The sequence below is a fragment of the Myotis daubentonii genome, chromosome 4 (assembly GCF_963259705.1).
Source record: "Myotis daubentonii chromosome 4, mMyoDau2.1, whole genome shotgun sequence".
Lineage (NCBI taxonomy): Eukaryota > Metazoa > Chordata > Mammalia > Chiroptera > Vespertilionidae > Myotis > Myotis daubentonii.
Genome location: NC_081843.1, coordinates 87,635,303 through 87,691,239, shown reverse-complemented (window position 1 = coordinate 87,691,239; position 55,937 = coordinate 87,635,303). Strand labels below are relative to the sequence as shown.

Below are 55,937 nucleotides of genomic sequence, written 5' to 3'. Positions count from 1 at the left end.
GTCTAGGCAGATCCCCACTGAGCACCAGCACTGCCATCTTCTGGCACCTGGGCTCCCAACCCCTGGCCCAAGCCCCTAGTACACACCTCTCCCTTCTGGCCCTGCATTTACCCCCTACCCCTCCACCCCGCCACCACTGTCCCTCCCCGCCAGGCTGGCCAACTGTCCACTGGCCCAGGGGTGTTTCAGTTCAGCCAGGATGAGACAGAGGGACACCTGACCTCACCCCAGGTCTCAGGATGACAGTATTTTGACTATATGCGGTAAGACAAGTAGAACTGTACACAGATAATGTGCCCCAGTTAGGAAATTTGTTTTGCACAGAGCTATGAGTTAGAAATCCTGGAGTTATTTTGTTTTCTAGAATTGAGCAAGCGAGCAAACATGTTTTGGATAATCAGAATTGGATACATAATTTTGCATAATTTTCGGGCCCTGTACAGAATGAGAACATGGGGCCCTTGTTCAGAATTCGTTAACAATTTCAGGACAGCGACAGTAGAGCATTAAACCAAGCCCTTCTGCGCGGGAGGCTCTGTGGATAATGAGTCTCAAGGTTGGATAAGGTGAATGTTGGTCATAAACACAGAAGGAATGCCAGACAGAGAAAAACAAACACGATGTGATATCACTTATATGTATTATCTTCTTAAAAATCCCAAACTCATAGAAAAAGAGAGATTTTCAGTTACCAGAGGAGTGGGGTGGGACAGAAGGAATTGGAGGAAGGGGGTCAGGTACGACTTCCTGGCGTAAGATCAATTAAGTCCTGGGCGTGTCTAGTACAGCACAGGTCACAGTGTCAGGTGGGATATAGTAAAGCTGCTCAGACAGCAGATCCTAACAGTAAAAACAATCTGAGAGCATGTATGTTCAAGCTTATCCATTACTAGAGGCCTGATGCACGGAATTCGTGCAGGAGTAGGCCTTCCTTCCCCCTGCTGCGGGCACTGGCTTCCCTCCAGCACCTGGGACCCGGGCTTCCCTCACAGCCCTGGCTTCGTCCAGAAGGATGGAAGGACGTCTGGAAGGACATCCGGTCTAATTAGCATATTATGCTTTTATTATTATGGATGGCCCAGTTTTAAAGCTGAAGGCTGGAAACAACCCATATGTCTGTCAAGATGGAGATAGCTGAATAAACTGTGGTACAGCCACAAAACGGAGAAATGTGCAGCTGTAAAAACATGTAGGAAATGTCTCTATTTACTGCATAGCATTTTCTCCAGGATATAAAAAAAATAATAAAAAACTCAATTAAACGTCTGGAGATAAAAAAATATAACACCTGAAATGAAAAAACACACAGAATGAGCTTAATAGTTTGAAAACTGCAGGAAAATATTGGCGAACTTAAATACACAGCTTTAGGAAATTGGAAAAATAAACCAGCCTCAAGCTGTATAACATACATATAGCTGGAACCCCAAAAAAGGGGGCAGAAAAAATATATTTGAAGAAATCTCAGCTGCAGTATTTTCAAATTTGATGAAACTCTCTCATTGAATAAGTTCAATAAGCCTCAAGCAGGACAAACAAGGGAAACCACACCATAGCATGTCATCAATAAATTGCTGAAAACCCACCACTTTTGTGAGACTAAACAAGTCATCTTTTCTGTCCAAGAACAGTTTAGACAGCTGCCATTTGGACTGCGTGACTTGGCAGCCACCATGTTGGCTAGAATTGAGCAGCCACCATTGTACTCTGTGTGCAGTAGTGTGCACAGTTTAATGCTGTCCATTTCAACACCAGCTTCCCCTGCAAGTCCCATCAGCCCCTCACCCAGGGACTTGCAGCTCCCTGGGGGTTGCCATCTTAAAGCGGCAAAGGCCAATCCCTCCCTTTGAATTAGCCAATCGAGAAAGACTGTGTGCCTGAGCTCCAATCAAGAGTGAGGGCAGGTCACATGCGTCAGGATTAAAAAGCCGAGCAGACCACCTGCTCAGTGTGCATGTGCTCCCAGGCCATGTGCGTGCACACCCTTCTGCACAGGAGTAAAGGTATTTACCTTGCTGCCTGGCTCCTGAGTATGTTTTGTGTTCTACCAGGATCCCTGAATCTGGGGGCTCACCTTACTTCTTACACTTTTTCAAAATATTCTAAAAGCAGTCAGAGAAAACTAACACACTATAGAAAGAGAAACAAAGACAGGGATAACTGCTAACTTTTCAGCAGAAACAATGCAAGCCATAAGACAATAAATAAAACATGTGCTTCAACGTGCTGGGAAAAAAAGGCTGATTAAACTAGAATCCTATAATTAGTGAAAATAACTTTCAAAAATGACAGCAAATTAAAAACATTTCCATATAACCAATGGTTGACAGAATTCACCACCATTAGATCTGCATAACAGGAAATGCTGAAGTAATTGAGGCTAAAGGAATAAAAACTAGCTGGAAGCCAGGATACATACAAAAGAGCCAAGAGCAGGTAAATATAACGTCAACTGGTGATTGTTGGCGCCAATTCAACGCCAACAGAAATCCCCAATTTGGAAAAAGGAAACTTTATTCAGTACAAAACAGCTCAATTGTGATACAGCACAGCTGTGGAACAGTTCCGGCGCCAGCCAGGCCCTTCTCCAGATACACAACTCTGCTCCTCTGTGGTCTGCTTCGTCCTGCGTTAGTCAGCTCCACTCTGCTCTGGCAAGACACCTTCAGAGTTTCATCTCAGCCAGGGAAAGGGCTTCCATCTCTCTGAGCCAGAGGGAAACTGGTTTAAGTGGTCCCTGATTGGCCCATAGTCATGCAAATGAGGATTCCAAATCCCCACAGCCTGATTGGTCAGAACAGACCCACTCTGATTTGCTGGAGCTGCACAGCTTCAATTGGATGGAGGAAACCTCAGTCTTATCAGTTGAATTAGGATTCCAGGAATTCCTTCATGAGGGCTGGCTCAGATGGCAGAAACACAGTGCAGGCAGGCAGTTCGGTGCAGGCTTCTCTGTGAAGTGAGTTTCTGTGAGAGGCCCCTGTGTGGAAATGGCTGCTAGGCTGTTGTTTTTTTTAATTTGAGTGCAGTTAGTCACTAGTAGCCCTTCTTGATAGGTGTGTCTGCCCGCCCCCCCACCCCCAGGGTTTACATTCTAAAACACATGTTTGTTCATTTCTAACGTATTTAAAAGATAACTGACTGTTCAAAGCAAAAAATAGCAATATGTCATGGGGCTGATGGCATAACAGAAGTGAAACTTATAGCAATAAAAAAGGAACAGGACAGTAGAAATGAAACTTGACTGTTTCAGGTTGGTGCAACCTATGTGACATAATATGATTTGAAGGTAGATTGTCCTAAGGTAAAGCTACATATTGACAACTGGAAAATTAATTCTTTATAGGTCCCACTCGGAGGCCTATAACAAAAGATACATTTAAATCATCTTATATAATAAAAGCCTAATATGCTAAGTGTCTGATCGTTTGACCAGTCGCTAAGACAAGTACTAACCACCAGGGGGCAGATGCTCTGACCGGTAGGTTAGCTTGCTCCTGGGGTCGAGCTGATCGGGACTGAGCAAGACGGGCTGGACATGCCCCTGGACGAATCTGTGCACCGGGCCGGTTTCAACCCGATCCCCGCAGGCCAGGCCGAGGGACCCCACCGATGCATGAATCCGTGCACCGGGCCTCTAGTTTAATAATAATTAATAATAATCTAATCTAATAAAAGACAAACATGCAAATTGACCATGCCTTTGCTACGCCTTAAGCCATGGCCACCAGCCAATCAGAGCGACTATATGTAAATTAACCCAACCAAGATGGCGGCCGGCAGCCACAGAGCTAGAGCAAGCAGGAGGCTTGGTTGCTCCAGTGATGGAGGAAGCCAAGCTTCCCGCCCGTCCTGGCTGGCTCTGAGCTCCACTGAAGGCAACAAAGTTTCAATTATAGAAGGTAAATAAATCTCAGAATAAAAAAAAAAAAAAAAAAAAGAAAGGAGAGGCTGGGAGCTTCCGTCAACAGGGGGCTTGGCCAGCCTAAAAATGGCCCTCACCCAGACTGGCCAGGCACCCAGTGGGGACCCCCAACCCTAAAGGGGATGTGGCCAGCCTGCAAACAGCAATCAGCCCCTCACCCAGGCTGGCCAGGCACCCCAGCGGGACCCCCACCCTGATCCGGGACACCCTTCAGGGAAAACCAGCCGGCCCCCACCCATGCACCAGGCCTCTATCCTATATAATAAAAGGGTAATATGCAAACTGACCCCAACAGCAGAACTGGTCACTATGACACACACTGACCACCAGGGGGCAGACGCTCAATGCAGGAGCTGCCCTCTGGTGGTCAGGGTGCTCCCACAGGGGGAGCTCTGCTCAGCCACAAGCCAGGCTGACGGCTGCCAGTACAGCAGTGGTGGTGGGAGCCTCTCCTGCCTCCTCAGCAGCGCTAAGGATGTCCGACTGCAGCTTAGGCCTGCTCCCTGCTAGCAAGTGGACATCCCCCGAGGGCTGCCGGGCTGCCAGAGGGATGTCTGACTGCCAGCTTAGGCCCAATCCCCCAGGGAGCAGGCCTAAACCAGCAGGTGGTCATCCCCCAAGGGGTCCCAGACTGTGAGAGGGCACAGGCTGGGCTGAGGGACCAACGCCCCCCCCCCCAGAAATTTTTGTGCACTGGGCCTCTAGTAATATAATAATAATAGAGAGCAAAAATAGAAAAACATACCAATAATTACATTTAAATTATGTAACACCAGATTAAATGGCACAGATTGTCAACCAGAATTTTTAAAAAGAACTAACTCTAAACTGCCTATAAGAAACACATTTCAAATGCAAAGACACAGAAGTTAAAAGTAAAAGATCATGAAAGGATATGCTAGGGAAACACATCTAAAGAAAGCTGAAGTAGTTTTGTTACTGAAAGTAGACTTGAAAATAATATCGCCAGGGATAAAGGACAGTTCGGAATCCCAAAATGGCCAATTTATCAAGAGGACATAATCCTAAACGAGTATGCTCCTTTTGAGCCTCTGAGAGGGGCCCTAACCATTTTATTCCAGTTAATTTTGTATGTTCTTCAACAGTGCCTGCCCCATGGAGTTTATATGGAAAAATCAACAAAAACTGTTGCCAAACTCAAGGGGCTCACCTTGTGGGTTGTTCTATTCAAAGAGACTTGGTTGTCTCCAGGTAGCTTTATTTACTTGCAGCAAGTAAAAGAGAAGGGATTCACATCTAAAGCTCTGTCTCCCGGAGGGAGGCCTAGCCATTGCTTGTATCAGCTATTTTTCAACCTTTTTTATCTCACAGCGCACAAAAACTAATTAGTAAAGTTCTGTGGCACACCAAAAAATATGTATTTTTTGCCGATCTGACAAAAACATAGGTGTAATTTTGATTCATTCACACTGACTGCTATTATTGTGTTGGCTGTTGTCACTTTGTCATTTGACAGTCTAAGGAAAAAGAAGTCAGTGCCCCTGACGAAAAAGACAGGTACTGCATGATTTTAAAATTCTTGCAGCAACCGGTGGAAAATCACTGGCTTATATATACTATTTGGTCAATTACAGGTAGTAGGCTACACATACCTTGTTGGGTCCCTATCAAGCTTATCCTGCTTACAGCAGGTCTGCAAAATACTGTGCTACATTTAGTAACGTGCACAGGAAAAGGGGCCACATACTAAACCTGACTAAAGCTGGGGGCAGGGTGGGGCCCGGTCTGCATGGAGGGGCAGAAAGTCACCACACAGGATGGACTGAACTTACAAATTTCCTAAGTGAAAACAAGTCACAGCAGGGAGTCACATCCCGGGCTGGCAGCTTCCTTAACACAGGTCCTTCTTTACCTTAAGTGAGCCTGAATTTTTGCAACTGAGATCACATACCTTTGGAAGGTCAGTCATCTTTTTCCAGACCCGGGAGGGCACAACTCCCACCAGAGCAAGAGACCACAGAACCCGTCACTGTTACCTTGTTGCCCACATTCTAACGTAAAACAAGTATTTGTCTCTCTGTTTTTGCTTTTTATCCAATCTTCGAGATTTCCCCAGCTTTCCTTTCTCCCGCCTCTTCCATCTACCACCCCTGGATTTCATGTAGCCACCACAGCCTTTTATGTCTTCTCCTTTGATCCTAATGTATAAAAAAATAAGCTGTAAAACTGCCATTCTCCAGAGCATTTTCTCAATCCGTTGGGCTTTTGATTCCTGGCAACTGTCACCAATTTGGCTCAAATAAACTCATAAGAACTCTACAGGTTTAGATGTTTCTTACTTCCACATTTAGAACCGCCCAGACCTTGCGACCCTTGTCCTAGCTAACAGAACCAACACGAAATCAAGTATTTCATTTTTGTTAATCTATTTACTATTTCTTTCTCTTTAACTTTTATTTTCACGTTTCCAGATTTAGGTCTGAAACAATACAGAATAACTGTATCGCCTCCATCCATTTCACCCATTTGTGGATCTGGCCAAGCCTGGGGGTGGCGTGGTTCCAGGGCGAGGGTCCGCTGGCGATCTCGGGGGGTGGTAGGCTCTGAGATGCGCCCTCCCACCTGTGGGCGCCCCGTGTCCGCCGGCTCTGGGTCCCGGACCCGCGCCCGACCGGAGAAAGCCTGAGAGCCCCGAACCCCGGAGCGCCTAGGAAGGACGGCGCGGGTAAATGACGTCGCCGCCTCGCTTCGGACGCAAGCTAGTGCGTGCGTACGCGCGTGCGCGCCCGAGCGAGGGGAACTAGACTACGCTTCCCAGGTGGCCCTGCGGCGGGCCCACTTCCGTCCGGTGGCAGAGGACCCGGAAGCTTCCGGCGCGCCGGCGAATCCCGCGGTGACAGGTAGACGGCGGCGGCAAGAGTATGCAGGGTGGCCGGTGGTCCGTGGCGCCCGGCGCGTTAGTTCCCCGACGGCGGCGGCGGCGCGCGGCGGCTCTCGAGTGAGCGGCGACGGCCAGAGCATCCAGTGGGCGCCGGAGGAAGGCTTGCGGGGCCCGCGGCAGCGAGACGGACCGGGGCGGGTGGGCGCCGCGCTCCGCCCGGAGGCGGCGGCACCATGTGGAGCGGCCGCAGCTCCTTCACCAGCCTGGTGGTGGGCGTGTTTGTGGTGTACGTGGTGCACACCTGCTGGGTTATGTACGGCATCGTCTACACCCGCCCGTGCTCCGGCAACGGTAACTGCATTCAGCCCTACCTGGCTCAGAGGCCCAAGCTGCAGGTGAGTTCCCGGGTCGGAGCGGGGGGTCTCCGCGACGGACGGGGGGCCGAGAGCTAGTCTCACCTGAGCTGGGCAGAGTCCGGTGGGGTGGGAGCGTTTCTCATCGGAGTCAGGCCGGAGCTGGGCTGAGGGCTCTCCTGGCCTGATCCCTGACCTCCCTCCCCTAATAGTCCCGAGACTCTGCCTGCATAGTGGCCGCAGGCGGGCCCCGGACGCTGCCCCTTGTCACCCCATCACAAGGTACCCAGAGTCAGTGTACCCCTGCTCTGCTGATCCAGTCAGCTACACACTTTAGCAAGTTGTTCTTTGGCAGCAGACACATCAGATACAACCATTCGGTCACAAGTCAGAGTTTTGTCCCTTTGGGAGTTAAAAATGAAACTTTTCACCTTTCAGATTGCTCTCCTTTGCGTAGCTCTTTGATGTGTGTTTTTTGTGGCCAGGGCCGTGCCAATCTAATTTTCTTGACATCGCTTCCAGCTGAGTGTGTACACCACCACACGGTCCAACCTTGGTGCTGAGAACAACGTGGATCTTGTCTTGAACGTGGAAGACTTTGATGTGGAGTCCAAGTTTGAAAGGTGTGGTTATATGACAAAGTGCCAGCGATAAGGCTAACATAATAAAATGTTTAGATTGTTTAAAAGTTAGCATTCTGTATGTAACAAGGTTACCCTAGAAAAGCCGTATTACCTACCGTCTTGTGAGAACGTTTTAATGGAAGACCTATGTGTGATGGGTAGACAGCCAAACTTTTGTTTTACTTGTCATTTAGGAAGCAGCTGACACCAGCGTCACATGGCTGTGGGACATGCAGCAGCTAGGGGGAGTTTTTGATGGAGTGGATGTTGCACTGGGAATGACATGTGGTTTCCCACAGCAAACCACTTGTCTCTTTGTAACCAAAGGTGTTTCATATATAACTATGGCTCTGGGGTCTTAAGATTTCAACAGGCATAACTTTAAAAAAAATGATGTGTTTGTCAAGAGTCTACCTTTTCCCTCTACATCGTCGGGGAGGTATCAGATAGAGTGATGGGAACATGTGCTGGAATGAACGTCCTCTAGCCAGCCAGCCCCCTCATAGAGCTGCCGCGGGCAGGGGCCTTGCACACTTGGAGATTGGCCACTGCCTGTGACTGACTTGTCTTGAGTGCCAGGAAATGGAGGCAGGAAACACAGGCTTTCCTGCTCTCAGGTATAGCTGCTTAAGCTTTTAGAAAACGTTCCATTAACTTCCGTACCTAGGACTCTCAGTCATAGGCAGGTGGGTTTCATTTTTAGTACTCTAAACTAAAATTAGCTGTTATAAAGATACTTGAGTAATCTTTGCTGTGTGTGTATATACAGAGTGTAAATGTACACGTTTGAAATTGTAATTTGTCTTGTTTTAGGACAGTTAATGTTTCTGTACCAAAGAAAACAAGGAATAACGGGACACTGTACGCCTATATCTTCCTCCATCATGCTGGCATTCTGCCTTGGCACGATGGGAAGCAGGTGCACCTGGTTAGTCCTCTGACCACCTACATGGTCCCCAAACCAGAAGAGGTCAATCTGCTCACTGGAGAATCTGCTGCACAGGTGGGCATCTTCGTCAGATTATCAGCCAAAGGAGCCTGCACTCTGCCTCTTAGAATTCACACCTGCATGTCCCTGTACATGCAGTTTCGATCTAGGGCTGGGTTATTGGCGAACATGTCTGTGCTTCAGCAGAATAATTTCCCACATTTACAGATAAATTTTTTGTCAAATTAGTGACGTGCTCTTAAGTAATCAACTGACATTTTTTATGTATATTTTTTCACAGGGAGCCCCTTCTATGGAGCTCAGCTGTAGTCATCAAGAGTTGGGAAACTTACCGCACTTAATATATTTATTCTAAGAATATAATTTAAAATTATTCAAAAGGCAGGTGTACAAATCATATTTTATACATCCATAGAAAACTATATGTACCAAGAAACACTGGGAGTTATGTGACAAAGCCTAGGAATTCTGGTGTTTGGGTCTGTGTTAAATGGAAGGTCAGATCATTTACAAACAAGAAAGATGGCAGCTTTTCAGGAAGTTTCTGTGATGCTGCTCCCTGCACAGGGACAGGGCTGTCAATGGTTCAGGTAGGTTTTGAAAAACCTGACAGCCTGCTCTGTCCTCTCCCAGTTTGCACTCCCTGCTGTGTGTCCTTGAGAAGACCCCTCGCCTCCTTTTCCACAGAAAAAGTATGGCCCTGCCTCATGGGGCCTTCCTGGGGAATCGAGGCAGTAGGTGTAAAGGGAATGGAGAGGTCTTTGGAACGTATAAATGCCAAATGTTAGCTATTACTATTATTTGGGAGGTAAATTATTACATCAAAAATATATCTTTTTTTAAAAAATATATTTTTACTAGAGGCCCAGTGCACGAAATTTGTGCACGGGGTGGAGGGTGGGGTGTCCCTCAGCCCAGCCTGTGTCCTCTCATAATCCAGGAACCCTCAGGTAGGGTCCCTAGCCTGGCCAGCGATCAGGGCCTATCGTGGCTTTCCTTCCCCCAGCTGCTGGCAGCTGGCCCCGCCCCCATCACTGCCACTGCTTGCCATCTGTGAGGCACTGCCTCCCCCCCTGCACCCATCCCCCACCAGTCGCCTCCCTCTGCGGGTGACAGGCATGGGGTGCGATCGCTTGGCTGGCCTGGGCCTCCCTCTGCGGTACCATCACTGGCCGGCCCTGCACACCCGCCACAGCGTTGCTGGCCAGTGGCCTGGGCCTCCCTCTATGGGACATTCAATCACGGGGCCCCCTGATCGATGCCTCCCTCTTTGGGGCAATCATGGAGCACCCCCCCCCCCCCATCAATAGCCCTGCCAACTGGTGGCCTGGGCCTCCCTCTGCAGGGCAATCGTGGGGCAATGGCAGGTACCCTTGACCAATCGCATTGCATCCGCCTTGGCTGGCCTTGCGCCAGTGCGTGTCATAGCGTGGTCGTCCGGAAGGTCGTCTAGACGGTCGTTCTGCTGTTTGGTCATTCTGTCAATTTGCGTATTAAGCTTTTATTATTATAGATTGATTTCAGAGAGGAAGGGAGAGGGAGAGAGAGATAGAAACATCAATGATGAGAGAGAATCATTGATCGGCTGCCTCCTGCACGCCCCCCACTGGTGATTGAGCCCACAACCTGGGCATGTGCCCTTGACTGGAATCGAACCAAGGATCTTTCAGTCCGCTCTATCCACTGAGCCAAACCAGCTAGGGCAAAAATATATCTTTTAAGTAGGAGATAAATGACACTGTTTCCTAGAATATGTCAGTTAGATCTCAAATAAAGATTTTCCTGCCAATCAGTTTCTTGGTGGATGCCTAGACATTGACACAGCTCCTTCCCGGCAACCTGACGTCCCTGATTGAGCAGCGGTCTCCTTTTCAGTCTGTCTCATTGCACATGCAGGACAGTTAGCTCTAGCTTGCCTGCACCTCCTGTCATTGTCTCGGGGACTCGCCCTCCCCAGCATCCCTAAGAAGTGGGCCTTGCTTAGGTGGAGGACCCAGGGCAGGCGTCAGTGAGATGCAGGGCCATATGGGGCTTCTGTGCAGAGAAGGAAGTGAGGGGTGTAAGAAGTTGGGCAACTGGCATTTGTGGCGCCCCATGCTCTGCCAGGCTCTGCTTCCCAGTTGTGTGGTCTTGGCATGTGGGCTATTCCCAGGTGAAGGTGCTGACCACCCTGTTACCTCAGCCTGTTTCAGGCCCGGTTTCCCAGCCAGCATTGGCCTCTTTTCATGCTGAGTCGCTCCTTTTCATTCAGCAGAATAACGAAGCTGAGAAGAAGCCGATGAGTGCCCTGGATGAGCCTGTTTCTCACTGGAGACCAAGATTGACACTGAATGTGATGGTGGATGACTTTGTCTTTGACGGGTCCTCCCTGCCGGCCGATGTGCATCGATACATGAAGATGTAAGTGCACTAGTCTAACCGGTGATTGAGGCTTACTTGACTGGCTTTGAGCATCAGTTTGCCCTGAGTTGACAGGAGGCGACCACAATGGTGTAGGGCTGGAGGAAGCCCCTCAGGATGGTGGCCCACCAAAATCCAAAAATGGATTGGTCATACCTGCATTTTTTAATGAGAGAGGAAAGGAGAGGGATAGAAACATCAATGATAGAATTACTGATCGGCTGCCTCCTACATGCCCCCCACTGGGGATCAAGCCCCCAACCTGGGCATGTGACCTGACTGGGAATCATACCACTAACCCACACCGGCTGGACACACCTGCATCTTTGAGTTGTCCCTGGGATGGGAGGCCCAGAAGGGCCTAAGGTGCTGCCTGGGCACCCTCAAACTTTGTCCCTTTTCCCTGGGCAGTCTTGCTGACCGAGATTGCCATCAGAACGTTGGAATGAATGAAACTGGGAGTCATCCTGCCCTTTGTTTTTTGTTTTTAATTTTTTTTAAAATATATTTTTTATTGATTTTTCACAGAGAGGAAGGGAGAGAGATAGAGAGAGTCAGAAACATTGATGAGAGAGAAACATTGATCAGCTGCCTCCTGCACACCCCCCACCGGGGATGTGCCCGCAACCCAGGTACATGCCCTTGACCGGAATCGAACCCAGGACCTCCCAGTCCGCAGGCTGACGCTCTATCCACTGAGCCAAACCGGCTTCGGCTGTTTTTGTTTTTTTAATCCTCACCCAAGGATATTTTTTCTGTTGATCTATAGAAAGAGAGTGGAAGGGAGGTGGTGTGGGGGAGAGGAACAGAGAGAGGGAAACACCAATGTGAGAGACACACATCAACTGGTTGCCTCCAGCACATACCCCACCGGGGCCAGGGTTCAAACCTGCAACCAAGGTATATGCCCTTGACTGGCATCAGGTTTGAAACCCTTCAGTCCTAGGGCTGAGATGCTCTAACCACTGAGAAAACTGACCAGAGCCTGCACTTTGTTCTTGGCAAAGGCTTCCCCTTGGAGAGAAAATGGGAGCACTGATGAGACCATGTCATGTGAGTTTTGTCCTGTCTGCATTCTGACTACCTTTGTTAGGGACGCCATGGTCAGTTTAATGTGACTCATTTACATCTATTTAAAATTAACTTTTGGCCCTGGTGGGTAGCTCAGTTGGTTAGAGCATCATCTAGATATGCCAAGGTTGCTGGTTCGATCCCTGGTCAGGGCACATAGGAGAATCAACCAATGAGTGCATAAATAAGTAGAACAACAAATCAATGTTTCTCTCTCCCTCTCTCCCCCTCTCTCTTCCCCCCTCTTCTCTTCCCTCCCTCTCCCTTTTTCTCTAAAAAAAAATCAATCAATAAATTTTTAAAAAATATAATAAAATAAAATAAACATTTAGATCTTGTCACTGTCATTTGCCATTATCAGTTAAGCATAACTATTAGCATTGATTGACTGTTTAGACTAGTGTGGGTCTCCAGGCTTTGGGGAGCCTGCTGTTAGGTTAAGACCTATTATCAAGTCATCATGTAGCATCAATGAGTGGCTACTATAATAAGTGTTCTTATTCATTTGTCAATAGTTCCTGTGGTATTGTCATGAGGGGTTTTCCTTTTGTAAATTTAAACCTTATTTTTGAATACATGATACAGTCACAGTTCAAAATGTGAAAGGTGTGGAAGGTATTTATTAAAAAGCCCCTCCACTCCTATCCTCTGGCCCCCCACCCCTCCCAGGCATGAAAATCAGATAGATTTTTATTTTTGTTCTTACTGCCTCACTGGACCATTCATGTCAGTGCACAGAGGGACCTCTTGCATGTTTTCATGCCCTGGATGATGTTCCACAGTGTGGTCGGGTCCCTGTTTATTTACCCATAAATAAACTGGTCATACTGGTCTATTTACCCATAAATAAACTGGTCATACTGGTCTTCCTGGTGCCCAGTGTGTCAGCAGTGAGCGTAGCTTGTGAGACCCCTGCTTCCGTTGGGAAGGTGTGCGTGGGACTCTTGTAACCAGAAGCAACTGAAGGTGCTGGGAGGGATTTCTCAGGTAAATGCAGCGTCTGGGGCTGCATTCAGGTCATCTAAGGTGACAGAAAACTTCACAGTGACTGAAAACTGTTTCCCCCAGGATCCAGCTTGGGAAGACCGTGCACTACCTCCCCATCCTGTTTATCGACCAGCTCAGCAATCGGGTGAAGGACCTCATGGTGAGCACGCTCCCCTCTGCACTTCGTGGCCTGAAGTGTGGCTGCCTCCTCAGTCCTGCCCTGATGGCTCGTGTGTGCTTTCACTTGGCATGGGTGTGCTCTGTGTCTGCTCCTGGCCAGCGGCAGCGTCCTTCCGAGCCATCCTCTCCTCAGGCCCCTGTGCCCACACCAGTGTAGGGCTTCAAAAGGACGGCAGGGAGCACTTGGGAAGCAGTGAGGGGAGACAAGTCTGTGGCTGGGCCACTGAAGGATCTGGGCAGCATCCACAGAGCACCTGCGTTATCCTGGTCACTGCGTGGTTTGGTAAAAGGCCTGCTGTTCAAAGGGCTGTTGTTCACAGAAACAGACCTGTGTATAGGCAGCTAGCTTTTTCCCAGGCTGCCTTCTGCCTCTAATGCTTTGTCTCACTTGGAGCCGCTTCTCTGAAGGAATACCATATTTGGAGAACAACCAAGGCCACTGGTGTGTGGGGTGCTGCCTGCTATGGTCCTTTACAGTGGTGCCCCCATGGACGGGCCTGGCCTGCTGCCCACCTGGCCTGAGGCTGGTCACTGCATGGGGTGGCCTGGTGCTGGACCTGGTCTGGTTGCCTGGCTCACTGTGAAGGGTCACGGTGAGCATGGGCTGTGACACTGATGTGTATGCTCAGGACCCTCCTGGGATCTGACCGCTGTGACCACGTATGCTGCTAGACAGTGGGACTGGGCTTTCCTTCCTGTGGCAGCCTCCACCCTCAGTTCTTTGCCTCCTCATGAGCCCAGCCTGAATGCTGCCTCTTCCTGGAGCTTTCTGCCAGCCCAGATGGAGTGACTGCCTGTGCCGGGCACTCGGCCTGTGGGTATGGGCAAAGCAGTTGTGTCCCCAGCCCTTCCAGGGGAGGAGCCTGTGTGGGGTTCAGTGGCACGTGTCCTTAGTCCCTGGCATGTGGTGGTGCCGCTCATGCCGGGAAGGAAGAGCAGAGGGATGAGGTCCAGAGAGCGGTGCAGTTTCCTCAGGAAGAGCTCAGAGCAGTGTGTGGAGGAGGAGTCCTGCCCAGTTCTGAGAGGAGAGCATGTGGGTGCTGGAGCCCCACAGGAGGGAGGTGGGGAGGGAAGAAAAGGGGAGTTCAGCCTCGATGTGACCAACATGCCCAGGATGTAGGAGTATCTAAAGCCCACCAGCCACATGGCCTGGGTCTGAAGCCTCAGCCTCCACTGTGCCCGGACTGGTGGGTGCAGAACTTGGGGACAAGGTGCAGTGTCCGTGCGCAGGGTGCAGCCCAGGGTGCACTGTGGTCCGACCAAGGCAGAAGGGTGGGGTCTGGCAGCTGGGAGCGCCCTGGTGGGCAGGTTCCGACTGTGTCGTCCCCCCCTTAGGTCATCAACCGCTCCACCACCGAGCTGCCCCTCACCGTGTCGTACGACAAGATCTCACTGGGGAGGCTCCGCTTCTGGATCCACATGCAGGATGCCGTGTACTCCCTGCAGCAGTTTGGTGAGGCTGTGGGGGCCAACCCAGACCCTGGGTGGCAGTGTTCTGTAATTGCAAGTCCAGATAGTGTACTCGGTAGCCTTCGCACCTTGTGGTGCAGGTTCCTTCATGTAATTTTAATCAGAGGGTCACTAGTGTCCTGTCTTTGAAAAATTCTTGCTGATTACCTGAAAGTTTGCTTTATTCAGAACATAGTATTTGAAGTGCTATAGTTTTGCTCAGGTGAACTCTTACTACCAACAACAGTTAGAAACCTTTGTAACATTAATTAAGGCTGACATTGCCCATTTTGCATTATGTTTTCTTTTTTCAGGGTTTTCAGAAAAAGATGCTGATGAAGTGAAAGGAATTTTTGTTGATACCAACTTGTATTTCTTAGCTTTGACCTTCTTTGTCGCAGCATTTCATGTGAGTGGGCCACTGAGTCCTTGTTGGTGATGATCGTGGTGGGCGTGGTGGCTCCAAGGGTGCCAGCCATCCTCAGCTGCGGGGTGGGAGGGGGCGGGGGGGGGCCGGGGGCGGGCCGCGGGCGGCGGTGTCTCACCTGGCAGCCCCTTGCTTCCCAATGGACCTGAGACTCCACAGGCCAGAGTGCTAGGCCTTTACCACGGAAATGTATTCATGACTATATGAACCTTACTGTGGCGATCACAACATTAAACACCAGTCCTCTGTGGAATCCCTGTTTGAACATGGGGTCTCCAGGCTGGTGGAGGAAAGCCATCACTGGATGGTGGCTGTACTGGACTCAGGTCCAGGTGGGAAGGTGAGGCAGCACAGGTCCGGGAGCTGAGCCATAGCTGGTTCTGAGTTCCTGCGACTCAGCTGCCAGTCCAGCTAAAACTTTCCAAAACTGCTGAAAAATAGCAATTTTTATCAAAAGGTCATGTCTCAGAATGAGCCTGTGTGCTTCTGAGGCGGACACACTGTGTGCTGTTGCCATGAGAGGGGAGGAGAACATCTGGGCGCCTGTGGTCTCCCTGCCAGTGCAGGCGGGGATGCTGGTTGTGGTGACCCCACCTATCATAGCGCGGTACATGAGACATGGGGTTCACCTGCGTCCAGTGCCTTCCTGCCAACCCACGGGAGATAGATGCACACTGCTGTCCTCTCTCCTTTTCAGCTTCTGTTTGATTTCCTGGCATTTAAAAATGACATCAGTTTCTGGAAGAAAAAGAAGAGCATGATTGGGATGTCCACCAAAGCAGGTAGATGCCCTCGGACTTTTGACCCATTCCGAAAGCGTATTGTGCTGCTATAAAAATGGGTTAGAATGTTCGTTTTGGAACCTAAAGTTATAATTGTCTATGATGCATGCTGGTTGCAGGCCCCATCCCCTGCTCCTGTTCAGAGGGTCCTCTTAGGTCATACATGGTAATAACTGCGGGGGGAGCTGTCTCCACGATCTTGGTGAGTGTCGTGCAAGCCTGTGTCCACAGAGCACAGAGGACCATGGAGGCCACACAGCCAAGATGGCTTGGTGACGTTCCTAGTGCCGTCTGTGTCAGCCAGGCGAGTGTCTCCCATGGGAATGACACTCCCCAGTGGCTGGTCTGTGATGCTGGGGTGCTCCCCTGCCCCTGTCATCCGTGTCTCAGATTCTTCTTTCCTGTCCTCGGTATCCTCAGAGAGGATGCCCCTCCCCTGCCGAGTCCTCCTGCCTGCTCCCAACTTTTTCAGGTGAGAGGAGAGGGAGGGTCCCTGAGTCTATGCCCATGGAAGGCAGCGGGCATCTTACCCCCCACCCCCCTGCCAGTGCTCCTGGTGAACGCCCTGCAGAGCTGGCTCTGCCGCTGCTGCCAAGAGAAGTATTTAAGGCAGTCAGACACTTTCAGTCAGCTACAGTGTTTTCTAAAGTACAACTTATTTTATTTATTGAGTTTAGAGAGAGTGGAAGGGAGAGGGAGAGAGAGAAACATCGATTTGCCTCCTGCGTGCCCCTTACTGGGGACTGAGCCCACAGCCCAGTTATGGGCCCTACTGGGCATCAGACTAGTGACCTCTCAGTGCAGGGAATGACACTCAACCAACTGAGCCTCACCGGTCTGGGCTAAAGCATGACTTTAAAAGAAAAAGGGTACACACAGCTTTAAAAGGCAGATGTCTTTATCATAGAATTGGTGTAAAAACAAGAAAGTGTAATTTGATTACAGGAAAGCAAATTGTCATGATTCCAGTCAAGAATCCATTATTCTCAGTGTTTTTGCTGTGTGTTTATGTGTTTGCAAGTGTAACTTAATCATGTTTATGTAGTTGAGGTTGCCTTCTGCTGGGTTCTGGAGCCTTTTCTAATCATTTTCCTTCGTGCGTGTGGCCTATTGTTCACTGTTAATGGACAACGGGGGAGAAATATTGTAGTCCACACGTGTGTGCACATATGTGTGTGTTCGGAGCCGGGGCAGGGATGTGCATGTGTGAGCTGTACACGTACAAGTGTGTTTTTTAGTCAAGTGGAGGTGTGCGTGTGGGTTCTATATATACAGGTGTATCTATGTACAGGTGTATGTGGGGCTGTATTAATACAGGTGTATGTGAGTGGGATGGGTATGTGGGAGCAGGGCTGTGCATGTGCTGGTGTGTGTGAGCCGGGGTGGGAGGGTTGGGTGCTTGTGGTCTGTACGTGTGTAGGTGTGTGTGTGAGTGGGGTGGTGGCCCCCCTCAGCAGCCCCCCCACCCTCTGTCCCCAGTGCTCTGGCGCTGCTTCAGCACTGTGGTCATCTTCCTGTTCCTGCTGGATGAGCAGACAAGCCTGCTGGTCCTGGTCCCCGCGGGTGTTGGAGCCGCCATCGAGGTGAGCTGTCATCTGAGTTGCCATGGTCCTTGGGCACAGGTGCTCAGTGCAGTCAGAACCTGCGTAACTGCCCGAGTGACATGGGGCCACCTCCATGGGCAGGCCGGGACGCAACTGCTGCGAGTGTTTACCAAAGTGAGAATTCAGAAGGTCTTTCAGGTGGCCTTGCAGTTTTTATTATTAAAAGGCCCCAGCTCATCACACCTATTGCAGAATGTATTCTGGCATGTTTAAAGTTCCATGTGGTTCGTGCTGTGCTGGATGCCACTGAACGCAGAAGTATGCGGTGTGGGCTCCAAGAGCTTAATGCCCTGTGGCGGCCCTGCTGTGTGGGGCTCAGGAAAGGGAGCCCTGTGGGGCAGGCAGGCTTGGGACCAGTCCTCAAGGACCAAGGTGGAGTTGGGACGCAGGAAGAATGGAGGGAGGCGGCAGCCTGCACATCCTGCTCTGCGAGTCGCAGCCCTCCTCGCACGTGGTGTCAAGTCAAGAACTGTGCTCTCCGTGCCCGTGGAAGAAGGCCGCCAGCCAGGACCCTCCCGGAGCCACGGCCGCAGTATAGACACTGCTCTCTAAGGCCGTGACGCCTCTCTTATCAGCGAGGCAGCAAGTGGGGCGTGGGTTCCAGAGAGACCAAAAACACAAGGCTTGAGCGGAGGCTGGGGCCTTCCAGTGCCAGAAGAGGGTGCCAGGGTGAATTTAAAGACACAGGCAGGGTGTGGTGAGCCAACCAAGTGCACACAGCTGGGAAGGAGACAGCCCAGAGGAGGGCAGCAGGCTGAGGGCTGGTTTGTTAGTGCTGATAGGTGGTGATGGCATCCACATGGGGACAAGCTGCTGGGTGGCATGTGGGCTCGGGGTGAGGACCCAGGGCCTGTGCCTGTGAGCTAACCCAGTTGGGCTTGAGCAGGCAGGTGCCTGGTCCATGAGGGTTCGAGTGACGAGTTCTGGCATCTCCTTGCTCTTAGAATCATAAATGTCGGCTTCTTGTTTTTCCTCAGCTGTGGAAAGTGAAAAAGGCTCTGAAAATGACTGTTGTTTGGAGAGGCCTCAGGCCCAAGTTTCAGGTGAGTGCTTTTGCTGTGTTCTCTAGGGGTTTTGTCTTCCTCCCTCTTGTCGACGCATCTGCTTCCCTCTAGACCTCCCATTATGCATGTGCACCAGCTTGTCTGCTGGTGCATTTCATAGCTGCACCCAGTGAGGTGCAGGACCCTGTGAGCATGCGACTGTCCTGCATTGACATGGAGCACCTCTCCCGGCAGAGCCATCATTGGCTCCTTGATCACAGCTAATTCCCATGGGACGCCCCAATCACAGACTGAGCAGTGCCTGCACTAGAGGCAAGCTTCCTCTACACCAGACGGGACGCTGGTCTGACAGCTCCCGTGGTCCTGTGGGCAGTTCAGGCCAGCTCCCCAAATAGCCGGCCACAGCCCAGGACTTGTCCCAGCTACGGGCAGCGAGAGCTTCCCTCCCAGATCAGGGCTGGGAGTTGAGCAGCGTTTGAGGTTTACAGGCGTGAAGCTCACTGTGCCTTCTGACTCACTTCAGTTGAGGGATTTTTGACCCTCCCATACCCAGGTCCAAACAGACCAAGGACAGGAAACTCAGCAGATAGTGCAGTTTAATGTTTTCTAAGTTAGACCAGTAAACCCTCCTTTCCTGGTCTCCTGACCTAAGTGCACTGTCAGTGTATCTGCGCAGAGCAAGTGTTTTCACTGAAAACACCACCAGGGGAAGAATGGAGCAGCCGGGTGGGTGGGACACATGTGGACAAGGCTGCTCACCACATGGACACATGGTGTGGTGCAGGGTCCAGGCCAGAGTGGAGCAGAAGTGCTGCCCGCTCATCCTTCTGGTGGAGGGAGGTGTGTGGTCATGCCAACCTCAGCCTTGATGGAGGGGTCATACCTCACACAGTGTGGCCAGGCCAGGCATCTCTATCGATCAGCACACAGCCCTATCACCCCTTCAGTCCTAACAAAGTCATGCTCAGACACCTGCCTTAAGTCACTTAGTTAACATGATTGTATTGGATTTTACAACAGTTTGGTGCCTACAGTGAGTCTGAGAGGAAAACCGAGGAGTATGACACTCAGGTGAGCAGCTGGTGGGCTGGGGGATGGGGGGATGGGGCGTGCATTTCCAGCAGATAAGTCACTGAGCACCTGACTGTGACGCCTAGCACAGGAAGACCATCTCCTCGGAGGGTGGTCACGGTCCCAAGTGGTTTTCTGGTTTGGAAAAGGGGCCAGCAGGTGTCTTCTCCCTGTTTCTGGTCCCTGCAGGTGTCCTCATGTCTGTCTCCCAGGACATTTTTCATAAGCAGATTTGTCCCCTGGGGGTTGCTGGGATTGCTGTGAGCTCGCTCTGTCGCTTAGACCTGGGCGACCCCACAGGGAGGCCCGTGTGCTGAGCTACTGTGAGGGAGCCACAGTTTGCAGTATGACCGTACAGCATGTCCTATACAGGAATGGGTATATTTATTGGCTAATAAGCATCAGCCTGCATTCTAACTTTTATTGAGGTTACGATAAAATCCAAATCAGAATAAACTCAAGGACACAGCCGCGTTGACTTAGATAGCAGTCTTGACACAATCCTAGGAAAGTTTCTTCAGATTTTTATCCACAACATTTATTCACATTTGTCGTAAGCTAGTTTGTTTTGAGCGTGCCAGTGTTATGGACATCACCGCCTACATCAGTAAGCTGTGGGTGCTGAGTTCTGTAGGTTTGATAAACGCACACTGATGTGTCCTCCGTTACAACATCACACAGGTCAGACAGCTGTCCACACGTGTCCGTTTCTTGTCCTGTTTGTTTATTTTCCATCCTTGTGAGTTAGTTGCATGAAGTGCACGTTAACAGAGGTTTGAGGATTGGGCTCTAACGGGAAATACTCTCCTCCCTGCAGGCCATGAAGTACCTGTCCTATCTGCTCTACCCTCTGTGCATCGGGGGCGCCGTCTACTCACTGCTGAACATAAAGTATAAAAGGTACAGGCACCACTAGAACTTCCCCTGCCACACTATCACCAGTTTATTCTGGCAGCCATGCAGACCATGCCCCTCAGCCTCTATCCGTGTCTGCCTGCCATTGTGGGGACTACGGACTAGCCAGTTCTATGACTCTATCTCATCTGCATTGTGGAAAGCAGGAGGTCGGGGGTTGGGAACGCACATGGGAGTAGCCTCGGACTTGGAGACACAGCTGAAATGGGGGTGTCCCCATTCCCCTTTTTTCAGATCATCGGGCACATAGGCCGGTACCCACAGCACTGGTGTCTAGGGTGAAGTTGGATGCGTTTGATAAGGGAAAACCTGGTAGCAGTGTGTGGCTGCTGTGTTCGGGGTGGCAGGGGCTTGGGAGGGGCCTGGGGTTTTTCCATCTGCCTGGCAGTTCTGAGGGACAATGTCAGTATAGAGCAAGCATGTCAAACTCGCAGCCCACCAGCCATGAGTTTGACATGTTCAGTGTAGAGTCTCCCACCCCTGCAGCATCAGGGATCTGACCAGGGTCCAGGGCCTCCAATGTGCAGAGTATCTCCAGGAACTGTAACCACACCTTGGCACGGGTTCCTGGGAAAGCTTGGTGTTTACAGAGAGTTCCCACAAAAGAATTGGTTGTCAGTTTAAACAGACACTGATGAGAGGGAAGTCGAGCCTTTCACAGTGACAGCTCTCTTCCTTTTCAGTTGGTACTCCTGGTTAATCAACAGCTTCGTCAATGGTGAGTCATGTGGTTTTCTGTTCTGGTAACGGCATGATGAGCAGGTACCTTTTCATTGCTCCTGTAACATGAGGTTACCCTGTCAGGCCCTGTGCACTCGGCTGGGCCTCAGGATGCCCATTTGCCTACGAGAGGCCCATGCAGGCTTCCTGGGACTAGAGCCCTTAGAGGTCTCTTTTCCTCTGCATGAAAACCTAAAGAGTAAACACGCTGTTCTTACATCCGATTCCTTAGGGCAACTACAGCCGCAACCCTATAGCATGGAGCTCTGTGTGGGGCCTGCCAGCCCGGGGCTGGCCCTGACCAAAGCACTGGTCTCCGCAGGCAGTTAAGGGCACAGAGCAGATGGGATGGGCTCCCGGTATGCCATGTTCACTGGGTGTGGATCTCAAACCTGGCCATAGCCTCCGGAGGGGACCACGTGGGGTGGGCACCCTGGCCTCACAGCCCCCACACTACTTGGCCCCTGTGGGGGAGACTTACGGTGATTGAAGAAAAGGATGTTGCTCTCTGAAGTCACTCTGCCAGCCAGAAAGCCGTGGATGTAAAGCTCTGGGGCTGTCAGGATGGCATAGTCCATGCATGCTCTCAGCCATGTCTTATCTCCCCAGGGGTGTACGCCTTTGGCTTCCTCTTCATGCTGCCCCAGCTCTTTGTGAACTACAAGGTAAGACACAGCCCCAGCTGGACGGTCGCCCATGTACTCTGTGCACCCTGTCCCTGACCTGCACGTGTCTCCTTGTCCCCAGATGAAGTCGGTGGCGCACCTGCCCTGGAAGGCCTTCACATACAAGGTCAGTGCTCTGCCTGCAGGAGGCGCTGTATGTAATGGGCCACATTCCTGGCACAGTTGGGGCATCTTCTTTAGACACGAGAACCACAGCAATGACTTTAAAAGAAGACAGCAGCTCTGACTCTCATAGCAATAGAAGACATTTGCTTAAATTAAGTGCCATGTTACTTGACAACATGGATCAAAATGAGCACCCAGGCCCTGGCTGGGTAGCTCGGTTGGTTAGAGCATCGTCCTGATATGCCAGGGTTGCGGATTTGATCCCTATTCAGAGCACATACATGAATCAACTAATGAATGCATAAAATAAGAGAGCAATAGAATCAATGTCTCCCTTTCTCCCCCCCCTCACAAAATCAATAAATAAATTAAAATTTTCATTAAAAAAATATTGGACATCCCTGACCCAGTAGCTACTGTCCAAAGGGTAGCCCATCATCCCATAGGTCAGGCTGCCCTGAAGGCTGTCTGGGTATGTTGTGGCTAATCCAGACCCTCCACCTGCTCATTTCGTTTTTATTGTCACTACAAGGGTCTCTGTTGCCCATGGTATGTCTGCTATGATTTGCTGACTCGTGTTGAGTATGAACAGGGTTCAGGTAGTTGGGCATCTCCAGGCGAGCCCCCACAGCCCATTCCTCACCCTCTCCCCTCTCCCGCCCGGCACAGGCCTTCAACACCTTCATTGATGATGTCTTCGCCTTCATCATCACCATGCCCACCTCCCATCGCCTGGCCTGTTTCAGGGACGACGTGGTGTTCCTCATCTACCTGTACCAGCGATGGTGAGTGCAGTGTCTCTGAGGCACGCTGCCAGGTGGACTCTCACCATTCCTGCTGATGTGCACCTGACCATCCTCTGGGGAAAGATCCAGTTTGCAATGGTCTTTGTGTGTTGCCCAAGCTTGCATTCTGGTTGCCAGTGGTAGGCGGTGGAAAAAATTATTCTGTCTCTTGGTATAGAAGTGCTTGTTCTGTCTGATGGGATCGGCCACTGTGGGCTCGTATCTCCATAGTTGAATTTGGTGTGACATAAAGGAGGTCACTGCCCCAGCCTCTAGGAGCTGGGACCAGACCCTGGGGGCAGGCCTTCGCTGGATACGGTGTTCCAGCCCCAGCTCCCACTTGGGCATAGCTGTCCTTTTCCTCTGATCAGCCTGGAGCACAGAGCTCTAGTCTGACCATTTAAAAATATCAATAGGCCCTAGCTGGTTTGGCTCAGTGGATAGAGCGTCGGCCTGTGGACTGAAGGGTCTTGGGTTTGATTCCGGTCAAGGGCACATGCCCAGGTTGCAGACTCGATCCCCAGTGCGGGGCGTGCAGGAGGCAGCCGATCAATGATTCTCATCATTGATGTTTCTATCTCTCACCTTTCCCTTCTTCTCTGAAATCAATAAAAATATATTTAAAAGAAAAAAAAGAAATTAAAAGAATAAAAAAATCAATAGGAGGGCACAAGGTGAACCCCCAAATTCCTCAAATGCAGTAAACTCCTGACGATTTTATTTTATTTTTTTTTTGTCGTTTGTAAGACATTTGATTTTTTATTACTGGGCTTAAGGACATGCACTTCCTCCCTTCAGAAGCAGTAGAGCATCCATCGTATCGTTGCAGGCTCTACCCTGTAGATAGGAGCCGAGTGAACGAATTTGGGGAATCCTACGAGGAGAGGCCCCAGCAGAAACCCCACACACAGTGAGCCCTGGCCTGGGCCGCCCTCGAGCCACTATGCAGCACATCTTGGATGGTCAGCTGAGTATTTTTGGAAGCTTCTGGTGAATTCCTGGACGTTACACCTTCTACATTGCCAAAACCTCTGAGCATTTCTCATACGTCTCCTGAGTCCCGTCACGAGGTGTTTGAGAGGAGCTGGCTTCACTTATAGTGTCCCCAGCATGAAGACATCTGTCTCAGTCACTGAGATATTGGGCGCTCATGGTCATCCTTGGCTGTTGGTAGCTCTCAGCAGAGGAGCGTCCAGTGTTGGCAGTGGCTATGCCATCACCATCACCGGTGTCCCCCGACCTGGCGGACTCCGGAGACAGGGAGGTGCAGGTTTCCACCTCCAGTTGTCTGTAAGTGCTCCTTACGTGAAATTCAAATGCCTCTAAATCCATGCTGTACAGACTCTGGGATCAAATGGCTTTTTTCCTTTTTGTTTAAAACTTGACTATTTTAAAGCTTAATGTATGTATGTTTCTATATTAAAATAAATTTCTCTGGCTGTAACAGTTTCTTGACCTGCTACAGATACTTTCAGATACTTTCGTTTACCCCATTCCGAGAGATGAATGTATGATGTGGGTTCATTTGTGTTTGCTGAAAGGACAAATGTAAAGACCTACCTAACCTTAGAGTCGTGAATGTTCTTAAATATTTATATTTATATTTATATTTGGTATTGAAGACTAAATGACTAAATTATTATTATATGGTCATGACTGGTCAGACTGATGGTGTTTTTGTTAGAGAAATGCCCTAGGTTAATGAGAAATAGCACAGGTGAGGCAGAGAGCAGCCACAGATTTGGGAGTAATGTGGTTATTTTTGTGTTCAGTGAAATTGCATTATTGAGGATCTGTTTTCAAAGTGTATGTGTCCAGGTGTGTGAGCACAGCAGATAGCTGTCCGTGTTTGCAGCAAGGACATCAATATCTCAGCCCCAATGGCGCTTAGGTCAAGCTTGGACTTCAGTCTTCTTGCCACTAAGGGTCCTCTGGACGCTCTGGCCTCTGCAGACAGGCCCATGACGGCCCCTTCTGGGGAGAAGGTGGGGCGGAGCGAGGGCCCAGCTTGAAGGGAAGCCTGTGTTCTTCCCACACGTTCCCCTCTCTGTCAAGCTTGTCAGGAGTAGCAGGTTTAGTTAAGGCGTGTGAGCTTCCCTCGATGATTTGGAAGAACACTGGTTTCAAGTTACCCCTTTTTAGTTTTATCATCAGAACACAGGTGGATCCAGGGTCCCACAGAAGGACACATTCTTTTCAAGAGCTTATAGAACATTTACCCAAGAAAGACAATATTCTGGACCATAAAACAAGCCTAAATAAATTTAAAACTACTATGTTCTCTAGCCACAATGGAATTAAAAGCACAAGATCTCTGGGGGGGAAACCTCTAAATATTTTGAAATTAAATATCACATTCTGAAATAACTCCTAGATCAAAGAAGAATAAAAAGGGAAATTAGAAAGTACTTTGAACTAAATGAAAATTAAAACAAAAATTATCAAAGTTTGTGATATTTGGCCCCACTGATGTGGCTCAGTGTTTGACTATGGACCTATGAACCAGGAGGTAATAGTTCGATTCCCGATCATGGAACATCCCCTGTGTGGGGCAGGCAGGAGGCAGCCAATCAATGATTCTCTCTCATCATTGATGTTTCTATCTCTCTCTCCTTCTCCCTTCCTCTCTGAAATCCATAAAAAAATTTAAAATTTTTGTGTGATATTTGTATAGATGAACGTACAGCTAAAGCAGAAGGTGGAAATTCACTGCACTGAAAACCTAGGCTAGGAAAAAGGTTTCAGTGTCTTCAACATCCACCTTGAGAAACTAAAAAAGCGAATTAAACCCAAAGTAAATGGAATATAATAAATATTAGAGAAAAAAAATCAATGTATAGAAAAAAAGAAAAACTACAGAAAATTAATAAACAAAAGATTGTTCCTAGAGATGGTTAATAAAACGTAAAGCTCCTGCCAGGATAAGTAGAAAAAGAGAAAAAACATGGATTATGGTACCAGGTATGAGGGAAGTGACATCATTACAGGTTCCACACATATTTAAAGAATCATAAGAGAATAGTATGGGTAATTTTATGCCATTATTGTCAACAGGACAAAATGGACAAATTCCACAGTTCACTCAAGAAGAAACGGGTAACCTGAGTAGCCCTCTATCTGTTTAAAATCTTGGATTTTTCATTCAGACCCTTCCACCAAGGAAACTCGGGGACCAGATGAGTCACAGTGGAGTCTGTCTAACTCTTAGGGAAGAAGCCATACCAGTGCCACACACACCTGGAAACGGGTGGCCTCAGGCCGCCCAGCTTGGCCTGTGAGGCCATTTAGCTCGGATCAGCCCTCAAACTTCAGTGCTGTGAATGTCAGTCTTTTACTAGCTTGCTTGCTTTTTTTGAGCCTCACCAATCAAATCTTCCTTTTATTTTATACATGTGCATGTTTCCATGTTCACATTTCTTTCCTTCCTTTAGAAATTTGGCTCCTGGTAAATCCTTCAAGATTTATTCAGATAAAGTGTCTTTGTTTCACTCTCATTCTGGAGAGATGTTTTTATGGGGACCACTCACAGACAGATGGCGACTTCCCCTGGTTACCTGCAGGTGCTTCCCTAGAGCCGCTGTCGCTCTGGTCGGTGATGTGTCTTCTCCCATCTGAATTTAAGATGTTCTTTCTGACATTTGTGTAGCCACTTCTTTAGGTACGCAATGCACTTACTTTAATGGTGCATTTGTGTCTTCCATCAACAATAGAAAATTTCAGCCATTTTCTCTCAAATAAGGCTGCTTCCACACTTTCTGACTCTCCTGTGATTTTGTTCTAAACTCTTAACTTCTTCCTGTTTCAACCTCCTTGTCTCTGCTGAAGTCTGTGTAGTTTTTTCGGTTACATCATTTTCCATGTTGCTAATTGTCTCTGCTTTGGTACTTAGTTCATCTTCCTGAATTTTAGTCATTGAAACACATAATTCTAGACATTCTGTTTGACTCTCTTTAAATCTTCCTGGTCAGTTCTAATAGCCTTGCTCTTGCTGCAGAATTTGGACATCGGCATCTGCTTCACTGTGTTTTGTGTGTTTCTGCCGACCCTCACTCACCGCACTTGGTTTTCTGTGTTTGGAGGATTCTGATGGTGTGCTCATAGGTTAAACTTCACCTGTGGGAGCCCCCAGACCTAAAATATAGGTCAGTCCTTCCAGAATGACCCCAGATGTCATATCTGCCTGGGGCTCTGTGGACACAAAATGACTGTAGCTCTCTCAAAGGTCCTGGCTGAAGACAAGCATGGGAGGCGGGCGTGGAGGGACGAGGCAATGTACATCTCCGAAGGCCAGAGTAAAAAGCCTGGGTTTATTCTAGGATCAGTGACAGGCCTTAGCAGGTATGAGGAGGATGTGACGTGCTCTCAGTCGTGATTTTCTTTCTTTTTGTAAAAAATATATTTTTATTGATTTTAGAGAGGAAGGGAGAGGGACAGAGAGATAGAAACATCAATGATGAGAGTCATTGATCAGCTGCCTCCTGCACGCCCCACAGTGGGGATAGAGGCCGAAACCTGAGCTGACTGGAATCAGTGACCTCCTGGTTCATAGATCGATGCTCAACCACTGAGCTATGCCGGCAGTGTATTTATGTTTTTTCAAAGATCCTTCTAGATGCTCCCTGGAGAAGGGCTAGCAGGAATGGAAGGACTTAGAAGCCTGTTGCAATCATGGCAGAGATGACAGTGGCTAATGTGGCACATGCTAGAAAGAGGAGTCGAGGACATTCCTGGCATGTGGCTTCCGTCTTGCTTTCATCTTAAGCAGCGACTGAGTTTACTTGTAAAGAAGTTCAAGTTTAGTTCCTCCTTTTATAAAATCACTAGCACTCTTCTCAGAAGCCCTGTCTTTAGGTCACTGCCTCCTCTCTCTGTCCCTACCTTCCCCTCACTCTTGCTGGAGGGAATAGACTGCCCCGGGTCACTGAGTTGCCCAGCCCCGAGTTTCTCCAAGACCCTAATTAGGACCCTGCTTCTGACATGCCTCATAGAGGCACCCGGTCCCTGTGCCTTCCTGGCAGGGAACCAGCACGTGGCTAGGCCGGGAACGTGGTGCTCACAAAGGGAGTGATTAAAGGACTTAATTCTCTAAGTAAATTCCACCTTTTGGCATCCCAGTGGGTAATTTTAACTTACTGCTTTCTTAAATTTCATCAAATGCCTCTTAAGAGTGCAGAAATCTGAATGTGGGCGGCTGGAGCTGACTGTTTGCCAAGATGCGAGGAGTAAACACTGACAGCCTCGGGGGTTTTGAGCCCTGAGCTTTTTTATTGGTTTTTCATAAGGAGGTTTAAGGTGCAAGAGAAAGTACACAGGAGATGGAAACAGGTCAAGAAGGATTAACTTGGTGAAGCTGCCCATGGGGGAGATCAAAGGTTTTGCCCAACTAAGAAAGTGGGAAAACATGCTGGTTTTCCTGGGCAGCTGCCAAACTGAGCAAGGCTACAGTGTCTGAGTTCCTGTGACTCTTAAGACCTGGCAGGGCATGACCCCAGAGTCCCCACCCTGGGGTACTTGGGGAACACTGGCCTGGGACTTGGAGACCCTGGGTTTGTGTCCAGGCTCTGCCCCAGATTCTTATCGGGGATTTTCAGGAAGCCACCACCTCTGAACCTGTAAGAAAGTACAATGGCACTTATCTACCTACCTCCCAGGGCTGCGAATTGTAAAGCTCTTTATAAACAAAGACCATTATTCAGATTGTTACTTATCTTCACCACTAAGAATTAAATATTCCAGTAACCTCTTTGGCATAATAAGACAGACATAGAACAACCACTGTTTTATTACTGTTTTATTGTGCCCACAGTGACCTGCCCAGATCCTGAAGGATAAACCAAATAAACCTGGCCAGAAAATGAACTGGGAAAAAACAAAAACAAACAAACAAACAAACACAAGAAACAGAAAATGAACTGGGGGTTGCCCTGAGCCCCCCAGGTTGGGGTAACAATAGCAGCTGAAACAATGGGCTCCTGGACAGACAGGCGCAGAGGTTCTATGGGACAGCTCTCCTCCTCCCACTCCCCCTCCCCCCTCCCACCCCGGACTCGGGCACACAGACCCACATGGCGGTGTCCTCTGCTCCATCCCCTCCCCAGCAGGTCCCTTGGCTCTCCCGCACCTCCTTGCTTCTCCAGAAAACACTTTCTAAACTTGCCTCAAGGTTGTTCCCTCTTTTCAATCCAAGTCTAGTTTGAATGACAGCTCTCCTGACATTATGTTTCTACTTTGCCAACATTCTCTGAGCTGGAACCTGCCTCACAGCTCAAATGCAGGTCCTTGTGTTGTGTCCTCAAATCTGGCTCTGCCAGCTTCCAATCCAGACCGCCTCCTGGATATGTCCCCCAGCTCTGAGGTTGTCAAGGCCTCTCAGGACTACGAGAGAGCCTCCATCTCACTTATACACCTATCAGAGTGGCTACTGTAAGAACAGTGACGCCACCAAATGCAGGCGAGGACACGGAAAACCACATTCTGGGTACACCACTGTACATGGGTCATAAAGTGACGTCAAACTACCCACACACATACCAGGGTCAGCATCTGGCTTAGTGTTGACTGACTTACAGGAGTTTAACCACTTGGGGGCGCAGGGAGACAAGCAGAATGGTTCCTCTAACAACTGTACTCTGCCGTGCTGAGTGTCCTGGGCAGAATAATGTCCCCAAGATATCACCTCCTGGCCCTGGAACCTGTCAGTGTGACCTCATTCAGCACAAGGGACTCTGCAGGTGGGCTTATGTTAAGGATGTTGAGGTGGGGTTTGGCCCTGGATTTTCCAACTGGCCCTAAATCAATCCATCTGAGGGGCCTTCGGAGAGGGAGGGGAAGACGAGTCAGAGAGCCGGAGGCTCTCCCAGTGTCTTGTTCTCATGTCTGGTGCTGGGTTTGGGATCGTGCTGGCATTTCCACAGGTAAGGGTGCGCTGTTGCCTGGGTTTTGGTTTTACACCGCTTTGTGGTCAGGTTGATAAAGACGATTAGAATGCATCCCATTGTGTCACACTGCATTCATCTGGCCCCCATCCTGACCCACTGAGCCATCTGGATCCTGATTCTGCACTTTGGTCTTCCTGCCTCCTCCTGGCTGTAGGTCTAAGACATGAGCTGTGTGTGTCATCCAGGATGCTGACATGAGGGTGCCCAAGTGGGGCATGCACTGGGCACTTGGCAGGCTGTCCACTGGGCACAGGCACAGGCAGTACCGGAGCACTTCACTGCGGCTCCCTCCCCGCCCCCCCCTCCCCCCATGGGCTATCACTCAGCACTAAGCCCAACAACCTAATCACTTACTTAGACATCTCCCTGGGCTCAAGTCACACTCATTGGTCTGGAGTTTATGGAATTCTGTCTCCCTCCCTTTGCTCAGATGACTCTTCTACAGGCTTTTCTATAATCGCTCATGGACTGGCAGCCACAGTGGGCAACACTGCAGGGCAGCTTTGGGACACAGTTGCGTCAGGGCTCCCAACTCTCCCCAGGAGGAACCCAGTGTCCAGTACTGTGCACACTGTTGCAAATCTAGGGACATCAGTCCCTTATTCATCATCTTCCAGTGAGCAAATGGTACATCGGTATCCTTGGCTCCTGGCACAGACTCTGCTCCATTTAGAAACGTCTGAGTGTAAGGCCCATCCGTGTCCTCCCAGAAGGCCCCAAATGGGATTTTGTGGTTGTATTTGATCTCAAGCCAACAATGCCACTTTTTTTCTTGGAACATTTATCATGTCTCATGAGGCAATGGTTTAAGACCATCCATCACTCACACCTCAGAGCCAGAACGGAAGCCGTAATACTGGAGGGCTCTGGCTGTGAAGAATTCCATTCAAACTGGAGATTTTCTCACTTTGGACATGGTACTAAGCACACGCCTGTCATTTTCTGCCTTGGGTTCATCTATTATTTTATTATTATTATGTTTCATCTTGATTTCTCCAGGTGAGCCAGAGTAACTTCATTGTTGGAAAATAACAAATTTCCTGAAGCAGCCCCAAACCTCTAGCTGCACAAGGAGCCAGCGCTCACTCGGGGACTTGCAGAACTGCAACCCTTCATCCCCAGGATTACCGGGCAGCAGACAGCCTGAGGGCACCATAAATCTGAAACTCCATCTGTCTGGGGAGGAAGAGTGGAGGCCTGTAAATGCTAAGGCCATGAATGGGAGCAATTTCCGGAGCAAGTTTCTTCCTGTTGTGCAAGGTTAACATTTGTTCAGCCTTCAGTGTTCGCCAACTCAGATCTGTCACCTCAAGGAGCCTCCCAGACCTGGAAGCTTCTCCACTTCTTAGTGATGCAAACGTGGACACCTGCAGTGCCTGGGTTTGGGTGTAATCTCATTGGGGTGACTCCTCTGAACTGTCTTGTTCAGATGACCAGCCCTTGTCAAAACTGTCCTCCTGCCTCTGGGGAGGGGTGAAGGGTTGTGAGGATCTCTGCTGCTGAGCTGAAAGGTGGGGGATCCTATTTCTGAAGCTGCAAGGCTATAGGCAGGTGCCCTGGTCTGTCCAGTCTCACCTTCCTCCCCACTGGGTTGGGAGGGCTCATGCATGAAGGGACCACGCAGGTGAGTCCACAGGGGTGCCACACAGGGAGCCTGTGGCTCCACTTTCTCCCCTTCCTTGGCAGACTGACCAGGTGTGTGATGAATAGGGAAATGATTTTGTATATTTTTGTTTATGGTCGGGACAAGAGAAGCTTAAGAGGCCAAAGAGAAACTACAGTCCTGGTCAAGGAGGCTAAGTCAGCAGGGACTGACTGCTGCTGCCTGCTGACCACGGCCCGCTGCCCGCCCTGAAAATGATCGGGAGCACCACTGGGTGCCGGTCGAGGATGCGCCTGTGCCTTCGATCCCCCCAGGCCTGCCTGGCCCGAGCAGTGGTGTCCATTCTCTCCTTTGTACATCATTATATACTGTCCTCCTTCTAAACCCCTCTCCTGAATCCCAGAGCAGCCCTCTGTGCCGGAGTTACGGCCCACGTGAGAAAAACGATAAACCAGCAGGACCCTCTCTCCAGGGGGTGCAGAGTGCACCAGGTCTCCCAGGGGTCCCCTCGGGTACCCCAGAGCCTCTCCGCGGTGCGACCCTCGCTGCGAGCCCTGCACCCTGGGAGAGGTCGCCGGGCGCGGGTGGGGAGGCTGACCGGTGCAGCGGCGCAGAGGGGGCACACCAAGCCTCACGGACTCCAGGCGCCAACGTCAAGCACCGAACACTACGGACAGGAGGTAAAGGGGCCGAGCACCATCTGTGACCCGCCCCTTCGGCCTGACCAGGCTCCGCCCCTTCCTCCCCCAGCCTCTCCTCCTCTGCGCAGACCCCGCCTCCTCTGCGCAGACCCCGCCGGCTCCGCCCATTTCCCTGGGCCGCCCGCCCTCCCCCGGGACCCCTTCTGGCTGCGCAGCGCGCGCGCCCGGGTTTCCTACACGTGGGAGCCCAGCACACCTCCTGCAATGCCGCGGGCGCCCCGGTGCCGCGCCGTGCGCGCTCTGCTGCGGGGCCACTACCGGGAGGTGCTGCCGCTGGACACCTTCGTGCGGCGCTTGGGTCCCCAGGGCCGGTGCCTGGTGCAGCCCGGGGACCCGATGGCCTTTCGCGCCCTGGTGGCCCAGTGCCTGGTGTGTGTGCCTTGGGACGCACAGCCACCCCCCGTCGCCCCGGACTTTCGCCAGGTGGGCTTCCCGGGGACCCTGGTCGGGTCTGCGGGGTGGGGTGAGGGCCGGACGCTGTCGCCTTAATGCTCCTGGGCACCTCCGTGCCCTGCGACTCGAGCGAGACCCCTCTTCCGCAGGTGTCCTGCCTGAAGGAGCTGGTGGCCAGGGTTGTGCAGCGGCTCTGCGAGCGCGGCGCGAGGAACGTGCTGGCCTTCGGCTTCGCTCTGCTGGACGGGGCCCGCGGCGGCCCGCCCATGGCCTTCACGACCAACGTGCGCAGCTACCTGCCCAACACTGTGACCGAGACGCTGCGCGGCAGTGGTGCCTGGGGACTGCTGCTCCGCCGCGTGGGTGACGACGTGCTCACCCACCTGCTGGCACGCTGCGCGCTTTACCTGCTAGTGCCTCCCAACTGTGCCTACCAGGTGTGCGGGCCACCACTCTACGACCTCTGCACCACAAGACACGCGGGCGGGAGCCTGACGGGCCTGGGACCCACGCGCCAGGCCTGGAATGGCGGCGGTGGGGAGGCCGGGGTGCGCCGGGGCTGCCGAACAAGGCGACGGCGGAGCAGCGCAGGGGGAAGTCCGCCTCAGGCCAAGAGGCCCAGGCATGGCCCCATCTCAGAGCCATCCCGGGGGCCAAGTGCCTGCGACCCCCGCGTGGTGACACCTACCAAAGCCGCCGCGGAAGCCTCGCCTGGGGAGGGCGAGCCGCGCAGGCCCCGGCGCCCCTTACCACTGCTGGGCCGCGAGCGGGAGGCCGGCTGCCCTTCCTCTCAGCCCTCACGTCCCCGGGCCGCTCCTGGTCCCCGAGTGGTCGCTGAGACCAAGCAGTTTCTCTACTGCTCGGGTGGCAGGGAACGGCTGCGCTCCTCCTTCCTGCTCAACAGCCTGCAGCCCAGCCTGACGGGGGCCCGGAGACTAGTGGAAACCATCTTTCTGGACTCGAAGCCCCTGCAGCGGGGGACGCCCCGCAGGACGCGCCGCCTTCCCACGCGCTACTGGCGGATGAGACCCTTGTTCCAGGAGCTGCTGGGGAACCATGCGCGGTGCCCCTACGGCGCGCTGCTCAGGGAGCACTGCCCGCTGCGGGACTCAGCCACGCCGGCCACCCCAGCAGCGGCGGAGGAGGCGGCGGCTGTGGGGTCCCGCAACCAGGGGTGCAGTGGAGTGTGCGTCAGCGCCCAGGAGGAGGACACTGGCCCGCCGCGCTTGGTCCAGCTGCTCCGCCAGCACAGCAGCCCTAAGCACGTGTACGGGCTGCTGCGGGCCTGTCTCCGCAGGCTGGTGCCCGCTCGCCTCTGGGGCTCCAGGCACAACGAGCGCCGCTTCTTGAAGAACGTGAAGAAGTTCATCTCTCTGGGGAAGTTCGCCAAGCTCTTGAGTCAGGAGCTGACCTGGAAGATGAAAGTGCAGGACTGCGCCTGGCTGAGCCAAAGCCCAGGTGAGGAGGTGGGTGCCAGGGCCCTGTAAGCCCGGGCCCCATAACCGGCAACACACAGTAGGTCCCCTCCTTCCCTTACCCCCACACGCCTTGCTTCTTGCTGCTGCTGAATGGCTCTGATTTCTCTGCCTCTGATCCGCTCTCCCACCCAGTTTGCATCAACCTACAAGACTTTTCAGGACTCTGGCAGGTTCCGGGTGCTGGGAATGGGCAGTAAGCCCATGGAGCATGTGGAGTCGGGCTGTGGCAACAGGATGGAAGCATCCAGAGCTCTCCTGAGGGTTCCCGAACGTTATTCATAATCTCTTTTCTGACATTCATGTTTATCACCATGAAATAGTGCTCCGCTGAGACAGAGGCTGGGAATAGAATCCACTTTTGCCCGGGAATGGGAGTTAAAGCTCTGGCTTCCCAGATGCATCTGGTCAGCCAATACCAGATCCCAATGTAAGTTTCAATTGTGCAGCTGCTATGCCAGGGCAGGGCAGCCGGATGAGTGAAAAGACTGTGTTCTGCACAAGGACCCTCCCCGTCTTTGGGAAGGAAAGGGTCACCAGGGAGCAGCAGGACGCTCCTCCTATGCCAGGGAAGTGGATGGTTGCAATGGGCGCTTCAGGGAGTTTTCTGCCAACCTGGCCTGGCTCTCCCCCCAGCCCTTTGGTTTTCTGGGCTTGATGATGAGGTCCCTCTGGTCCAGCCACCACTCAGTCCCTTCTTGGCCAGTGCCCTCTTTGTCTGCGCACCAGTGCCAGGTGGTGGGACCAGCCACCCTCCCTGCCCCCCTGACAGAGAAAAAACAATGAGAACAGACCCAAGTTTTGCTATACTTGATCTCCCCCAACTCCCAAGACATCTAAGACTTTAGAATAAAGATGGTTTGAGCCCTCTGTTACAGCCAGACTAGCCCACCCAGATGCATGTTACAGCTTTCTGGGGTGCGGGACCTTAAAAATGCCCATCTCCATCCCAGAGATCCCAATAGCAGGGATGTCCTACAGGGAGGCAGAGGGGTACACTTTCTCAGACTCCCAAGAGGTGATTCAGACAGCAAGGTGACCTTCCGGCAACTTGTGTGTTTTTTTTTTCAATTGTGGAAAACACCACATAACATGAGATCTACCTCTTTTTTAAAAAAATATATTTTATTGATTTTTTACAGAGAGGAAGAGAGAGGGATAGAGAGCTAGAAACATCCATGAGAGAGAAACATCAATCAGCTGCCTCCTGCACACCCCCTACTGGGGATGTGCCGGCAACCAAGGTACATGCCCTTGACCTGAATCGAACCTGGGGCCTTTCAGTCCACAGGCCGACGCTCTATCCACTGAGCCAAACTAGTTAGGGTGAGATCTACCTCTTAACCACTGTTTGCATGTACAGGACAACAGTGCTGAGTGTAAGCAGGGTTGCACAGCAGATCTCTAGAACTTGTTCATACTGCGTGACTCGTACACCCATAGACCACGTGGGACAGTGTGGGTGACCCTCAGGTGCGTCAGACTCAGTTGAGTTAGCTGTCACACGCTCACTGTACTTGGGGCTTCCGCTTGCCTTGTGAAAGGAAAGGAGAGTTTGACTTCTAAGACTCTGTTCCCCAACTTCCAGTGAGGCCCTGCTCCACCATGGTGTTTTCCCAGGCGACTAGGACCTCTGCGGCATCCTTGCTCACTCAAGCGGTACCCTAGGCATTTGTTTCGTTCTGTGGCTGGGCCACGCCAGCTGCCCACTGGCGGAATAAATGATGCACGGACAGCCTGGGCCTCTGAGCCGCCTCTCCAGTCACGGCTGTTCACGGTGACCTCTTCCACCCTCTCCTCCTGGGACACCCCTTCCTCTGTGCTGGCCTTCTGCCCTGCCAGGCGCTCTGTTCACAGCATCCAGCTCCTTTGCTTCTGTCTAGCCAGCCTTGACCATTGTCCCACCTGCCATGCTGCCTTTTGACTCCCGTCAGCTGCCTGGTCCCCAGCCTTGGAGGCCAGACTGCCAGCTGACGCATCTGCTGTAGTGTTTAGAGACATCGCAAGACAGGTTCCTGATGGAAACTCAGGAGCTGCCTTGGCTCCTTGCTTGCTTACTTACTGTCTCCCTGGGCTGTCTTATCCTTGGGCTGGTGGCAACCCCTGCCCCTAACCTGGGCATACACTGCTGCTGGCTTCGGTGGTGCTCTGCCTCCAACTCACATCTGACCACACCATCACTTTTCCTGAACTACCATCCAGTGTGTCCCTCCTGTAGAGGCCACCTTTACCTTCAGGGCAGAGTCTGGGTGGGGCCTTTACCGGATCTTTGTTTTGAATTCCGTTAGTTTTTCTGATGGTTATATCCTTCCTCTGCTCTTGGGCTTGTCTGACCTCTCAGGTGGATGTCTGGCGGTGCCTTCTCTTTGGTCCTGCTCAGCTGCGTCTGTGTTCTGATGTGTTGCTCACATTTTTGAATCAACTGCATTTAAGTATTTTTGCCATTTCTTCTTTGATCAGTGAGTTCTTTAGACATATATTTTAGATTTTTCAAATGAGTGGGTATTTTATCTTTTTGTCACTGATTTCCGATTCAGCTGTGTAGTGGTCTGAGTGACCTGAGCTCTTTGAAACTTGCTTTGTAGTGTCATCGGCAGTCTTCACCAGTGTTCCTTGTGTCCTGGAGGCCCGGTAGGTGGCTGTGCTCACTGTGTCGGGCTTGTTGTGCTGTGGGAAACTGTGTGTCCTCCCCGAGCCCAGCGCTGAGCGGCGCTTGTCTCACTGTCCTCCTGTTCTGACAGTGTTTGCGTGGTTTCGTTAGGCACAGCACGTTTGAGAAGTTTTATCTTCCTGATGTACGTCTACTAATTCTTTTTACCTTAAAGTCTGTCAGAACAGCTTAGAGAACATCTGCACTGGCTTCTTTTTGGTTAGTGTTTACCTCATCATTTGCCATTCTTTGATTTTTATTTTCAACCTTTTCATATCTCCATAATTTAGATGTGTCTTCTTAGTAGCATATCACTGGCATTTTAAGTTCATTTTCGATCCAGTGTGACAGTCTTTGCCACATTCCTGTAGAATCTGATTCGTTTTCACTTTTCTATAATTATAGCTGTGTCTGCATGTTTTTCTTTTTCATTTGCCTGCCTTTCCCATGCCCTTATTCCTCGTGTCCTGAACGAGGATGTGCGTGCTCATTCTGGTTTTGCCTCCCAGTAGCTAGAAATTATACTCTCCATTCTCCTCCCTTGGTAGTTTCTCTTCTCCTGAGCAACCGAAGGGCCTCAGCATATTTTAATCTGGCCCCACCCCAACCTGTATGCTGTTTTCCCACTGACCTGGTTATGTCCCAGATTAGACACGGTTACTGTTTCCCATGGTTATTGTGCATTCAGCTTTGTCCCCACCCCGTTGTTTCCCATCCTATCTTCTGTCCCACACCTGCCTCTGGGTCCCTGTTCTTCTCCTTTAAATGTTTCTATCTGTGCCGTGGCCCTGGTGGCAGCTGGGTGACACCGTGGACCCCTTCCCATGATGTTTCACAGAACAAAATGCAGAGGACCACAGAGAGGACAGCAGCCCTGGTGCGCGTTTGGAGTCCCACAGCACGTGGCATCCCTTAGCTGGGCGTGACTGCCACCACTCACCTGCTGTCCAGCCTGGAGAACCCCAGGCATTTCTGGATGTTGCTGCTCTGTGAGGATCCCTCAAATCATACACACCAACACGTGACTGCATCCATGATGGGCCATGCAGGTGGGGTGAGCATGTGCCTCTCGTTCCAGGGGGTCGCTATGTCCCAGCCACGGAACACCGTCTGAGAGAAGCGGTCCTGGCCAAGTTCCTGTGCTGGTTGATGGGCACATACGTGGTTGAGCTGCTGAAGTCGTTTTTTTATGTCACGGAGACCACGTTTCAGAAGAACCAGCTCTTCTTTTTCCGGAAGAGCATCTGGAGCCAATTGCAAAGCATTGGGATCAGGTATCACAGCCAGAGCCTCGTTGACCTGTTTCTTCCCATCTGCAGACACAGCCCTGGTTCCTGCTCCGGGTTCTCCGTGCCCCCACCTCGGGGCCCCCACCCAGCTACTCCAGGAGCCATCCTGGCCCACAGGGGTCTTTGTTGGCATGGACTCCTGGAGCGCCTCCTTCTTTGCCTGTAGCTAGGTAATCTCTAGGGTCTCGAGAGTGGGAACAATGGTGCAAGCAAACCACTTACCCCTGGCGTGTGGTCAGATTCTATTTTAATTTGCACAGAACAAGTGGGACTTGTGTCACAAGATAAACCTGCCTACTTGACAACTCACTGTGGGAAGTGTCTGGAGTCAGAGGTGTCTGCTGTCAGGCAGGACCCTGAGAGGGAAACTTCCAGAAGGTCGACTCACCTCTGAGTGGATCTGTCTTAGCTGCTCAGTGGCTGTTTTGGGTACATTGTGCAGGACTGTGACAGATGTGGGCCAGATTGGGATCCGTCAGGGTTAGGGGTGTGACAGCCCGACACATAAGCTTTCCTCCTCTCTGCGCGGGCTTGGCGAGGACCAGATCAGAGCTCCCGGGCTCTGTGCACATTTGGGTCAAACTCAAGCCTGAACCACACATTTCTGAAGGGAGGCAGCAACTCCTGAACCAGGGCCCAGTCCCAGTCCTCCTGCACCTGGGAGAGGGTCTAGAAGCCCTCATCATGGGTCTGAGATGCACAGTGCATCCTATTTAATAATTTAAAAGTTCATGACATATGATCCCAAGTGGTCACTCTTACCCTCACTGTGGGGACCATCATCTTGCCTGTTGGGCATTCAAGTGCCATCCAGCCTTTCTTCACTACCAGGCCCACAGCTCAGGGAGCATTCTTAACCTCTACCCCTCCCTGTAGGAGGTTTCAGGGGAGAGGCCAGCAGGGAGCTGGGGGTCCCTGGAGAATCATTTCTGACTCTTGTGAAGTTGCACCAAGTAGCCCCCCCCTCACATTCCTTGAGACAAAAATGGGGTCTTTCTCCCAGGGGTCCCGTCCCATCCCAGCCGTACTAGCCGGGGTTCTGTAGCAGAGGGAACGGGCGTCCTGGGCCCCTGGCGCAGAGGGCGCTCCAGCAGCGTCTGGTCATTGTGTCGGTGCAGCCTCCTGGACACGGCACCTCTGCAGGTCGACCACCTGGGTTCTTGTGTGGCTGCTGAGCCCATCTCACGAGGTTCTGTTTCAGACAACACTTCGATCGGGTGCAGCTTCGAGAACTGTCGGTGGCCGAGGTCAAGCGATACCAGGAAGCCAGGCCTGCTCTGCTGACGTCCAGACTCCGTTTCCTCCCCAAGCCCAGCGGGCTGCGGCCAATTGTGAACATGGACTACGTCGTGGGAGCCAGAACGTTCCATGGGGACAAGAAGGTCACCACCTTTGTTTCATTTTTTAAGCAAATAGCATTAACCCCCAAGCCTGGTGTCCAGTAGACAGGCCAGAGGGCCCCGGGGTGCCATGGGTGGGCGTGCTCTGGGTGCGAGGAGGAGCTCGCAGGCAGGCCAGTCCTAGAAGCTGCTGCACAGGCTCCAATGCCACAAGCTTCTCCTGACGTGGACCCATGACATGTGGGACTGACCCAGTGCCCGTCGTCCTGCCGTGGCACTGGGGATGCACACTCTCCGAGATGCAGAGACGTAAGGAACCGGGCCATTTAGCCTTCGGGTACCTGGACCCTGTAGGACCCCACCCTGTGGTTAGCATCCCCTTCCACCTATGGCATCTCTGTGTCACGAGCAGTTTTGACCCCTTCCAAGTGCCTCCCTATAGCATTTGGGGCTGATTTTGTTGTTATTGGTGTCTCCTCCTCCCCCAAAAGAAAGTGAAGCTGTTGGTGTGGATTAGGGATCTGGTTTGGTCTGTGAATGAAGATGATGAACTCCTCGTCTGTGGTGGGGGTGGGGGCCAGGTGGGAGGGATGGTCCTGTGTGTTGCTACTTGGTTTTTTATACCATGTTTCTAGGAATTCCAGGGTGGGTCCCTGGGGATGCCCTGGGTGTGGGTGGGTTGTCTATCTGGCCCTTCCACCTGAGGGAAGCTGGTAGTCAGGGGGGTGCAGAAGCAGAGCTGCCCCTCATCACTGGTCCCCAGAGGTGGGATGGGGTCATCGGGCCCCAGACCCCCTTGGCTGGGGGCCTCCTGTGACCATGCCGCCATCCGGGACTGGCCCTGCAGGTGCAGCATCTCACCTCCAAAGTCAAGACGCTGTTCAGCGTGCTAAACTATGAGCGAGAGCAGCGCCCTGGCCTCCTGGGCGCCTCTGTGCTGGGCATGGACGACATCTATAGGGCCTGGCGTGCCTTTGTGCTGCGCATGCGGGCCCAGGACCCAGTGCCTCAGCTGTACTTTGTCAAGGTGGGTGTTCCCTCCCCCAGTGAGCCCACTCAGCACCCTCAGGTTCACCCAGTGGGTGACTCTGCATCCTGGGCCCTGGCCAGAGCCTGCAGTGTGGCTGGCTTTTTCAGGGCCTGTGTCTGCCAGGGTGAGGTCCCTGTGGTGGAGCTGCAGACTTGGGAGAGGGAGGGCAGGTGACCCAGGAGGGCAGATGCTCCATTTGGGAGCATCTGACTCCTGGGAGCAGAAGCTTTGAGCCTTCCTTGCTGGCATGGACTCTGCAGTTCTGCACCCCAACTCCATAGCGGCCCCTGCTCTTGGGGGTAATATGACACTGCACCTGGCTCAGCTCACAAAGCCAGGGTGCCCTAGCACCCCGATCATCTGCGAGGGACCTGCTGCTCATCAGCCTGCACTTAGAGAGGGACACGGGCCCACCCTAGGGTGTCACAGTCTGGGGTGTGGAGAGGGGGACACAGAGCCGCCCTGGGTGCTCAGTCTGAGGTGTGGAGAGGGGGACACAGAGCCACCCTGGGGTGCTCAGTCTGGGGGATGTGGGGATGTCTCAGCGAGAGCTCCACAGTGGGGTGGTATGTGTGGCTGGGATGGGGCTCTGGGAAGGGTGCTCAGGGGCTCCTGGGTCCTACCATGTCCTATCACCCCAGGGTTTTCTAAGGACAGGCTGGGGCCCCAGCTTGACAGAGTAGATGAGTGGGACCCAGGACACAGGGCCACGGTGGGTGTGAGCAGCCTATAGCACACCTCTCTCCATGCAGGTGGACGTGATGGGTGCGTACGACGCCCTCCCTCAGAACAGGCTGGTGGAGGTGATCGCCAACGTGATCCAGCCCCAAGAACACACATACTGCCTGCGCCAGTACGCCATGGTCCAGAGAACTGCCCGCGGCCGCGTCCGGAAGTCCTTCAAAAGACACGTAAGACTGTGGGTGTGTGCCGTGAGGAGGTGTCTCCGTGACATGGATGTCTGCCCTGCAGTCCATCCGTCCCCCATGGGCCCTGAGCCCTACTTCCTGAGCTCCCATGCTGGGAGGTGCCTCCGTCCTGGTCATCCTCATGCTCTTGTTCATGTCACAGTCGGTCCTCTCTTAGAGCCACACCTGCCTGCTGTCCCTTCACAGGGCCCCAGGTTTGTGCCAGGAGGTGGCAGCACAGCCATGCGTGTGCTTCTTGGTGTCCCTGTGGCTGCCGCCCGGGAGCCCAGGCCTGGCCTGTGGCTACTCAGTGGGGCCAAGTGCTTCATGGCTGGCGCTGTGCTGGCTCTGTGAGGAGAGGGCCAGAGGGCACCCCACCCAGGACACCTGGGCCTCGCTCACCGTTCTGCCTCCCAGGTGGGGCTGAGGGCCTGAGCGCGCCCTCCCTGCGGCAGCCAGCGGCCTGAGGCCTCAGTGGTGCAGGGAAAGGACACCTGGAGTTCAGGTTGCACTTGAGGCAACCTGATCCAGCCCCAGTGCATATGGGGATTTCCAAGCAATTGTCATGAGCATGTTGGAGTGTGAGGGCACCCAACCTCCTAAACCTGTGCCGTGGGGAAGGCAGGAGCGTGCAGAAAAAGTTCCCCCAGACATTCTTGGGAAAGGCATACCTGAAAACCCCCGGGCAAGTCAGGTGAGTGTGGGCTGCAGATCCAGAGTGTACAACACAGTGAGATTATACATTTGTGGGCAGATGGTGCCACCACCTGCATCAAAGGATAGAAAGTCGCCAACAGCCATGAGGCTCCCGCTTCCTCCCCAGGTGCCTGCTGCTCTGACCTCCCTCATGCAGACTCTCTTACCTGTCTCAAATTCCGTGAACGTGAATCAGACAGTCGCCCTTCCTGTCTGGTTCCCATTGCTCCCCAGTGTGTCTGAGAAGCAGCCGGGCCCCTGGGAGCAGCTGCCATTCACCTCGCCCGGGCGTGTTCCTGTGCCCACACTGCTCTCCGCTGCTGGTGGGCCTTTGCTGGCTCCGGGCTGGGAGGTTTGAACGCTGCTGAGAGCGTTACTGCGATCTGGCATTTGGTGGATTCGGGTGGAGATGCCAGGCCACAGAAATGCCTTGTTTAGTCTTAGACGTCACCAAAGAGTGTTCCTAAGTGGCCTGTGCCAGCGTGGCCATGAAGCACTGCGGCCACAGGCCAGGCCTGGGCTCTGGGGGGCAGCCACGGGGGCACCAAATATGGGAGGGCCAGGAATGCTCATGCTCACACACTTGCAAGTGTCAGCACTCGGGAGGTAGCCCGGATTCCCTGAGGGCGGGCACAGTGTCGTGTATGGTCTTGACTTGCTTTCCAGATGACCTTTCTATCCACCCTGCACGTGGACATTTCTCACGCGAATGCCTGTTCAAGTCCTCTCCTTGCTCTCTGACAGGCTGTCTACCGTGGATGTATCAGTGAAATTTGTATGTTCTGGGTACGAGTCCTCTGCCAGGTGTCTGCCTTGGTTTGTCTCGCCTTTTTAGTTGCAAGGGGAGTCTTGATGACGAGAAATTGTTGATTTTAAAGAAATCTTTATCCATCGTTTATGGCTGAAACTGTGTTCTGTTTTGGAAACCTGTCCCTTCTTATACACGTTTTCCTTCAAGGTGCTTATTGTTTCAGCTTTCTCACTCAGGTGTTGGGTCCATTTTGAATTAATTTTTGTATTTGGTATTTTTAAACCGCTCCGTTTCTGCTTAAATCCAGATTTCTCGTGAATCTGCTTCCAGTTCACGAACCTTCTCTTTTTCTGTCTCTAATCTTTGGCTAAACCCGCTTACTGAATTCTTAAGTCCAGCTATCCTATTTTTCAGTTTTAGAAATCCCATGTGAATTTTCTCATACACTCCAAGTCTCTGGTAAAGTTCCCCGTCTTCTCCCCTATTTTATTGACTCTGTCATCTTTACTGACTTTTAAATTCCATAACTCAGTAGCCACCCTGCCCATGATGGGTTCTGATGGATCCGTTTCTGCTGTTTCACTTGTGGTTTGGTCACCCAGGCCTGTTCTTTGGCACGCCTCACTATTTTTTTCTTGAGATGCCAGACTTTTAAGTTAAAAAATCTAAAACGTGGGTTTTTACATAATGTTTTTCTTTGGGGAGGATAATGTTTTCCTGAAAGTTGGAGTAGTGAATGACCCTAACCCTGCAAGGGTCGTCTTTACACTGGGCTGGTCTCCTTCCCTCTGCTCCTTCCCTGGCGGTGGCCCGCTGCCGTCTCACCTGAGGGCAGGTGTGCAGCCCTTGGTGGGCCCGGGCTCCCCTCTGCCCCCTCCGCCCCAGGTGGCTGCTCCGCCCCAGGTGGCTGCCATGACCACACTCAGCTCCAGCTTCTGCCCGGTTTCCTGCAGTCTCCCCGGAGCGCCTGATGCTGGGGGTTGGTGAGGATTGGAGAAGAAATCACTCAGTTTTGACTCCTTTGTCTGCAGCCCCCTCCTCCCAGCACCTGACCCTCAACCCCAGTTGCTTTGATGGCCCTGAACCCTAAGTGTCTTCAGTCATAGCCCCCACTTTTTGCTTAAGCTCCATCTCCTTGGATTAGGCCTCAGAGAGATTGTGGGATGCACCCAGGACTGGGACTCTAAGTCCACCTGCTTCCTGCCTCTCCAGCACCCCCAGGAAACTTCCTTCTGCATTCTGCCAGGCACAGTAGTCAGGGGGAGGTGCCTGGAGGTGATGTCCCTGTGATTTTGTAGCACTCTCCTCTCCCCGCATCTCCGTCCTCCTCTTCCTGAACACAGGCTGCACGGCGGGGCCTCCCTGGGTTGCTCCCACTCCCGACTTAGCCTTCCATGATGTGACTTCTGCTTGTCGATGTCGAGGCCAGGGCTCGGGAGGGAGGCGCCCACCTGCCTCACGCCTGTCCTCTTCACCAGCAGGTGTCCACCTTCACGGACCTCCAGCCTTACATGAAACAGTTTGTGCAGCAGCTGCAGAAGACGAGCTCGCTGAGGGACGCCGTGGTCATCGAGCAGGTTGGTGTGGGCAGATGGCAAGGCCACCCTCAGCCAGCAGACACTTGCTGTGCCTTCAGCCGCATTTCTTTTTGCACCTCACTGAATTCTGTGTTACTGTCCAGCTGCTTTAAGATTCGCTAGGGATGTCTTCTCCCTCCGTTTTGATCTTGAGGCCAGAAGAAAACATGCCCATGTGCTATGGGAAGACACATTAGATTTGACCCCTCAGGTGGGAAACCCAGGTTTCTTGTGCCTGCGCAGGGACTGTTCCTGAGTTTGTGGCTTTCTGCAGAACCGCTTTCGGTTGAGTCGGTCCTCCAAGCATGGCTCTGAGCCCCCTGGATGGGTGCCTTTCCTGTGGCCACAGGGCCCCACCACGTCCACAGAGTCAGTGTGTGGCACAGCCGTCTGGGCCAGTGGCCCTGGGTCTGAGCCCCGCCAGAGCCACGGATGACCCATGCTGTTCCTGCTTGTCCGCTACCACCCACCCCTTGTCCCCCCTGCACGTCTCCGGCTAGCGTGTCCTGCTCACCCACGTGCGTCTCCCACTTGCTTTTCCAGAGCTGCTCCCTGAACGAGGCCAGCAGCGACCTGTTCGATGTCTTCCTGCACCTGGTGTACAACCACATTGTGAGGATCGGGGGCAAGTGAGTCAGGGCCACCTGCTGCACGTTGGTCGAGGGCCGTGCCCCACGTGGACGGCCCATGGCAGGCTTTGCGGGTGGATGTGTGATCGGTGTTCCCTGTGTGTGTGGTGTACGCATGTTTGTGTGCTCCGAGCAGCGTGTCTGCACGTGCATGTGGTCTGCACGCGTGTCTGTGATATGAACACGTGCCCCACCCGTCTGCCCACATCTCCCCCCAGGTTTTACATCCAGTGTCAGGGGATCCCCCAGGGCTCCATCCTGTCCACCTTGCTGTGCAGCCTGTGCTACGGAGACATGGAGAGCAGGGTGTTCCCCGGACTCCAGCAGGACGGGTAACAGGTTCCTTGTCATTGGTGCCCTTGGTTGCTTTCGCCCCCTCCCATGCTCTGGTGCAGACAGGGCTGCCCTTTCTTCACGGGAGGTTTCACAGGAGGTAGCGAACAGGCCTCCGACGTAGGCTGTGAGCGGCTCCCAGTGCACCAGGGAACAGGGCGTTTCCAGAGAGCCCGGCGGGGGGTGGTGCTGGCGTGATCGCGGAGCCCCTGCCCCCTGTCCCCAGCTAGTACCGAGTCGCACGGATTACTTTGTTTTCGTGCATATGAACTCGTATTTAACGCCCTTCCTCGTGCCTCTTTTCCTACCAGGGTGCTCCTGCGTTTAGTGGACGACTTCTTGCTGGTCACCCCTCACCTGACACAAGCGAAGGCCTTTCTCAGGTAAGGGCCTGCACACACGTGTGTATCTCAGCAGGTGCCTCTGTGGCCTCATGCTGCTGACCTTGCTCGTATCAGAAGTAATTCTCACATTGTGCCCAAGCTTCCCACAGCGTCCCAGCATCTCTGCGGGATGGCATGTGGCACAGTTGTGCTGTTCTGAGACCCCGGGCATACAGCGTAGAAGCCTGGAGCTGACAGCGTGGCACCAGGACACGTGTCTCCCCAGAGGGAGGGAGCAAGTGTGGGTCAGACGCCTGGGCTGGGCTCCTTGGAATGTATACACACACAGTACTCTGGGCAGCGGAGAGAGCCGTGGCACACCTCTGGGAGGCTGTGCCCAGGAGGTGCCCATGAAGGAGTAACAGGAGCCGGCCCTGCGTGCTTGTCTGCAGCTTCTAGTGTGGCGTCTCTTTCATGGTGGTTGGCATTAGGAGAGAACAGAGGGGGGTCTTGTTAAGTGACAGTATTATAAGGCACGGGGATCGCATGAGGTGTTGGTCATAGTTCATTTTGTTCAAAATAAAATTCCACAGACAGGGAACCTTGCCTTGGCGTGCTGCCTGCAGTGTACCATCCCTTCCAGGACCCTGGGAACCTGGGGCTTGTTTCACAGGGCAGTTTCCCAGGAACGAGAGAAGGATTAAACCAAACTCATAGAATGTCACTGCCTGAGGGGCAGGGTGCTTTGGTCGCAGGGTTGGCTTTGGAGAACCCATCAGGACGGCGTCCCGATACCCCACGTCTGCCCCGGGGGATCCTCTGGGCTCGGAGGATGGGCAGTACTGCTGGGACATGCCGGGCCTCACGGCCGCACACAGTAGCCCACACAGGTTGGCGTGCAAATGTAAATTCATCCAAGTTCAATCATGACCAATCCAGGACCCCGGGCACCAGCCACCTTCAAAGACATCAGTAACCACACGTGGCCAGGGGCTGCCAGAGGGCACGGCACAGGCAGGGAGCGTGGCCTCCACTGTGGAATATCCGGGGGGACACCGCTCTGAGGGTAGGCAGGGAGGTGGCTCAGAACGTGTATGCTGAGGTCCACTGGGAGCTGGACTCCTGGGGACATATACAGAGTTATTGCAAGGAGAGACGGTTCATGTGATAGTGGGGGCTGGCGAGGCGAGTCTGCAGTTCACAGGGCAGCAGCAAGAAGGGCAGGAGCCCGAGCCACCACCCACGGGAGGACTCTCTCTTCTCAGGACACCCTGCTTCTGCTCTTTTTTTTTCTTTTATTGAATAAGATATTACAAATGTGTCCTTATCCCCCCAGTGTCCCCTCATCCCCCCCCAATCCTGCCCTCACCCTCACCCCCTGTTGTCCACATCTATCACTTATGCTTATATGCATGCATACAAGTCCTTTGGTTGATCTTTTCCCCTCCCCCCCACCCTCCCCTGCCTTCCCTCTGAGTTTTGAGCATCTAATCGATGCTTCTCTGTTTTTGTTCATCAGTTTATGTTGTTCATTATAATCCACAAATGAGTGAGAGCATGTGATATTTATCTTTCTCTGACTGACTTATTTCACTTCCTGCTTCTGCTCTTGGGCCCTTCTGATGGGTGTGCCCACCCTACTATGGAAGGTAACCACCTTTAAGCTGTCTGAACGCAGGTGTTGACCTCACCTACAAAGACCCCAGCACACGTTGGGACTGTGGTCTCTGAGTGGACACAGCTGGCCATTGCAGAGAGGACCTGTGTCCTCCATGGGCCCTGCCTACCCTCCCATCTGGCCGGTCTCAGTTCTCAACCTGGAGCCTGAGCTCTTTGCTCACCTGTCTTACCTGTGAACAGGGTCATGTGGCATCTACTTGGCCTTCAGGACTCAGCCTTGTGTTTCCCTCCCCTGCTGCCGGCCTCTGTCCTCCTGGCATCCACCTTTTCTTTGATCATTGGCCCTGGTCATCCAGAGCCTTTGGAAACCAGCACCTGGAGGCCCACAGGGTCGGTGTGGCCTCCCTCCAGTGCCAGCCCTTGCTCCCCGCTGCCTCTTGGGGTTTTACATAGCATTGAGTGAGTGTGTCTGAGACCCTGAGTGGCATCCCTCTCCCAGTGGCTGAAGTGGCCTGTGTGTTTCAGGACTCTGTCCAGGGGAGTGCCCGAATACGGCTGCAAAGCGAACTTGCGGAAGACAGTAGTGAACTTCCCCCTGGAAGATGATGCCCCGGGCAGCACGGCGCCCCTGCAGCTGCCAGCCCACTGCCTGTTCCCCTGGTGTGGCTTGCTGCTGGACACGCGGACCCTGGAGGTGTTCTGTGACTACTCCAGGTAAGTGCGCCTAGCCAGGTGTACGTGGGCCAGTCTAGCCCTGTCCCTGCTCTGTGTGCAACATGTGGCTACAGTCCCAAAAGGTCAGAGGCCTCGGTGCTATCTCCCCCTCCAGAGCAGGAGCATGTTATTCTTGTGTGGGTCAGGGCACTGGCCAGGTGAGCGGTTTTCTGGAGTAGTTTTGGTAAAAGGGAATTGTGTGGCAGACTTGGGGACCCCAGCATGTAGGGGAGCAGTACAGACCTGAGCCCAGAGATTTCGGTCCTGCTGGACACGAGGCTGTTTGCAGTGAGGGCACACACTGTAATGCCCGTCCTCAGCATCCCTGGATGTCATGTGTTGCAGTTATGCCCAGACCTCGATCAGAGCAAGTCTCGCCTTCAGCCAGGGCTCCAAGCCTGGGAGGAGCATGCGTCGAAAGCTCTTTGCGGTGTTAAGGCTGAAATGTCACAGTCTGCTTCTGGATCTGCAGGTGAGCATGCCGCCAGCAGGTGAGCCACGCAGCCAGCTGACTTCAGAGCTCAGAAGACCTGCTGCTCAGTTTACCTGTGGGAGTTGTTTTATAGGTCCTATTGTGTATTGTGTGTATAAGTATGCAGATGTGTGTATAAGTGTGTGGATGTGCATGCATGTGTGAGCGAGCATGCATGGGTGTGCGTGCATATGGGTATATGTTCACATGTGTGCATGCATGGGTGTGCATGTGTGAGTGTATTCAAATGGATGTATATACATGCATGTGAGTGTGCATATATGCCCCTGTGTGTATTGAGGGTCCTTTTCCTTATCCCTCCTCTACTCCCATCTTCCTCAGCCCTGGAGCTCCTCCTTGCAGAGTGTGGGACTCTGAGGCCTCAGCTGGCTCAGGCTTTAGAGCCTCAGGGCCAGGATGTCATTCCGGCAGGTCTGGATGCTCATCTCCTTGTCCCTTTCTGCCTGGTTCCCTTGGGCAGCCCCAGCAGAGTCCTGACTCCATCACAGGCGGTGAGGGGCCACCAGTGAGGACACAATGGTCCCTTTTTTTTTTTTTTTTACTCCATTTGAGCTGGTGATAAAGCAAAAGATAAAAAATTTAAACGTCAGCCGAAACTGGTTTGGCTCAGTGGATGGAGCCTCGGCCTGCGGACTGAAGGGTCCCGGGTTCGGTTCCGGTCAGGGGCATGTGCCTGGGTTGCGGCACGTCCCCAGTGGGGGATGTACAGGAGGCGGCTGATCAATGTTTCTGACTCTCTATCTCTCTCCCTTCCTCTCTGTAGGAAATCAGTAGAATATATTTGAAAAAAAAAAACAGTGACTTAAAAAAAAAGAAAAATTTAAACTTCAGGTGCATTTCCAACATTTCCTTTCCTTGTGGCTCCAGGTGAATGGTCTTCAGACGGTTTGCACAAACGTTTACAAGATATTCCTGCTGCAGGCCTACAGGTGGGCTTACTGGATGCACCACCACGGGGACGGGGTGCATGGCCACACGCCACCTGGGTCCCCCTTTCCCGAGCCTGGGGACAGCACGCACTCCCTGGCTCCCAGGCCTTCATGCTGAAACCTTCCGTTTATGAGAGCATTTTCAGCGGCAGAGGCTGCCTCTCTGTGTGGTTCATAGAGGATCTGCTTTGTTTGAGGTCCTGTTCCCTTCACCAGGTGGGGTGTCCCTGTCTCCCTGTGGGCTAACCCATCCTGCTGTGGGGGGAGGGGAGGTCGGAGGAGGAGAGCTGCAGGGTGTGAGGAAGGCGGCCATGCGTGGTCATGGGAGGCAGATGCCCTACTGGGAGGATCCCAGAGAGCAGAGGATCCAGGCAGTGCAGGTGACCATCCGTGGCCACCAACACTCCAGTGCCCCCCAGAGGGGACTCTGGTGTGCGGCTCCCAATCAGCCCAGCCACCACTCCTGGCACACATTGGTGTGTGCTGAGGCCCAGCTTTGCTTCCAGAACATTCCCTGGTTTCGCGGCCACCTGCTGAGAACTGGGGCAGAACACAGTGGGGCCACTCACTGGTCGTCCTGAGTCTTTGCTGGGAAACCAGTTCCACTGTCAAGTTGTGCTGGTCCCTCCAGAAGATGGACATTAACCTGGCTACCTGCCACCAAGCAGCTCACGAGGAAAGCATTCTGCCCGAAGTCAGGGCCAGTGCTGTAAGCCGTGGGGTGGATGAGGGGTCCGCTTCCCGAGTGCTGGGAAGCCAGGCAGCTATGTTTTGAGCCCCTGAGTTTGTGTTACCCAAGGCTGTGCCCATGTGAGACAAGGTCGTCTCGTAGCAACTGGATGGGCTCTTGGAGGAAATGCCTGTTAAATGTCACCAAGAAACCCCTTCGGCCCCAGGGGCCCATGCCCTGTGCTTTGGCCAGGAGGGCCATGTATGTGCTTCGGTTGTTCTCTTGGTGTCTGGGAGGCATGGAGCCCGTGGGCTCAGTCCAGGGACCACAGCGCTCAGGCCGCCGCCTCCTGCTTTTCATGTGTTTCCTCCTTCACCTGCATCTTCTCCCGTGCACTCCTGCTCCGTGTGCGAGCTGGTGCACTCCTGCTCCGTGTGCGAGCTCGCGCACTCCTGCTCCGTGTGCGAGCTGGCGCACTCCTGCTCCGTGTGCGAGCTCGCGCACTCCTGCTCCGTGTGCGAGCTGGCGCACTCCTGCTCCGTGTGCGAGCTGGCGCACTCCTGCTCCGTGTGCGAGCTGGCGCACTCCTGCTCCGTGTGCGAGCTGGCGCACTCCTGCTCCGTGTGCGAGCTCGCGCACTCCTGCTCCGTGTGCGAGCTGGTGCACTCCTGCTCCGTGTGCGAGCTCGCGCACTCCTGCTCCGTGTGCGAGCTCGCGCACTCCTGCTCCGTGTGCGAGCTGGTGCACTCCTGCTCCGTGTGCGAGCTGGTGCACGCTTGCTCCGTGTGTAAGCTGCCGTGGCTCCTCTGCAGATGTGTTCAGTATAAACAGGAACGTGCCCTCAGGCCTTTCACAGCCAACAACAAGGCGGGTGTACACCCTCTCACTTCTCGGGGCCTCAGGGCTGAAGAGCAGTCAGGTGATGCTTCCAGGTCAGCGGGAGGCCAGCCCCTGACCAGCCCCAGTCCTTGGAGGCCACCTTGCCTGCTGAAGGTCTTGCTCTGGTGTTCAGCCCAGCCTCACCCTTGTATCCCCTCGCTCTGTGGGGCCCTGGCCTCAGACGCCTGCCTGCCGGGGAATGGTGTAGTGACCTGGGTACAGAGCGGGCACCTGGGGCAGCTCCATGCTCCTCATTCAGGGAGCGCAGTCCCAAAACAACAGTGGGTGCCGAGCTGTCTTCTCCACCGCATGAGAGTTAGCTGCTTCCCAATGTGGAAGGTTAGGCATGCGGGGCTGCCCATGCCTCCCCTGCAGGAGGAGGTACGTAAAGCTGGACCGTGAAGGCCATAGCAGCCAGGGCTGCGGCATGGAGCCCAGGGAATGTCCTGGCACTCGGAGCAGGACACTCACCTGACGGCCTCAGCCGGGCTCAGCCTTTTGGGACAAGCGTGGGCTTCAGGTTGGAGTCTTTCGCAGGCGTGATATTCACTAGTGGAGGCCTCTCCCTACCCTGCATGGAGCACCACCCCTCCTTTGGGAGAGGGTCCTCCAACTGCAGAATACGGTCCCCTTCCAGGCCAGGGGCGCGGCCCCCACCCAGTTTCCAGGCCTGGCTCCCCCCTCCCATGAGTGGGGAAGATACCTCCACCTCAACAGGGTGAGCGTGAGGGAGCGGTCAGACTGCCGGCTGATGGACACACATGCATGTTGTTTGGAAGGGGCCCAGGGAATGTGCACACCGGCCCCTGTAGACATACACACCTGCTCGTGCACATGTTGCAGCCGCGGGACTTTCCTCTGATAAACCTGACCGTCCTCAGGTTCCACGCCTGTGTGCTCCAGCTCCCGTTTAATCAGCACGTTCGGAAGAACCCCTCGTTTTTCCTCCGCGTCATCTCTGACACCGCGTCACGCTGCCACACCCTTCTGAAAGCCAAGAATCCAGGTGGGTGCAAGCGACCCAGGGCTGGGGTGGCCTGTGGTGCTGGCAAATGCCAGGTGCTCACCGCACGATTCCAGCACGGAGCTGCCTGTGCTCCATGAGCGCTGTGGCTGGAACAGCTCCGGCCCTGGTAGCGGAGGCAGGATTCAGGGAATTGGGCTGTCGACACTTCCCGGCCGGTTTAACTTGCTGAGCACTAGCTGACCTCTCAGCCACCCTCTGCTGCGCGGGCAGACATCTGTCCTGATTGGAACGCAAGGGGACATTTGGGAGCTGCCTTCTCCCGGGCAGGGCCTCCTCTCTGGTGCTCAGGGGGAGCTTGCACAAATCCAGGCGGTAGTCAGGAGGAGGCTGGGCCCCAAGTCCCCTGCCTGTCTTGGGGGAGGGGGGAGGGACACCCACACCATCCACTTCGCCCCGTCTCTGCTCCACAGCCTCGTCATGCAGTCATAATCAGCCTCAGTTCAGGTCGTGCTGTGTCTTTGTGGTCCTGAGGTTGACCGACTTGACTTTCTGTTTATTTCCGTTTTGAGGAGGTTTCTTTGAAGAAATTGAAAACATTTCAGTTGTCAGAATTGGGTGTACCCTGTTGTTGGGTGGCCCCTGAAACAAAGTCCCTGTTTGGAGCCCGCTCCTGCACTCAGCCCGGCAGGGACCTCTGGTGTCCACGGGAGCACACGGCCTCTCCTAGGAGGAGCACATGGCCTCCTGGGAGGGGCACACGCCTCTCCTGGGAGGAGCGCGGGGACACGGGCCAGTGAGGGTGTCAGCCTCTGCATGTGTTGTTCCCAGGGATGCCTCTGGGGACCAAGGGCGCTGCAGGCCCTTTTCCTTCTGAAGCCGCAAGGTGGCTGTGCTTTCACGCCTTCCTGCTGAAGCTGTCTCGCCACAGCGCCACCTACAGGTGTCTCCTGGGAGCACTCCAGACTGGTAAGCTTGGGCAGAGTGCCCGCCCCAAGGCACCCCCTGTGCAGGTGCAGGGCCTGCCCTTGTCCTTGCGTGAGCAGTTGTCTGCCCCTCTGTATCTGAGTAACGGGTGGTGGGAATAGGAGTGGACAGGTGGCTCGAGGGTCCTGCCTCCCTCACCTGGGGGGCCTGGCATGCCCACTCAGTCGCTCCACCTCTCCCCCCTCCCACTCAAGGACGACATTTCCCGCGGGAACTGCGTCTCCCTCTCCTCCAGCTCCGCTCGTCTGAGTGCCCTTCCTCCCACCCCTGGCCTGTGTCCTGGCTGCACTCCCTCTCCTCTGTGCTCTGACACCCTTACTGGTCCCTGTCTGTTCCTTGGCCATGCGCCTGGAGCCCAACCTGCACACAGTGGGCACTCAGGACTCAGCCGTCTCTTCCTGACCCTCAGTGGGTCCAGGAGGCTGAGGTGAACATTCTCTGCTTCCTCTGGGAAGAGGTCTGATCTCAATCATCTTGCAGCCCAAGCGCAGCTGTGCCGGCAGCTCCCGAGGTCGACGCTGGCCACCCTGGAAGCTGCAGCTGACCCAGCCCTGACCACAGACTTCAGGACCATCTTGGACTGATGTCCGGTTAGCTTCTCACAGGCCCTCAAGCTGCTCCCTGGAGGGGGTTGCCCCCAAGTCATCGAGGAAGCAGAGCCCACCCAGCCCCACCCCCACCACCCCTTTCTAGTGACAGGTTTGTCCTTCATCTGCCCGCTGCCAGGAGGAGGCAGGTACGAGAGCCTGGTTGGGGCGTTGGCATCTGGAAGGGAAGCATCAGGGACCTTTGTCAACCTCCTTGCTGCGGGTCACCCTGGTCTGCAGTGATGGCTCACGTGTGGTGGGTGTGTGTGACCTCCTTCCTGCTGATCGGCTGTGACTCAAGCCGTCCACACCCACTGGAGCAGCATTCCCCCAGCTGGCCCCCCAGCTGCATCCAAAGTCCATGTCTCGACGAACTTGCCCAGAAGCAAAGGGCCCAGTCAGCTGTTTGAGCCCGTTCCCCACCATCCACACCCACGCTTCTGACCTGCGTGTCCCCATGCCCTGCCCAGGCCTCCTGGAGCCAAGCAAACAGCACGCCCCCACCCGCTTGCCACTTCCACTTCCAGAATCTTCTGCTGGCCCCACTCAGCACACAGCCCCGCGTGGCCCCTCCTGCACTACCTCCTGCCCCCACCCCAGGGATGGGGTGAGAGAAGAGTCTTTGTATATTTTCTTGATTTTTAAATATTTCTCTCATGTTTGTATCAAAATATGCGCCACATAAGTACTGTTATCTATATAAACACGAGTATTGAGTTGATGTGCATGGGCCCTTGGTTTGGCGGGGCCTGGGGGGGGTCCTCCTAGGGTGGAGATGTGGGAGGGAGGGAGGAGGTGGTAGATGGGAAGGGTGCTCCCACAGGGTGGGTGCAGCATGCCGGTGGGCGGTAAGGGCCCAGCCCAGCTGCCTACCCTGACTGCACTGGCTCAGCTTGGAGGTGACCTGGGAGCTCTCGAGGCAGCAGATTTCAATCTGAGCTCTGGGTTTTGGTGCTGGAACCACACATACTTGGGGTCCTGTCCCCCGGGTTTATAGTTCAGGTCTGGGGTGGGACCTGAGAGTTTGCACTTTTAACAAGTTCCTGATACTGCTGGCTGGTGGGGTGGGGGCCCCACACAGAACCGCTTCTGGGGGTACCGGGGGGTTTGGGGGCTGGTCTGGGGGCTCTTCTATGCAGTGGCCAGGAGAGCAGACAGCTGCTTGCTTGGTCCATAGTCAGGAGTCGGAGGACTGTGGAGGGTGAGGTTATGGGGACATGGGTGAGTGGCATCCTGGAGGAGCTTGTATGGGAGTGGGCAGTCTGGGGCCTTGGTGATGGGGAGGAGGGCCCATCCTCACAGTCTCACCAGAGCCTCCATACCCACCATGTCCCTGATCCGAGCCCCACCTCTGGGTCCACCCTGTCCTCCGGTCCCTGTGAGGAGCCCAGTGAGAGAAGGGCTTGTCCGCGGAGTGGCAGGTGTCATCAGGAAAAGGAGCCGGAGTTAGGTCCTCCTCTTTGTGGAAATGACCCCTCGAGTGGGAGACCCACAGCATGCCCGTCTGGACCTCTGTGGGGGGCACGCTGTGCACCAGTGGGCTATGCAGGGCCTTGGACCGACAGCCGGAAGGATTGCACAAAGAACAACAGGAAGGGGTGGCAGCTCAAAGGAGGTGTCATCGGAAAAAACAGCCCCCACCAGGGGAGTTGACGGTGGGGTGGAGTGGTGAGCAATTTGGAGGCTTCCTTCCGGGTGTCCCTAATGGGGCCACAAAACGTGACAGGTGCCATTGAGTGTACCTGGGAGGGGTTGCGTGTGTGCTGCGGTCGAAGTTTATGGATATTGCCTTGTTTACTGCTACTGCGGCGAGCATTCAAGTAACTATGCATTTATGGCTGGCCCAAGTCCACCACGGGCATCGTAAATGCCCAGGAGAAATGAGCAGTGAGAGGCTCAGCCCCACCCTGGGCGCCAGCCTGCAGTGCCCTCACTATCGCAAACTCGGGAGGACAGCTCAGGGTGGAGGACACTCGGGGCAGGTAGGACAGGGCCCAACCGGGCCCCGCAGGCACCTGAGACAGCAAATTTCAACCTGAGCTCTGGGTTCCTTGGCGCCTGAACTACACATAGTTGGGGTGCTGTCCCCCCAAGTTTATAGTTCAGCAAGTCTGGGGTGGGACAGGCACCTGAGCTGACCCTCGCTGGCTACCCCAGGCTCATGGCACCCTGGGCGTTTCGGGCATTTCCATAGCAGACTGGGCCCAGGAGGTCAGCTCTGGCTCCGTTATCCGGCTCCTAGAAGCGGTAGAATCTTGTTCTCTAGGAAATACGTCCTGTGGCAGCTTTACTCAGTCCCGCGCATCCTTACCCAAGTGTTAAGCCCTTGAGAAGGGCGCACGCTGTGGTCAGGCTTCACTCGCTGAGCATTTCTGATTTATCTCTTGTCTCAAAACCGCTGTGCAGTCTGTCAAACTCAGGGTGAAGGGTGAAAACAATAAACTTTTTAAAAGAAGGATTGCTGGTCTTCCCTAGAACTAAACCGCATGGACAGGAGCCCGTTTGCACCTGCATCCCACAGATGTGTGTGGAGCAAGTGGAGTGAAGCTGTGAAAAGGAGCAACCAGGATGCAAGAGTGA

General features: G+C 53.3%; 2 protein-coding genes across 4 annotated transcripts; both read left to right on the top strand.

Annotated features, from left to right (window-relative positions):
- The first annotated feature begins 6,765 nt into the window (after nucleotides 1–6,765).
- On the top strand, nucleotides 6,766–24,322 carry CLPTM1L (CLPTM1 like). 2 transcript variants are annotated; one of them, XM_059694641.1, is made up of 17 exons: nucleotides 6,766–7,162; nucleotides 7,643–7,743; nucleotides 8,557–8,746; nucleotides 10,947–11,092; nucleotides 13,232–13,310; nucleotides 14,666–14,783; nucleotides 15,094–15,188; nucleotides 15,904–15,988; nucleotides 17,468–17,571; nucleotides 18,570–18,635; nucleotides 19,617–19,667; nucleotides 20,485–20,567; nucleotides 21,266–21,300; nucleotides 21,912–21,967; nucleotides 22,050–22,094; nucleotides 22,763–22,878; nucleotides 23,708–24,322. In XM_059694641.1, exons 1-17 carry the CDS (start codon nucleotides 7,001–7,003, stop codon nucleotides 23,790–23,792), a joined length of 1,617 nt encoding a protein of 538 aa, XP_059550624.1. In that variant the 5' UTR covers nucleotides 6,766–7,000; the 3' UTR covers nucleotides 23,793–24,322. The 2 variants fall into 2 exon arrangements, with proteins under 2 accessions (XP_059550624.1, XP_059550623.1); XM_059694640.1 differs by having other exon boundaries at nucleotides 6,767–7,162; nucleotides 10,944–11,092.
- A 6,984-nt stretch (nucleotides 24,323–31,306) lies between these two features.
- Nucleotides 31,307–53,380, top strand: TERT (telomerase reverse transcriptase). 2 transcript variants are annotated; one of them, XM_059694636.1, is made up of 16 exons: nucleotides 31,310–32,543; nucleotides 32,663–33,971; nucleotides 37,717–37,912; nucleotides 39,129–39,309; nucleotides 40,115–40,294; nucleotides 41,050–41,208; nucleotides 44,134–44,229; nucleotides 44,773–44,858; nucleotides 45,077–45,190; nucleotides 45,503–45,574; nucleotides 47,660–47,848; nucleotides 48,194–48,320; nucleotides 49,209–49,270; nucleotides 51,701–51,825; nucleotides 52,615–52,752; nucleotides 53,251–53,380. In XM_059694636.1, exons 1-16 carry the CDS (start codon nucleotides 32,325–32,327, stop codon nucleotides 53,352–53,354), a joined length of 3,357 nt encoding a protein of 1,118 aa, XP_059550619.1. In that variant the 5' UTR covers nucleotides 31,310–32,324; the 3' UTR covers nucleotides 53,355–53,380. The 2 variants fall into 2 exon arrangements, 1 of the variants encoding a protein (XP_059550619.1); XR_009452680.1 differs by lacking the exons at nucleotides 49,209–49,270; nucleotides 53,251–53,380 and having other exon boundaries at nucleotides 31,307–32,543; nucleotides 52,615–52,745.
- The last annotated feature ends 2,557 nt before the right edge of the window (nucleotides 53,381–55,937 follow it).

Bases quoted from the DNA above. Each gene is read 5' to 3' on its own strand.
- TERT (XM_059694636.1), top strand. From the start codon at position 32,325: ATGCCGCGGGCGCCCCGGTGCCGCGCCGTGCGCGCTCTGCTGCGGGGC. The intron at 33,972-37,716 runs GTGAGGAGGTGG...CTCTCGTTCCAG, and splicing joins CTGGCTGAGCCAAAGCCCAG to GGGGTCGCTATGTCCCAGCC. The intron at 47,849-48,193 runs GTAAGTGCGCCT...CATGTGTTGCAG, and splicing joins GTGTTCTGTGACTACTCCAG to TTATGCCCAGACCTCGATCA.
- CLPTM1L (XM_059694640.1), top strand. From the start codon at position 7,001: ATGTGGAGCGGCCGCAGCTCCTTCACCAGCCTGGTGGTGGGCGTGTTT. The intron at 14,784-15,093 runs GTGAGGCTGTGG...TTCTTTTTTCAG, and splicing joins GTACTCCCTGCAGCAGTTTG to GGTTTTCAGAAAAAGATGCT. The intron at 21,301-21,911 runs GTGAGTCATGTG...TTATCTCCCCAG, and splicing joins AATCAACAGCTTCGTCAATG to GGGTGTACGCCTTTGGCTTC.